Here is a 72,089-nt window from a genome sequence, read left to right as displayed (position 1 = left end):
TCTCTCTGACTGAGTTAAAAATATCTACAGAGCAGTGAGGCAGCACTGCTGCATATAATCAAACCAGGCTAGCAAAGTGACACTGTTTTTATTTGACAGGGGTTGGTCACACAGCATGAAGGCCTTTGCTGCTCCTCACACTGCTCCAGTAGCGAGCAGAATGGGTGTGAGCAAGGAGCTGGGAGGTGATGCAGCTGGGACAGTGGACTCTGACTGACCTAAGGGACATTCCAGACCATATGGCCTCGTGATCAGCAGTCAGAGCTCAGAAGATGAAGTGATGAAGAAGATGAAGTGATGGCATTTGCCTTCCCAAGTAGCCATCATGCAGTAGGGAATCCTGCTTTCCTGGAGATCATGGACAGCTGCCCACAGGAAGTGGGGAATGAATTCCTTGTTTTGTTTTATTTTTGTCCACAGCTTTTGCTTTACTTTCTAAACTGTTTATCTCAACACAGGAAGGGTTATTGCACTTTTACGGCCCTGATTCCCTTCTGCATTCTACTGGGGGGAGTAAGCAAACAGCTGTGTGGATTTAAATTGTCTGCATCCTAGATGCATTTAAGGATTTCAGGTTTTTAAAGAAATGGCAGTTAAGCTCTTCAAAACTCATTAAATAATTCACACTTTTCAATGGCATTCTAGTCAAAATGAAATACTATACATGTAGAAAATGATCCTTTAAAAATCGAATAAACTATGAAAATTATTTATTTTAAATTTTCAGCTTATGGGAAAAGGAATTTCTTTTCTGACCCTCATTTGGGCATGGATCAGACAAGGAATAGGAGAGTTTTCTGTCATCACTTCAATAACTTCCAATAAAAATAACATTTTCCAAACAAAGTCCAATTTATACTAAGTAGACTTATAATTGTCCAAAATGAACTTACTACAAAACAAAGCATTACGTTTTTTTCCACCAGAACATAAGTACCACTCTACAAAAAGCAAAATTACAGCATTGTTGACTTTTAAGGTAAGCTTATATAATAATTAGAGATGCAACATTCTGTGATGGTATTGCAGTTCTCATACAGATTTTTATTTCACTAGTAAAGACTTACTTAGATGTATTTTGCTATTGCTGCCTATTCTTTTGACATAATTAAATTGTTAGACTCTGTGCTTTGCAAAACTGGAAATTTTTGCTGTTCCATTTGTCTTGGGTAAAGTATGTTTTTCAGGAGTTTTGTCCCAGTTCATCTCCCACTGAAATGTTGCTAGGGCAGTGGACTAAGAGTGGGAACGGGGTGAATTTTTCCATCCCTGTGGTCAGGACCTCTAAGAATAAATGGAGCCCAAGTGACTGATTTGTTTTCTCCACATGGGGAGAACTCATGTTCTGTTTATAAACTGTAAGTTTAGCTTAGATGGAGGCAGCCCCTTCAAATGTGAGATTTACATCTCCTGTGGAAAAAAAAACCATCACACACAGTGGCATTTGTACTGCACCTGTATGCCACTCCTCACCGTCTAATTCTACAGTGGTGGGAATACAGAGGAAGAAGGTGTAAGTGGTATGTGTTCCCTTTTCTGTACTTTGTGCATCCACAGTGATGGAGACAACCTGTCTGTCTTCATCCTGCTCACTCACATGCTGTTTGACAGTTCTCTGCACAGACTTTCCCTAGCTCCCTTCTCTTAGCCATATGTGATGCTGGAATCCTTCATCTGCTCCATTTACTGCTGATAAATAAATAAATAAATAAATAAATAAATGTATATGCACACACATCATCTTTTAAAATTGGAAATCTCTCCACAAACCTCTCAAAATTACTTGACTGGTTGCCCAAATCAGCTGTGTTAATCTACTTACCACAGAATACATATAACAAATTGATGGATAAACAATTTAACTTTTAGCACCTGAACCTTATATTTTCATTTTTGCTTTACAGGTTTTGCTGGCACCAGTTTTATGTTAAAAAAACTTCAATCAGAAAATAAAATGACAGTTAGTTCACTGTTTTCAGTAAGGGTGGAAAATTGGACAGAATTTCTACATTGAATCAGGGCTACTGAACAAAACCTCAGTGTGTATATGCACCAAAGTTAGTCTTAAAACGTATATTCACTAAGTTGTCTGTAGAGATAGGGACTATCAAATGTCCTTGCCATAAGCTTGTACCAAAACATTCTCCTGAGTGCAAAGAATATGAAGAGTTAAACACTTCTCAAAACACTACAGACAGAGCACAATACTCTGTAAGGAATACTGATCGTCAAATGAGGACTTTAAGCGTCCTGGTAACAAAAAATTAAAAATCCAACACCTTTGATGCATAGTTTGAGTAATTTTAAAGAGAAGAAAATGCAGGCAAGTTTTATTTTCTACTGACAGAAAACTTCCCTTTATTTGTTCATTGTAGAGCCTCACTGAATTTTTTCTTTATCACTGTTCCCTCCCAGAACATTTAAACTTATTTCTGCATGGCTCTGCATATGCAACAGATGTAAATGCAAGAAGGAAGTCCTTAAAAACTATCTCCCAAAATGCACTCTGAGTTCCTTAGCACATTCCTTGAATCTCAGTGCTAACTTCATTTCAGCAGTTTTCAAGTATATTTTTACAAATTTCAAGTAAGAGAAACTGAAAGGCTTCCTCTTATGCACATTGGGGATCCTCAGTCCTCCCCTATGGATTAAGATTATTTTCATATGTCTAAAAAAACACTTATTGACTGGGCAAAGGTAAACTGTTCATTGCCTCATGGCATAAATTTTTCATTGAGAGGGAAACACATTTCAGCACTTCAAAACTCATTAAATAATTGATGTGTTTCAACTGCACTAAAAAAAAAAAAAAAACAGAACTAATTATCAATATCTGCCTAGTGAACCTCATACACTTGGGCTTATTCTACAAGGACTAACAATTATTTTACAGAAGTCTAGCACCTACCTTCAAATAAGCTAAGATGCAACTGTGAATAGTTTTAAGGCTTAACTCTTACGTTCAAGCAGTGAGAACTCCTACAGTCTCAGGATTCTCCTGCATCCAGTAATAGCAGTTTGGGATTTATAATCACCTGGCACTGTTGCCAGGGTTTTTGGTCTCCAGGAAAAAAAAGTTAGATCCAGTGAACACAAAAGAGTTGCATTGAATTCAGTCAGACACAGTAGCAACTGAAAGTGACCACCACAACCCAGCATAGATATGCAGAACAGAAGCATATGCAAGACTAGGAGGAAATAGAAAGTGTGGAGAAAATTCTGCAGGAAGGGCAGAGAAATCTTCTCAGGTGATTGTCCACAGAAAATGTTTTTACTTGCCAGCACAGAGCAGGGATGTATTGAACTTTTGGTACCAGGCTCATATTTCTTGCCAATATCAGAGTTTTTAATCCATGAATCCCAGAGAAAATGAATAGGAAATTCTCTTTGCAAAGAGATATAGCAGACTGAGTTTGAGTTTTCAAGTCTGGGAGTGAATGTTGAAATGTATGCAATGAGTGACTGCTTATAGCTTTTTCTATAAATAAACCCTGCATGATGGCAGATGCTTCAGGCACCTGAGGTAACTTTCCCATTGGTTTGTGGAGTTTTTTTCACTAATGAGAATAAAGGCGTGGAAAAACTAATGAGATACATTCTTTCATGTGCATAAAATTATTATTTTAAAGATGGTGCTTAATGCAGCCCAGTAAGTAAGCTTGTTTTGCAGCAGTTCACCTTGCCACCATCAATAAAAGCCAGGTTATAACAACCTGCTGCACCAGAGCTCCTTGGGCTTGGATTTCCTGCTTGGGAGAAAAGGGTGGAAACAATTACCTAGTGATCTATAAGAGCATAAATATTTGAAGTCATGGGCACCTAACTTTCCACTATCTCCTCACCCCACATAGTTATTTACAGTAGCATAAATTTCAAGATTAACATTTTAGGTATCATTTCTGGTGGGGTGTTTAGTGTGAGCCAACTTACATCCAGTGCCTTATGCAAATGAAAAATATGCTATGAGATGGGGCAGACACATGAGCACTGTTTGGACAGGATGCTACAGACCTGTTGACTATTTCAAGGTAATTTAGAGTCACGGGACCATCAGAAAATACTAACAAGTATTTTATTTGTTAGTATTATTCTGTGTTTACCTTTGAAAATGCCTTCAGGAAAAAGTTGTCACATTTCTGTTTCTTCCCCAAAGTAAACTTCCTTTTTCTTTTTCTGCTACACCTAAACAAGAGCTGCAGCAACAAGGCCTGCAGTGACAAGCACTGCAATTTTCATTGCAGTGACAATCATGGCACTGGGCTGTAAACTTCTCCAGAGAATCCACACCACCACGGATAGGATAGATGGCCTTGGTTTGTCTCTCAGAAGAGCAAAGAGGAGATGGAAGGGATTTTTCTCAGGAACTGCACCCATCATCACAGTTCCTTTTCAAATAAATCTGGACTGCAGCAGGATTGATAGTGTCCCTGAGAGCTTAGGGAATCAATACAGGCAGCAGGAAAAGGCAAAGGCAAACTGCTGTAGCTTCTTAAATGAGAATTGATTTTTATTCATTGTCCATTCCCATGGCAAAGGAACAAGCTGATCACTTCATACCAAGAATAGAAGGGAGACTAATTCTCTGTCTCAGGAAAGGACAGGAGCTCAGTAGAGGTCACTAAGATCAACACAGTATTAAAGAAATCTTTTTTTACTTGACTTCCTTACAAAGCAAGTGGACTTGGTCTACTCAGCTGTCTGTCTGTCCTCCAACTTTGCTGCCAGAGGCTTCAAGGAAAGCAAGGTGCACGATCAAGGGGAAAAAACCCAAACATGTTCATGCATTTCTCAGGAACAAAGGAAGTTTGTAACATCTTGCAGGCAAAGAGCTCTGCCTCTCCTGGAAGAAGCCCTGGAAGCAGCAACATCTCAATGTTTGGCACCAGTCAATACCATGAGTATCAGAGCTCTGTGGGTTTCCAGATATCCCACCTTGAAACTGCCTCAGCAGCTCCTCTGAAAGATGATTCCTCAGCCAGCTCCCTCTGACTGATTCTCCCATATGATAAGCAGCCTATATGGGGTGGAAGAAAATGTTTACTTCTTTAGGGCAGAAAAATGAAGCATAAGCAAGAAACAAGCACAAGCAAAAACCATACCCTTTCATTTGTGCCTTTGAGCAAGCTCCACACAGTCCTAAAACTCATTTTTTCCCATAATTGCATACCAACTGTTATGATTAAAACAAAAAATATCAGTCCAGCTTTGCTGGTGAACAACTAAAGATGCTTAGTTTCTCCAATGCCTTCTGTAGTAGGAAAAATATATTCAAATACACACATATTTACATATCAATTTATTCACAAGGGTGTTTCACAAGCATGGAAAGGAGCTTATTTCACTACAGCAGAAGGTAAGAGGACTAAAATATCTTGTTTATCTCCATTGCACTTGATCTGTGGTGTGGTGTGTGCAGAGAGGCAGGTTGTCCAAGCCGTGCTGATATGGAACTGAGGCTAGGCAGAAGCTTAATGACATTCCTGAGCCTGCTAAATTTGTGTCTGTCCAAAATCCATCAGAGAAGTTGTCTGAAGCCCTGAAGACAAGTAGTGTTCATTCACAGTCAGTGGCTGGTGTGCTTCTCCCCTACCACAGTGGCATCAGTCTTTAGGTGTGGTGAAATTGGGGGTCTCATTCCTGAAAAGACAACGCAAGAGAAGCAAGGGAGAAGGGCACTCTCTACAGCTATACTGTAAATATGTAGAACTGTATGTGTTGTGCGTGACTTTCAGACTGGCTGCAGAAAGCACTTGTTGAGGAGGACAGAAGACACTGTTCTGGGGAAGAGGATTTCTCAACATTTTCAGTGATAGTGGGATTTGTAACACACCTTCAGCCCCAATTTCCTTCTTCATGGCCCTCAATATCTTGGTCTGTCAGCTGGGAGCAACCAGCATATTCAGCCTAACTCTGAGTACTTTGAGGTCTTCCTTTGGAGCTCCCAAATGCCTGTTGTTTAGCTTTCTGAGTTTGTTAAATTTTAAAGAAAAAAAAATATGCCAGTGTAAACTGTTCCTTCTCTTAAATCTCTTCTCATTAAAAGGCATGGCTAGGGATGTATTAAAAATCTCAGATTTTTTTATGACCCATTCCTTTGCAAAAAAGCATGTAGACACTACTCTGGGATTTGGTGAGGGGGTTGTTTCTTGGGGGAAGGAATCATCCTGGAAAGTATGTTTCATCAGTACCCATAAAAGAGAGAAAAATATTTTGGATGGGAGATAAATCTGTCATGAAGTTGTCACAGCTGACAGATCTCTTTGTTGATACTACTCTATCCAGTTTGGTATTATCTTGTCACAGAAGTGTGTTTCTCACCATTGTTTACAAAAAGGTTTTCTGTCCTATAAAATAATTAGAAACAATCACAGCCTAGCTTTGTGACTGGAGGAAAGGAGGAGGATCCAAGACACAGCTTTCATGACAGAAGGAGATGAAGATAATTAAAATTAACTATAAAATTTCTGAGTTAATTCTACAACTTGATTGTTCTTCCCATATCACAGAACTAGTATGGACCCAGCAGTTTTGGTCACAGCCTTTTCTTTGCATTTGCTCAATGAACTAACACCATGTCACATAATTGGCAGATTTGATTACATGATGATGATAATTGATATACTCAGCACAAACAGTTTATAAACTGCCAGAAAATCAACCAATTCATTAAAAATCAACATGCCTGCCCCCAGAGATCAAGATACTGGGTTATTTTGACTAAAAAAATTACAACTAATAATTTGATTAGACAACCTATTATATGGAATTAAAGAACAAAAAAAAAAAAAAAGTGGCTTGTCGCCTTCTGATGAGAAGGCTGGCGACCTGGTTCAAGACACAGCACGGCAACCCGGCCTCCCCCAGGTCACTCGGGCCACAGACATGCACAGACACCAATGTGGTGGATGGTCAAATGGCGTTTATTATCTTATCTCATGGGGTTAAATAGTCAAGGGGGCTTCACTACGTCAGAAGGGGATGGTGGGTCTGGTTGGGGTTGGTAAGGAGTGGAAAACTACTGGGTTTAGGAGGGGCTGCATGCTTTAGGGGTAATTGATTAACTATAGCAGGAAGAAGGGGGGAAGGGTCTAGCTTTCCGTCACATCCCGAGATCTTCCGTTCGCCTGTCCCTATCTACCACATCTCCCCCCCCCTTTTTTACTAATGAATGGGGTAGTTATAAACATAGGCACTAAGGTGAGGTATAAAGTTGTAATGTGATAAGGGAAAAGGGTTTTTTGGTAAACCTGAGTAATCTTCGCAAGGGAAGTTTAGAGAACCTCTGCGACTGGCAGTGTCCTCGGTTTTTGGTTCACAGCATTTGTTGCCGGCCTATGAACAGGATGTTGGCCCGTTCTAGGCGAGCTTGAACAAATGAGACCAGCCTGTTTAGCAGACAAGGTCCGAATGTGAAGGTTAAAAGCAGTATCGCTAGTGGACCTACTAGGGTGGAAATTAGAGTGGTGAGCCATGGTGATTGATTGAACCAGGACTCGAACCAGCTCTGTTGGGTTTCCCTGTCTCTCTTTCTTTGAGCCAGTCTATCTCGGAGTTCTGCCATGGAGTCTTTAACGACTCCTGTGTGGTCCGCGTAGAAGCAGCATTCCTCCTTCAAGGCGGCACACAGACCTCCTTGCTGCATGAACAAGAGGTCCAGTCCCCGCCTGTTCTGTAAGACCACTTCCGAAAGCGAGGAAACTGATTTCTCTAGAAAGGAGATGGATTTCTCGATCCTCTGCAGGTCCTCATCGATGGTCATTTGCAGCTGAGCAAGCCCTTGGTGTCGGGTCGCGAGGGCCGAGACACCTGTGGCTGTGCCAGCTGCTCCCAGGCCGAGCAGCATTGCGATAGTCACTCCCGTTATTATTTCTCTTTTGTGGAGTTGGCCGGGCTCCTCGAAGATGTGGTACACCTCCTCGTCTGAGTGGTACAGGACTCTAGGAACAATTAGAACTTGGACACAGAAATCGGTAGCGTCATTGAATTTGGCAAGGAACACGCAAGGACTCACCCCAGATTTCTGACAAACCCACATCCCAGATGCGGATGGGACCGCCCACTTGTTGATCTTTCTGTTGGGCTTGACGACTTCGGTGCAGAGGTTGCCTTTCTGCTTCGCCAAGGCTGCATTGCCAAAGCATTTGCCCCGGCCTGTGACTTGATTCAGGGTGATTCCCCTACGGGGGGTGTCCCATCTGCACTGGTGAGGGGCTTCGGCTGTGGAGTAACTGAAGGGGGTGTCTAGAGTGACTCCTTCGTAGAAAGGAGGTTTAACATCGTAACAAAGCCAGCAAGAATTGGTTAGGTTTGGGTTGGATTCGTTCAAGGATAGAAAGGTAGCCTCTAGCATGCGGAAGATTGGGTCTGAGTCCGACTCGGCTAAGCGGCCTGTTTGGAAGGCATCTGCATGGCCGGTCGGGATATCAGTGGCCTTTGTGGGTAGTGGTTTGGGATGGGTAACGTTTCCCCCTTTCAGCACGTCCTTAATAACCATATTGGGTCCTACCGGTCGGGGTGCCGGTGGTTGGAGCCTGATAATTCGCACGTTCACCCACTCTTTTGGCGCCTTGAGGACTACCGTCCACGTTCTGCCTGTGGCCCAACTAGGGTGTTCTGGCTGCAGGACCGTCATGTTATAGTCCGTGCACTTCCGATATTTGGGTTGTGTATGATAGTTGTCATAGACCCCTCCCTTGAAGGTGGGCTTTTTACAGCCAGTAGGTGCCCAGGTGAACTGCAGGAATCTATCAGGCTCCTGCGCTTCCCACCCCTCTCCTGATGGTCTGGCATCTGTGACAATGGTTTCACAGCCCCAGTGCCCGCAATATCCCCACCCCGGGTAGTTACAGTACTTCTTCCCAGGGTTGGAGGCTGGGCACCAGTAGGACAGGTACATGTACATGATGTGCGGGTGATGGGGTCGTAGTTTTGGTCGTCCTGGAAACAGGTCGGTGATATGGAACACGAAGGATGGGGTGCCTGCCGTGGTGATTTCTTTGAACACCTTGTCACTTGAAAGATGCTGCATGACCCACCTGAATGGCTGATGGGGGTGATAGTCTGGGTTGGCTCGCCCCCCGGCGATGAGCCCTAATAGCAAGATCACACAGTGCCACCGTTGCTGTCTGGGTCTCACCGGTGTAGGATTCTTGGGTGCTGTCTGGCGTTTTGGTGGTTCGTCGCTTTTCTCTGGAACCGGGATGTACGCGTTACAGGGACGACCCACGAGCATGTCCTGTAAAGGGAAACTCGCAATTCTTGTTAGTCCCCTGGGTTGTGGCTGTATTGAAGAGAAGCAGTCCTTGATGTCCAGCACTGGGCATGGCTGCCCTTTGGGGTTTACCAGATTATATACCCGTTGTTGGTTTCCCTCTGGTCCGGTGATCCTCACCGGGAAGGCTTTTACTGCCCCGGAAGGAGCCCATTTTGCACAAGCTATCTTTATTCTAGCCCAGTCGGTAAACTGGGCTGGTTCGCATTGTGATTGCCTTTCGATGTGGCTCAAGGCTTTATTTGGTTTTGTTTCAAACCGCGTCAGCTCCGCTTTTTCCGTTTCTGAGTCCCCATCAGCATCCGTCAGCTCTCCCGAGCTGTCGGTGCTGACAGAGCTCGACTCAGAGCCGGAAGTCGAGTGCCAGCGCGTTTCCGGGTCCCGGTGCCTTTTCATGCGGCTCCGGCCCCGTCCCTCCCCCTCCCTTCGGGGGTGGTGCCGTTCCCGCCCCCTGGGCTTGCCCTGCCGCCCACAGGGGGAGGTCTCTCCCTTAGATGGTAGTGGCGCTGAGCATGGCTCCCGATTGGGCATGCGCTCTCTGCCGCCCCCCTCCTCCTCCTTTCCTCACGGCTGCGCACTAGCGAGAATCCGGGTATTCGGGGTCTTCCCGCAGGGAGCATGCGCGCCCCGCCCATCTTCTCGGTCATCGGCGCCATGTTTGGCGGGATAGGGCGGCGGCGGCGGCGCCGCTCGTCCCTCCGCGTCTCTGGCTTCCCTAGCCAGTTCCTCCCAAACGGACTGCGTGCGCTGTCGCGCCCCCGGCGCCAAGTCGCCGATCCGCGGTGAAGGGACGTACGGGGGGTCCGCGAGTTTTTCGAGAAGTCCCGCGGGGGGGGTTGGGCTCGGGCTCAGGGAGGGGGGGAACACGCCCGATCCCCCCGGGTCCCCGCTCCCGGGTACCTCACTGTCGGGGGCGGTTTGCGTTGCCGCTCCTACCCCCAGTTTGGGTGTAGCTAATAAACATGCGCTCGCCGCGCTCCATGTTTCTTGTTCCTCTAATGCTTCGCGCAGAGCCCGCTCGACTTTTCCCCAAGCCTTAAGGCTTTTCCCGCTGCCTGAGGTTTTTGTTTCCTCGGCTAACGCGGCTGTACATTTCCCCCACACCTCCGGGTGTAGTATATCCATGGGACGTTCAATCGTCCCAAGTTCAAGGAGTCTCGCAATAGCGAGGTAAAAATCCTTGAGCTTACACTTAATTCCCCACTGCTTATAAATCGAACTTACGACCTTCGCGATGGCCTCCATGTGGTTCGCTGGTCCGGGGACGTCTCCCCCGCCTAGAATCGGCTTGGCCGTTCTGGCCGCTGTCTCTTGTCCAGGAGATTCCCGCTACCCGAGGGTTTCGGCACCATATGTCGCCTTCTGATGAGAAGGCTGGCGACCTGGTTCAAGACACAGCACGGCAACCCGGCCTCCCCCAGGTCACTCGGGCCACAGACATGCACAGACACCAATGTGGTGGATGGTCAAATGGCGTTTATTATCTTATCTCATGGGGTTAAATAGTCAAGGGGGCTTCACTACGTCAGAAGGGGATGGTGGGTCTGGTTGGGGTTGGTAAGGAGTGGAAAACTACTGGGTTTAGGAGGGGCTGCATGCTTTAGGGGTAATTGATTAACTATAGCAGGAAGAAGGGGGGAAGGGTCTAGCTTTCCGTCACATCCCGAGATCTTCCGTTCGCCTGTCCCTATCTACCACAGTGGCTTCAAGTGAGGCATACATATTTAAAGCCAGGAGAAAGAATTTTCATCAGTTAAGCTTAGCTGAAAGATAAATTATACTCCTTTGAAGTATGGGATCACAACAAGACATTTCAACACAGGGGAAAGATTTAAATGTTTTATGGGCATAGTACCACACAGTGCCTGACTGGAGATTCCTTTGTTAGCAACAAAACATACATCAATTAATTCCAAGCATTTTTAGAGGATGATGAAGTGCCGCTGTATTTATTTTGATACCTTTGTGGAGTATGAGTGCTCAGATGTCACCTCTGGTAAACACAGCTGGGGCTGGGGGATGAGCCAAACTCAAGAATAAGGTGCCCTACGCTGCTCAAGGGATTGGTGCTGGCAGCAGTGTTTGAAAGGAGTCAGCTCATGACACGCCTTCTCAGACTCTTGGCAGAACTGCTCATGGCAGTAGGATCTTGCCCAATGCACTGCTCATTAAATCTCCTTATGTTTAAGCCCAAATGTGTTTAGTATCAAGGGGTATGATTAAAGTCCACAAATATAAAATAAAAAGCTGACACTGTGGGGTCAATGAAAATGCATTTGTCATGATCCTTAGCATACAGAGGAAGTTGCAAAGTAATCACCTGCATCACTTCACACACATCTCACTGCTACTTCATGAAAACTACTGCATGAACGACACATTACAGGTATCGATGGATGCCATGCTTTCTTTTCATACCTTAGACAAATTGTTGACCTGAATGTATGCCAGCACTCCATGAGCAGTATTTTTCTTCTGAAGCTGTTCTAACTCTGTAAATAGGGAAACACATCAGTTACTCCAAGGGAGGGGAAGAGGTTGTGCCCTATGCCAAAGGACGCCAGGGATTAATGGTTTTACTTGCTCACCTACAACCTTCCTAGAATGTAAAACAAGTTTTGAACACACTTTTGATTTGGGATACTGTTGTAGATGTCGGCGAACCCAATGGGAAGAATGATGATGTCTAACTCCATTTCAGAAAGCTGAATGATTTCTTTATTATAATTATGTTATAATACATTAATATTCTATATAAAAGAGGATACTAAATACTAGATGCTACTTTCTCTAACTATCATATCTCACTAACTCACAACTCGTGACCCTGTTCGCCAGAGTCCAGACACAGGTGGATCCGATTGGCCATCAGGCCCAAACAATCCACCATGGTCCAACCAAGCACTCACTCTGGGTAAACAATTCTCCAAACACATTCCACAAGAGAAAAACATGGAGCAGAAATAGAAATTGTTTTCTCTTTCATTTCTCTCTGTGCACCTCAATAAAAAAACCTGAGAGAGAGAGAAATGTGCTTGCCACATATCACCGTTTTAGTATAAATTAAAAAAAAATAAAATAAAAAAACTGCATCTGCAATTCTTCTGCAGGGTCCTGCAAAAGAGAGCAAACACATCTCAAGAGGTCCCCTTATCAATTTGCTAGTTATCAATCAAAAGCCAAATCAAATGCTGATGTGGAATGTTCAAAGAGATCCTTTACCTGCAAACCATCTATCAAATCTCTAAAACAAAACTTACAACATAAAAACCCAAACAACAATTAAAAGAATGCTCAAATTTCAAATTCCAAACAACTGATTAAAAACCATAAACAAAAACCAAATGTGGCATCATATAATTATCTAATACCAAAACACTGAATGTCATCCCAGAGACTGCAACAACTGATAAAACCAACTCTGGGCTGATCGTCAACCATGCAAACATACCTTTCTTGTGCAAAAACCATCACCAAATTAAAAAAAAAAAAACTGAAAAAATCTCTGAAATGCCATGGCCAAAACTCTTAAATCAACCACTTTTTTTTTTTTTTTTTTTTGGTCTTTTCAACCACCTCTATTTAATTAATCTTAAATCTAATTTATTGGTTTTTTTTGTTTTGGTTTGGTTTTTTTGGGGTTGTTTTTTTTTTTTTTTTTTTTAATCTCGGACTCAGAATGCCCAGCAAGTAGCAGGCTTTAAGACCCTGCGCAGCTGGCGGCCCCGGTCCATGCGGGCGGAGCCAAGATCCCAAACTCGGCCGTGGGGCACACGGGGTCCTCCGGCTGGGGGGCTTGGACCAATCGGTCCCAGCCCGACCGGCGGGGCGGGCTCTTCATCTTCACAACCCGCCTCCACCACGCGGCCAGTGTCACGGCAACTCTTCCAGCATTGTGTTCATCCCGCACCGCGCCTGGCCGTGGCCGCAGCCACAGCCTCTCAGGACGCGGTTGCCCCCTCCCCTCAAACGAGGGCATGACACAAGAACTGCCCCAGGGCTCAGCAGAGAAGGTGTTTTCCCCAGAGAAATGTTGGTTCTCAGGACCTGCGGCATGGTTGGGCCGCCACGCAGCTCTCTGACCCCTGGCGGCAGCACCCCCACGCTCTCCGGGCACAAGACCAGCGGCAGCATTCCCAGAACTCATCCCCCCCGCCCCCCAAACGTGAGCGGGAGGGGCGAGGGGCCTCGAGCTCCGGCGAGAATCCCCCACCCAAGCAAGAACTGGACCAAGAAAAACACTGTCCCCCAGAAAGGCACTAAACTTCATAACTTTCACTTTCGCGGCAGCTGCAAGGAGCTGCCGAGGAGCGCCAGCAGCAGAGAACAGGCTGGGAGGGGACCCCGGGCTGATTGGAGACGGCGGGGTCCGCTCCAACGCGGCCCCAGGCTGCTGCTGCTCGCTGCTGTTGCAGTTGGCAGCGCCTGGCGACACGGCGAAAGCCGCGGGAGGCGGCGGGGCAGCCGGGACCAGCGGGGCCGGTGCGGGCGGCGAGGCGCGCATCACAGCCGATGTAGGCGGCGGAGCCGTCGCTGGGAGGTCCTCGGCCGGCGCCGCAGGCAGGGGGTCTTCTAAATCATCACAGCTCGCATCGGGAACAGGCTCCGAGCCGGCGGTTGGGGCCACCGGCGCGGCGGAACCGACCGCTGTGCAGGGATCAGCCGCTGGTGCAGGGAGCGCAGCCGCCGCCGCGTGAGCGATGACGGGCGGTGCTGGAGGCGTGGCTGACAACTCCGAGGCAGGGGCCGGCGCGGGAGCCGGCGCAGGCGGCGTCTCCGCCCCTGCCGAGGTGGCTTCAGGCTGGCTCTCAGTGGCGGGTGTGTCTCCCAGCTCCGAATGGGCAGGAGGAGGAGGAGGCACGGCTGCAGGCAGGGAAACCGGCGGGCGGAGCGGCGTCTCCGCCTCCGCCGGGAGTGGCCCCGCACCCTCCGAAGGGACGTGGAGGCGGGGCTCCCTCGCTGCAGGAGCAGGACGAGGTGGAGGTGGAGGTGGAGGAGGAGGAGGAGGAGGAGGAGGAGGAGGAGGAGGCGGAGGCTCTCTCGGCGCAGAAGCAGAAGAAAACTTCTGAGCCACGGACAAAGGCTCTGCCCCCCCCCCCCCCCCCCCCCCTTTTCGCAGCAGAGACTGGATTATCGGAAAAGGGGTCCATTTCTGGACTATTGGAAGAAGCTCTAAATAAACTTTCATGTATCGAAACGCCCAGAGATCTCGCATGATGCTTTGCTTGATGAGGAAATACAGGGATCTCCAAGCCTCTGTATTCAGGGAAAAAGCCAGATCCCCGAAAAAAGCACGACTGTCTGCATATTCAAGAAACTCCAAAAAATCATCATCAGGGATAGAAATTCCAGTGACCCGAGCCAAATCTCTCCCGATGGCAAGTATAGGGCCATGTACACAAGAAAAACCAATGTCGAAATCTGCAGACATCTCTTCCCAAGGTTAAAGTCCATCCCAGATCAGGGTAGTACTATTATCAGAAAATCAGTACCTTTCAAAGGAAGGCAGAGGCGTCCAGTTATGGCAAACTGCTCGGGGCTGCACCTGGTCCTATAGAGAGGGTTTCCATGGTGTCTTACCTCCCCTATCCCTCGCAGGGACGTCGGACATGCCTTTTCAAGAGGGTTCACATCCTTTCCCGTGTTAAATCACGGCTGTGGACCAATCCAGGTCCTGGTTCTTCATCCAACGTTCGGGGTCACCACTTGTTGTAGATGTCGGCAAACCCAATGGGAAGAATGATGATGTCTAACTCCATTTCAGAAGGCTGAATGATTTCTTTATTATAATTATGTTATAATACATTAATATTCTATATAAAAGAGGATACTAAATACTAGATGCTACTTTCTCTAACTATCATATCTCACTAACTCACAACTCGTGACCCTGTTCGCCAGAGTCCAGACACAGGTGGATCCGATTGGCCATCAGGCCCAAACAATCCACCATGGTCCAACCAAGCGCTCACTCTGGGGAAACAATTCTCCAAACACATTCCACAAGAGAAAAACATGGAGCAGAAATAGAAATTGTTTTCTCTTTCATTTCTCTCTGTGCACCTCAATAAAAAATCCTGAGAGAGAGAGAGAAATGTGCTTGCGATAGGATACAGGTCTGCTTACCAGGGTAAAATGTTTGACACCTGATTGTGCAGCAGTTTGATTGTTCCCCCTTTTGCTTTTAGTGCATTCTGAATTAAAGTATTTTATCACTTGTTTCATGCATGAGCTGAGAATTTTGATCTAATATGCACTGAAAGCTTTTGACTGATCTATCAAGTTAATTACTCCTGAAATACTGAGGTCAGAGGAGGCAGGCCCTGGGACTGCCTTGAAAAGCCAGGAGCAGTATTTGAGTGGGGATTGTTGTCTTTTCTTTTTTTATAACTTTCTGGTTTGCTCTGGTGGCTGTGAGAATGCAAAGAAGCATTGGTTTGTTTAGAAATTATTTATATGAAGAAAAATTAATGTACATGATGGTAGTGATATAGAAGACATCAGAATCACATACAAAACACCAAATATTTTAAAAAAAACAGATTTATTCCTTCAGAACAAGCATTGGTACTCGTTTCTCACTCATCCCTAGCTCTTTTTGTATTAAAATGCTTTTCACAAAGCTAAATTAATAAAGACAAAAATCAGTTTTATGACAATTGTCAGAAATCAGAACTGATACATCACATATATGTTTTCCAGATTTAAATCTGTACGTGCTTCCAGCTTCCTTGATCCAGTTATTTATTGTACTCACAAATCAGGTCTATTTAGAACTTATATTTGGCTGGACAGCTAACAGCTGCTTAGAAAGCTGTTAAAAGAAAGATTTATGCTTTCTTACCCTTTCAGCATTTCCAACAATAAATTTTTCTCTTTATTACAATTCAGAAACCACTGAGAAGACAGGCTATTACAGATTTCAGCCCCCCTGTAAAAATTTAACTCTCTTTGTACATTCAGTTGTTTTTAAATTGTATAGTCTAAGTGAAAAGGCTCAGCAATTGAAGAGGGAATGTTTACAATGCAAATAAATCAGGAAGATTAAAAGTTACAAATACAATTTTGGTACAAGAATTTCTTTAGTTTCTGAAAGTAACTCGCTACCTGATTCTAGTAGCATTTTTGCATGATGGGGAGCATCTTTTCCAGACATGATTAATGATAGTTTAAATTTGCATCTGCATGACTTTCTTTGAATAGCTTGGACACGGCTGGAAAAAATATTAGTTGTCAATGTCCCCCCTGGCCCTAAATACAAATGTGCAACAGCTATTCATTAAAGGATACAGAAACATGAATAATCCCTAAAATTTCCCAGTGTATAACATATTTTTGTTCTTATCAGAAAATGCAAAGATTCCTGCAGCACAGGAAAAAGGATGAAAGCTAACTTCCCACTGGAGTCCTACCTTTACCAATTTGGCTTCTCTGGAGTAAAGAGGAAGCAAGGGCCTTGCAGACTGCTTTTCTCTTCTCTGCCCTCCTTCTAAATGTATTTGAGTCTTACCTCCTTGTCAATTTCTTGTCATCCCTTGACATTTTTGTTCTTGAAAACTGCAGCTAAAGTTAATTAACTAGCAATACTGATAACATTATTATCATTGTGCCTACTGTTAAACACCAGCACTTCTGGCCAAGCAGTGAGAATGCATTCCCCCGTCCTATCCCTAACTAGTGAGCTGCTGGACTTCTAGTGCTCCATCATCTCTGTGTGGATACCCGTGGAATTGTGATCAGGAATGCAGTGATCAAGTGATGCCTCTCTTTAGGAGGGGCTGAGTAAAAAGCAAAGTAGGAAGTGTTTTCATAAAACCATCAGAAATTTATTCTGATCCTGAATATGGTAAATACAGCATCTTACAACCAAGATCAAAAAAAAACCAAAAAAATAAGTATAGGCTTCTTCAGTGTGTTGGCACCTTTCTAACAAGATTTATTTGCACTTCCTGGTGTATCTTGATTTGAGTAGCATAAAAATATAAATCCATAAGTGTGAATGAAATTCATAAAGACCTACAGCACTAGTATCCTTTAAGTTACCTGATACATATTTAAAGATCTTACAGTTATTTTTAAGCATTACTTAAATTCATGCATACCTCTTCAGTTCTTCACCTTCCAAGAAGAAAAAAACAAGTTGACATTTTCCATTCAGTCTGTGTTGTTATAATAAATAATAACAAACTTGAGACCCAGGGACTCCTAGCATAGGAAATGAAAAGAATCTTACCCTGTAAGTTTGGATCATTCCTTGCAGTTAGTAGAGATGACTTTGGATTCTGGGTTCAAGTGCTTTTCGGATTCTTCAGGACTCCCTAGTAGGAGGACACTGAAGGAGTTTGGGATCTGTCAAGGCGACATTGACAACATAATTTGAGTCAAAATAAGGATATAAATAAAAACCTAAAAGATCCTGATACCTCCAATCATATTAGTGCAAAGGAAAGTTTTTATAGGAGGAGGGGGAGAATGATGCTACTGGGATATTATGAAGTTTGTGGACATAGAGATCCCATTTGTCCCCCATGTAGCTGTTATGACTCTGCTTGGCAGGCAGGAAGAGTCATTGAGGTGGGAAGAATAAAAAGGGTGCATTCCACGTCCATCTCCAGGGCTGGAGCAGAGAAGCTGTGCAGCTGACAGTCATCCTGCTCTTGGGATGACGACAGAGGTGAAGGGAATGGGGGAGAGAGAGGGAACTGGGCAGACTCTGACAGAAGGTGGCACAAGCACTGCAAACTTTTGAGACTGTTGATATGTATCATGGTTTGAGGCTGGCACAAGCAAGATAAAATACAGTTGTTGGTAACTATAAAAACAACTGACTGACAACTAGTAGTTTTTCTGAAGCACTGTGCAAACAAGGAACTTTGTGACAGTAATTTTATTAAATGTAAATTTTGATATATTACCTGATTTGGCAGGCATTACTGTGAGATTCTCAATGTAGCTACTGAATCACTGTGTTAATTTACTTTTTATTCTCTTAGTGCATTGAATATTCCTATTTTAGACCTCACACAATTTTATCATAATTTTATCAATTGTTTGCATGGTAAGATTTGCATGCTCTTAAATACAGAATTATGGACCTGGCACTACCAGAGACTGTTGCAGATGCAAATCTCACTATCAAACCTCTGCCCACAAGCTTTTCCAAATAAGACAGCAGGGAGTAGTTTATCCCTATATCTGAAAGCAAAAGGTCTGAGGAAGACCCTTATGCTTGGTGGCTACAAGAAGCAAAAAAGTTTTTTCCCTGGAGTTGAGTCTGTAGTTGTTTATTCACACAGCCAGCCAATGAACCACAGAGACCTGGCAGTCACTTGTTCAGTGAATGGAGAATTACTCCTCTATTTCATACTTCCATTTCTGACAAAACATCCTTCATACTGAACTAAGTGTGAGGAACCAGAGAAATTCCTGGGAATTAAGGGTTTGAAGCTGCTGAAAAGAAACAAAACAGTGATAGTGGGTATAAACTGATGGCAGAAACTATCCCAGCTACCCTTTTCATTGCCCACAGAACTAAGAATATATTCCAACAGCCCTATGAACTAGAAAACTTAGTGATTAAACCCTAGAGCTAATTGGGTTATTTAATCATGAATATAAACTATTTCTAGTCTCAACTCACAGAATTGAGTAACTATTTTTGGAGAAAATAAGTGGAAGGAAAGGCAGATAAGTTTGTCTTTCTAGACTTGTGAGCTGAGCATGAGCCCCCTTGTGAAGAACTAGGGCAAAATTTTTTCCCCTGCTTTTAGCTTCTCAACAATATTCAAAATGTTATGTTTAGAATATTAGCTAGAGAAAGCAAAGGCACAAAGGAGAGGGAGGACAGAGACTCTGCTAAAAAGTAATAATCACAAATATCAATATCATCTCATCTCCTGCAAGATGCCTGGCATGGGCCACCCTTCTCTCCCCAGTCCTTGCCAACACAAAGTTGTAGCAGTGCTCAACAGCAAGCACACTGCCACAGCTCCCTCCTTTTATAAATAAACACATCTATGCAAAGTCACAACAAATTAGGAACTTCTTATTTCTGTTCATTGAGCTTGATGGAATCAATAGTCAGCAGGGAGCTGGCAATGGATTTATTAAAGCAGCTCTCAAGGCCTCAGTCATAGGAGTGAGAAGTCACCTACTGGCCTAATTTCCCTGTAAACGGGAAACTGGGCTAAAATAAATCTCATTTCAAGTGAAAATAATGGATAATACTCACCTTACATTGCATTCTTTTGCCATCTAAAGCAGCTGAGCTTTTCCCTAAATAATTCATGAAAGGCTGTTCAATGACCAAGATCTGATAACTGTATTGTCTTGTCTTATGAAAAGAAACTAAAATAAAACCAGAAAAACAGTCTGTGGCATTTCATGCTTATTTTTTGCCTGTCTGAAGAACATAAATCCATTTAAGTAGATTTGCTTTTGATTGAAACCAGTGTGTTTCATCTGACACATTAGAAATTCAGATGTCTGCAAAGAAGGTGTTTTTCCTTTTCTCTTGATGTGCAAGTGCATAACACTAGAGCTTTATATTTATTAGAAATGTTCAGTCAAATGTTCAACTGCAGTCTGAGTCTGCAGTTCTCTGGATATGTCACATATTAACAGGGCTGGGAATAAAAGTCAAACACAGTACCAGATATGAAATATGATAGTGCTGTAAAATTATAAAGGATAGATAGAACTTCTCACTTTATTACTATCGTAACAAACTTTTTTACTGAGGAAGCCACAAACAAATAGAAGAATCTATTGTGCTGGGCACCATTCAGGTTCTTAACTGGGAAATTAATCTTACCCCAAATATTTTTCAATCCATGGCCTTGTAGGAATGCTCTTTCTGATCTTATTCTTGGAGCTGCTCCACTGACAGCAGTGCTGTCACAGTGATAAAGTTGTGCTTGTATGCGCTGCAGAATTGGAGCTTTAAAAGATGAAACAAGAAAAGGGTCACAGCCTTCAGGGATCTGATTCTCCATCATATTTAATGGCTAGGAAACCAAGGCAGAGATTACTTTGGGCTACCACGGTCAGAGGTCATCATTAGCCCTGGCAATAACTAGCAGACATTTTTTGGCATTTTTAGCAGGTAGACCAAAGGTCCAAATGGGCTTGGTAGACAGAATGTTGCTTTGGTAATCTTATACATTTTTTAATTATTATAAAAATAATTAAATTTTGTATTAATACCTCATTAAGTTTTAGTCATAAAAACAAATTAAGGCATTTTCTCTGCAGAAATGTGAGTACTTTTCTGGAAAGGTAATAATACAAATGTTGTTCTCAATAACTAACAATCACTTGAAGCTGCTATTCCCACACCGACAGACTTTGGGATAATAAAAAAAGAATCTATATATAATAATTTTAACTATGAAATGTCACCCACTCTCCAGATTGTCCAAAGGGAGGAAACCAGGAGAGAGTTCCTCCTAAATTACACTGTTGACTTATTTTGCCACTGAATTCCAACATACCAGTGTTGCAGAAATCATAATGGTGGGGTCAGAATTACTGGACTGAAACATCCATTGTCATCTTTCTGGATTCCATTAATATTTTACATTTCTTGCATATTGACCCTGTTTTGAATGCAATTTATTTGTGTTTATTTTATTGAATGGCTTTGAAAAGTTAAACAGATAATGATACCTTTACAGCTTAACAATGAGTTCTGCACTGTAGCAGTCAGAGGCCCTGAAAGGCCTTCATGGTGGTCACTCGCCTAAGATAAGAAATGCAGAGTCATGATGAGTGGACCAGAGCTGCCCCTCTTCCGCCATCAGACCCCTGTTATCTCTCTGTAAGGCTATAGGTCGTATTCTTCTCAACCCTAGCCATTGGACAATTTCCAATCCCCCAGTAGCCCACTTAAACCCTCACCTCTGCCCAGATCAGGGAAAGAGCTGTCACTGGAACCCTTTGCAGAAGCTGCCAATAAAGACAATGCTGCAGAACTTCACACAGCCTTCTCCTCTCTCCATACCTGCGTCTGCCGAGGCACTTTGTGAGCACTGATCTGAAATCACTAAGAGCTGAACTTACTAGAGCTGAAATCACTCCACAGTTGCTCGCTAAAGTTGCCTGTGGCTGGGAGCAAGCCCGAGGGCCCAGACAGGCTGCGCCTCATCATTAGCACAGCACTATCCGGGACACTTACTGCGGGAGCTGCCTAGGGGGCCGGATGGTGTAATGAACAGTTTCCAGGTGTTCCCCAGAGACTCAGCCTTCCTAGTTCCCATGGCAACACTGAAACAACTACTAACTCTAGCTGAGTACTGATATTGAAATGCTAATTAGCTAATTGCTCTGTTTGTTTTCTCTAAACTACCTGGAGATAACTGGCCTCCCACCCCCCAACGCTGCCATTTTGGGACTAACATGCAAATAAAAAACCCTTGGGATCATGGGAGTATTTTTTACGGGATAAAGACATCCCTAAATAAAAACTAAACAGTAGAGTGGCCTAGACAAATGCCCTAGCTGAGGAAGAGGGAAACACATCCCCTGATCAACTTTTGTCCATCACCATCACCTAAAAAAAACTAGACTAGAGTGGGCTGGGGGAAGCAGGGAGACAGAAAGACAGAGAGAACCCTGCTGCTGCCAGCAGGGAAGGAGCAGGGACAGCTGTTGTTCTCGACTTCAGCAACAGACTCTGCATGCCACGCCTCCTCACCCTCTGCCCACCAGTGTGTCACAAGGAAAGAAGAAGGGACAACTGCTGCTCTGGACTTCAGTGACAGACTCTGCATGCCTCCTTCCTTTTGGCTACCTGGGAAAGCTACAACAGCAGGGGCGAGCTCCATGTCAAGCCCCCTGCCCGGCTGATCTTTTTAATAAAGAGCTGAACATTAATAAAGGCATTAGCCCTGTTCATTTCACCTGGGACCCCAGGCCACAATATGTGGCGCCCGAATGGCAGAACTGGCATCCTGGTACTCCTGAGAGCAGCATTCCTCGTGGATCATTAATGCCTCGGCCCACTACGACCCTCTGAGGGTAACTTCTCCGTTATAGAAGAAGTTATCTGGAAGAGGTGTCCAACGAACTTGAATATCACCATCTAAGACCAAGTCCTCAGGAGTTGGACAAGCAGACCACCCACCCAGCAGTCTTGGACCCACTCTTGGCTGAAAAAAGTGTAAGTTTAAAACAGCCTTTCTGCGCGCTTTTAATCTTGGGTCCCCTTTTTGTTTTTTTTTTCTTTTTTTTCTCCTTTTCATTGCTGGGGGCGGGGGGGGGGTGCAAGGGAACTTACAGCAATGGGATCAAACTCTAGTAAATTAAAACGATCCCGGAACAAGAGAGATTTATATTTAGAAATCCTAGAAATCTTAACCACTAACAATTTTTCTTTCTCTAAAGGCAGTCTTTCAAAAACTAACTTGAAAAAATTTATAACATGAATCCTTTCTCAGTTTCCAGACAGTAACACGAGCATGATTGCTTCAGACTCCTTTTGGGACTTAGTAGGGACAAGAATATATGTTTTCCAAACTAAAGGAGACTTTTCTGTTACCAAATTCTTGCCTCTCTTTCACACTATCATTAAAGCTGTGGAAAAGACACAGAACTCAGTTCCTAGGCAAACTTCCACTGGTGAGGAAATTCCATTCTTATCTCTATCACCAGTAGGCACTGTCCCTTCAAATGCTAATTTGCCAGATAACAGTCCTCTCTCAGTTGGCTCACTCCTTCCTGGGATGGGGAACAGGGGAATCACGCCTTCCCCACCCACCCTTTCTGCACCCATGGGGTCTGCGGAGCCAGCCCATCCCTCCGCCCCATCCCTGACACGGCAACCGCAGATTCAGCTCCCTCGGTTATGCAATGCATAGCATGGTGCTCGCACTGCCCCCCACCCATGCACAGGAGTAGCTCCGTTGGTCTCAATTGGATCCGCCCCGCCTTGCCCTAACACTGCCCTGTAGCCCGCCGTGCAGCCTGCCACGTCTCTTTCTACCCTTGTAGCCGTGCCTCTCCCCACCACCGCTATGCCCCTCACCCCCACCGTGACCCTCCCCACCCTCGTTACCACCCCTACCTGCCTGCCTGGTGCAGACCCAGCGAATATCTCTACACCCCCCGTGGTGCCCTTGGCAGCAGCTCCCCCCAACCCCACCACCACCTCTCCCCCGCTTCTCCCTTGCCTGCATTCCCAAGCACTGTACCCACCCACCCTCAATGCCCCCCTAACGGCACCTCCGACATCCCCCACGGTGGCACCCCACTCTTCCATGTGCCGCTGCCCTGCGTAGGCTGTGCCACACATGGTGCTGCCATTACCCCCCCACTGCTGCCTCTCTCTAGCCAAGTCCAGCCAGCTGCCCCCCCACACTCTGTCCAGTCCCCCACACCCCTGCAAAATGTCGCTCCAACACACCCAAAAAAGCATAGAGTACCTCCTGACCACACCTCATCAGAGGACAGTGAGTCTGAATCTGACATAGACAAAATTGATCCATGGGCTCTAATTAAAATGGAAGCGACTCGGGCAGGGGATTGGGAACTAGCTCAGAGAATTACTGCCTTCCCAGTAAATTATATAAAGGGGAAAAGAGGGGGGACCACTACTAGAACAACATGGGAACCTAACACAAATAAAGAACTGATACAAATATGAAATATAGCCAAAGAACATGGTAGAAGTTCACATATTTTCAGAAACTTCCTTGAAGCGCTTTTTTCTTGGCATGTCCTTGTCCCTCATGACCTTAAAAACATTGCCAACTGCCTTCTTTCCCCGGCAGAATATATGCTATGGGAAAGACAGTGGAAAAGGCAAATAAAAACACTATCAGACACCTATGCTCAAGACACAAATAGGCCAGATTTTACAGTCCAACAGCTGGCCAGAGAAGGGGATTTACAGAAACCCACTGACCAAGCTAACACCTTACCTAGGGCAGCACTACAAGACTTGGCTATTGCAGCAAAAACCTCCTTGCTTCTTACCCCAGATGACTATCCCTATCCAACATTTCTCTAGTATTAAACAAGGAATAGATGAAAGTTTTATCAAGTTTGTAGACAGAATTAAAGATGCTCTGGAAAAACAGATAGGGAGCACAGAAGCAAGAAAAGAACTGTTGTGCAAGCTTGCCTTGTCAAATGCAAACGAACAATGTGAAACAATTCTGAGGGCCTTACCCGTGGATACAGAGCCCACCATAGAGCAAATGGTGGAAAGCTGCACACGTCATCTGTCCACTGAAAACACAGTGGCCTAAGCAGTTGTTAAGGGTATTGCAGAAGGAGTTTCTGGTGCGTATGCAGTACTAACTTCCAAAGACCAGGACCCCTGCTATTACTGTGGGGAATTTGGACATTTTATAAAGGACTGTCCAGATGGGTCACCTACTCAAAACCCTCGTAACACCTACCAAAGACCCCAGAACTAGCAGCAATACCAACAGCATTCGGGAAACTTCCAGCAAAGAGTGTCCAGGCCCCATGCAAAGACAACAAATCAAAAGCCACCCAGATCCAGTCATGCGTCATCCTAGCAGATTCCAGGCCACATGGAGAGGATCCAACCCACGGAGAGATACAGATGAGAACACGGCACCAGTTGGTAACTGCTTTATCCATTGACTTTAATAATAAGGATGTTTATCATGTTCCCACAGGCAAGCATGGGCCAAAAGGTGGTCCTTTTAACATTTTAATGATAGGGGACACTCTTCATGGCCCAGAAGAAATCTTGGTCATTCCAGAGGTACAAAAGTGCACCCAGGACAAGAAATCACTGTGCAGCTGTGTTGCACAGACTTACCATTTTTCCTTTCAAAGGGAACTTCGATCGCACAAGCCTTTCTACTCTCAAAGAATCACAGGGAATAGCTTCCTCTCAACCCGACAGTAATGTGGGCACCAGTTGTGGGACCAAGTAAGCCTACCATCAAGTGCGGTCTATCCTACAGAGGAGAAAAGATCCACCTACCAGGGATGCTGGACACTGGTGCGGACATGACCATCATCACTCACTCAGAATGGCCAGCACACTGAGGACTACAACTGGTAGCAGGAATGATTTCAGGGATTGGTGGAGCCACAGTGTCCATGTGAAGCAGGCACAACATCTTCGTCGGAGGGCCTGAAGGCAAGCTGGCAACCATCCGCCCATTTGTGGTAAGAGCCCCTATCACCCTTTGGAGCAGGGATGGTCTATCCCAATGGGGAGCTTCCCTACGTATTCCCAGTCAGGATTTCTGATTGGGGCCACTGAGGAGCGTGCACTACCAGATACCCCTCGGCTCACCTGAAAACACCAAGACCCAATCTGGATCAACCAGTGGCCCCACTCTAAAGTAAAACTGTGTGCACTACAAGCCCTTGTGGAAGAACAGCTCACCAAAGGTCACGTCGTCGAGACCACCAGCCCTTGGAATTCTCCAGTCTTCGTACTGCAAAAACCTGGGACAGACAGGTGGAGGCTCCTCCACAACCTTCGCAAAATCAATGAGGTCGTCGAGGATATGGGTGCCCTCCAGCCTGGACTGCCTTCACGATCAATGCTGCCTCGAGACTGGACACTTGCCATCATAGACATTAAGGACTGCTTCTTCAGCATTCCGCTGCACCCACAGGACGCCCCATGGTTCACTTTCTCTGTTCCCTCTCTTAACAGAGAGGCTCCACTCAAAAGATACCATTGGTTGTATCTCCCCCAAGGACTAAAAGTCTCACCCACTATATGTCAGTGGTACATCGCTCACATCCTGTCTCCTGTTCGGAACCTATTTCCAGATGCAATCATCTGCCACTATATGGATGATATCCTGGTCTGTGCATCAGAAAAAACTCACTTAGAAAAAGCAGTTAAAGGGACAATCGAAACCATAGAAAAAGCAGGGTTAGAGATCCATGAGGACAAAATACAGTACACCAACCCATGGACTTATCTTGGATTCCTGATTCGAGGAATTCGAGGAAAAAGGACAATTGTACTCCAGCAGCTTGCTATCCGAGACGATCCAAAAACCCTGAGAGAGACTTACACAGTCTGTGCGGATCCATCAACTGGGTACATCCCTTGCTAGGAATTACAACAGACGAACTTGTTCAACCTTCTCCGTGGCAACGAAGACCTAGACTCTCCACGCACGCTCACAACAGAAGCCCGTGACACCATCATCAAGGTCCAAGAAGCCTTGTCTTCATGCCAAGCCCATCGCTTTGAGCCCAAGCTGCTTTTCCAGTTCGTCATCCTTGGAAAAGCACATCGGTTCTATGGACTGATTTTCCAATGGGACCTTCAACTCCGAGACCCTTTATTGATACTGGAATGGATCTTTACAAACAACCAACCTTCAAAGACAATTGCCACCTTCCAGGAAATAATGAGACATTTAATAAAAAAGGCCAGAACTCACCTCCACTCCCTTGCAGGGTGTGAGTTTACATGCATATATTTGCCACTAACCACTGGGGATCTGGAACATTTGCTCCAGACCAATGAAAACCTCCAATTTGCCCTAGACAGCTATACAGGCCAAATTTCCATTCATATCCCAAAACATAAACTTTTTAATGCAGTCTTTAATCTGACCCCAAAATTAGTCCAAAGTAAAACACCTCTCAAAGCTCTAACAGTTTTTACAGACGGCTCAGGGTCATCCCATAAATCTGTAATTACTTGGAAGGACCCTAAGACTCAAAATTGGGAGTCTGATATCCAGATAGTGGAGGGATCTCCACAGATTGCAGAATTAGCAGCTGTTGTCAGAGCCTTTGAGAAATTCAAAGACGAACCCTTTAATCTGGTCACAGATTCTGCATATGTCGCAGGTATAGCTATGAGACCAGAACATGCTCTTCTCAAAGAGGTTTCCAATCCAAAGTTACATAAATTGATTTCAGCATTAACACATTTAATCTCTCACATAAAGAAACCTTACCATATAATGCGTGTGAGGTTGCACACTGATCTCCCAGGTTTCATCACAGAAGGAAACAGGAAAGTGGACGCATTGGCCATGGCAATAGATACCTCTAACATTCCTGGCATCTTTGCCCAGGCAAAGTTGTCACATGCATTTTACCATCAAAATGTACCTGCCCTTATCAGAATGTTCAAGCTTTCAAAAGATCAAGCAAAAGCGATTGTCACCACATGCCCGAACTGTCAAAATTACCAGATACCCTCTATGGGAACAGGAGTCAATCCCCAAGGACTGAACAGCTGCCAGCTGTGGCAGACAGACGTCACTCACTTCACACATACATGTCAAAATACATGCACGTATCGGTCGACATGTTTTCGGGAGCAACATTTGCATCAGCTCATCCAGGAGAAACTACACAGCACACCATAAAGCACTTCCTCCTTGCATTCGCTACCCTGGGAGTACTGAAACAAATCAAAACAGACAATGGACCTGCCTATACCTCTCGAAAATTAAGAGTTCTTCAGTGAATGGGGAATAGAACGCAAGAAAGGCATACCAGCAAATCCCACAGGACAATCAGTCCTTCCTCCTTGCATTCGCTACCCTGGGAGTACTGAAACAAATCAAAACAGACAATGGACCTGCCTATACCTCTCGAAAATTAAAAGAGCTCTTCAGTGAATGGGGAATAGAACGCAAGAAAGGCATACCAGCAAATCCCACAGGACAATCAGTCGTGGAAAGGACACATCAAACCCTCAAAAGAGTCCTCAATCAGCAGCAAAAAGAAACAAAAATCATATCTCCAGTTGAGAGACTTTGCAAGGCTCTCTACGTCATCAGTTTCCTAAATTGTAAAACATCAGACCCTGACCCGCCAATACTGCGCCACTTTGCAAATACCACCCAAGCAAAGCTCACTGAGAAACCACCAGTGCTAGTGAAGGACCTGGAAACACATCAAATTTCTGGGCCTTTCCAGTTAATTACTAGGGGTAGAGGGTATGCATGTGTTCTACTACCATGTGGTCCACGATGGTACCCAGGAAAAAACATAAAACCATACCTAGGCAATGCAAACACTACTCCCACAAACAGTGACAGAAATCCCCCGGAGTCAAATACAAGACCTCCTCAAAATCAGACAAGTTCTGCCTGGAGACGAAGACGTTGCCAAATGTCCACATACAGAAGAAAAGACCATCCCATCACACGACAGCAAACAAAACAGAAAGTGGAACAACATTCTGCTGTAGCAGTTAAGCCATAAGCTAGACACAGCCTGAACACAAATTGATCTCTGAATGATATGTTATTATCCCTTTGTTTACCCTAAAAAACCCTATTGCTTTCCCTTCTTAACTTCTTAACTCTTACCAAAAACCTCTAACCTTATACCCACTCCCCCATCCTTAGCTTATAGAGGAAAAAAAAAAAAAAAAAGAAAAAGGGGGAGGGAAGGAAAGGAGGAAAGGAACAAGGGAGAAAACCCTCTCCTACCACTATAAAGATAACAAATGTTGCTTATATTCCCTATCAGAAGCCCCATCCTTGTCCAAAGATAAAAATTGTCTCTGTCGGTGCTGTCCTCACTGCTGCCTGGATGCTCTTCACCATACTGTATGCCTTTGGCTGGATTAGCCCACAGCCTAGCCACAATGTTTGGGTCACCTTAGCAAAGACATTAAAACAGGATAATATGTGCTTATCCAGGGGAAGCATTGATAACCCACTTTCCACATGTTTAGTAGGGATTCCATTTGTAGCAGACGATTGGCCCATCTATAATTCAGAGCTCCTTCACAGCACAGGTAAGAGATCCAACATGGTAGATACTTGGGACGAGTGGACAAAAATGTTCCCCAATGTTCAAGAGGAACCCCAAGAATTGGACCTGTTGAGGTCCTCCAAGGCAACATACTGTGTCAAATTTTACTTTAGACGTCCAAAGAACAATTGGCCAGAAATTGACCAGACAAAAAAACACATATAGAAAGGACGTATCACCCATTAACAAAGCCTATAACTATCCGGATTGGTGCAATTACACCACTCAGGTGATCTCTGTATCCTCTCTCCACCCCAAAGTATTACCCAAGGGAACGTTTCTCATCTGTGGTGACAAGAGTATGGGCTGGGATTCCCTCCCGCCCCCAGGGAGGTCCCTGTAGCCTTGGAAAACTTTCCACCCTCACTCCAAATATTACCTTGTTACATAATTGGAAAAAAGAAAGCGAATTAAAATGCCACAAAAGATCCTACAGAGAATTTGATGAAAATTGTGATACAAAATTATACGATTGGGACAAAAGAAAAAATATTGCAGTCTCCCTATTCCTACCCTGGGTAGCTGCAGCTAAAGCTCTTGGTGAAATAAATCACTTAGGGTGCTGGCTCAGCAAGCAAGCCAATGCTACCTCTGCCGCCCTAAGCGATCTTTTAAAGGAAGAAGAAACCACGAGACATGCATCACTTCAAAATCGAGCAGCGATCGACTTCCTACTGCTAGCCCACGGACATGGCTGCAAAGACTTTGAAGGGATGTGTTGCTTCAATCTCTCTTCACGCTCAGAATCCATCCACGCAAACAGCCAGAAACTGAAGGAACTTGTGAAGGATGTAAAAGTAGAAAGCAACCCAGACTGGGTCAATGACCTTTTCAGTCAATGGGAATTAATGGGATGAGTTGCATCTTTGGTTAAGGGAATTTTGTGGATTTTCATTTTAATTGTCATTGTGTTAACTATGTTCTCATGCCTTGTCCACTGTTTCAAAAGAACAATAGGGCACGCCTTTTTACTAAATACAGAAAGTGGAGTTGTAGCAGTCAGAGGCCCTGAAAGGCCTTCATGGTGGTCACTCGCCTAAGATAAGAAATGCAGAGTCATGATGAGTGGACCAGAGCTGCCCCTCTTCCGCCATCAGACCCCTGTTATCTCTCTGTAAGGCTATAGGTCGTATTCTTCTCAACCCTAGCCATTGGACAATTTCCAATCCCCCAGTAGCCCACTTAAACCCTCACCTCTGCCCAGTTCAGGGGAAGAGCTGTCACTGGAACCCTTTGCAGAAGCTGCCAATAAAGACAATGCTGCAGAACTTCACACAGCCTTCTCCTCTCTCCATACCTGCGTCTGCCGAGGCACTTTGTGAGCACTGATCTGAAATCACTAAGAACTGAACTTACTAGAGCTGAAATCACTCCACAATTGCTCGCTAAAGTTGCCTGCGGCTGGGAGCAAGCCCGAGGGGTTGCTCATCATTAGCACAGCACTATCCGGGACACTTACTGCGGCAGCTGCCCAGGGGGCCAGATGGACCTCTGGGACTCCAGGCTGCAATATTGCACAGAAAATGAAGCTTTAAATTTCACTTGTCACTTGTTTTACAGTGTTTATCCCAGACCTACTACCCTTGACCTTCCTGCCACTTATTTCCTTGTGTTTGCTTTAAGCAAAAGGCATTCAAAAGCTCATGAAGATGATAGAATGTGTGCTTGGTGAGTTGATTATAAAGAATTTCAAGTATGTCCAATGAAGCTCTTGCATTCAGCCTGTGTCAGGGCTATGGGCAGAATTGAATAGAGGGAAGAAATGGAAAAAAAAAACCAAACAAACAGAAAATCTCAAATCTACTTCAGCTTAAGCACTTAGCCTGCAGAGTACTTAAAGGCCAATGTTTGCAAATTATTCATTGCAGAAGTAGAGGTTTAGAGTTTTACAAAGGCAATTGTATTCACTACATTCCAATTTAGAAAAAAAAAAAGGGTTATTAATATTTAGAAAATACTTATTAATCTCTGTGTGAATCATCAGATAGCTTGATTCTGCAGTTCTTATCCTTGCCTAGCAGGAGAATCCACATACAAAGTCTAGGGGTGGATTGAATTAAATTGAACTAATTGTGCTCTGAAAATTGATCTTTATTGAACTTTTTTGGTCTGCCTCACAGCTTCAGACAAACAGGAATTTTTGGCTATGAATAGCAAACTTACCCTATGAAGGAGGCATTCAAACCACAAAATTGCTTTTTGGGAGGAACTTTGGAAGCAGTGAAAAAAAATTAGGTTGATATTTCCTGCAATAAGTTATTAAGTGATTGACTTGAGAATCCAAAGGAAATGCTCGTTCATAGCTGAGATTAAAAAAAAATAATATTTTTTAAATAACTGCATTGTACTTAAAGCACTAGGAAACAGGAGGGTATTCCCTGACTAGAGACTATTCTTCTGATCATGTTTTGCTAAGCCAGGAGATACCAAAAATTATAAGGTGAGAGGTTTTGGACCCATGGAGCAACCTGTAGACGGGTATGGAAAAGGCTTGTACACCCTGTCACTACACCTAAAGAGGCAGTAATATCAGCATATAAAATTCATAGCATTTAGGAAGAGCCCCATAGCTAAAGTTGAAATGGGTGAAATGAGCTGCAAGTTGCCATTTTGTTTTGTGTTTCTTGATGCTTGCAGAATGTGAGACCGCTCACAGATATTCTGTTTTCTTCTACATGAAATCTATGAGGATGAACTGTAATTCTTTCATGTACATTTCATGGTATGTAATTTTCAGGGGCAGTGTGTGTGGTAACTTGGACTGGAGATAGTTAATGTACAAATGAAAAACACAAGTTATCTGAGATTCCTGTAGTCAAAAAAGTGTACAGCAATGTTAGCCACCCTGTAAAGGATTTCAAACAATTTCCAAATAATTCCTTTGGTTCTATATCCTGCTGTAATTCCTTAATACTTTGGAGGCATTGGCTGTATATACTATGAAAGTGTCATCTCTATTGCCTCCTTAAAATTTTGTTTTATTTTGACACCCATGAAAAAATCTGAAATTACCACAAATGATGTGAACATAATCAAAACTTGAAACAATCAAGTAACTAGAATGCCGCACCCCTTACACTATTATTATCTTACTGTTCCCTTGCACTCACACATCAGTCTGTATTGGCCTTCTACTGTAAACCAATTGGTGGAAGTAACATTTTCTGATATGTTGTCCAGCTGATGTCCACCAGGCACCTTAATTCATGATCAGGCATCCAAAGTGTTTCAGCACTATGAATAAATGTAATAGAAATACTTCTGCAAGTTTTTTTCATATATCCCCCAGCATATATACATTTATGAGGGACGGTCAAAAACCAAAAAACTGTCACTGGCACTTTTATCTCATGGCAGATAGCAAGCACTGGGCTGAGATAAGGAGAAAAACCCTTTTTTTTTTTTTTTTTTTAATTTTGGTGATAAAACTGAAATCTGCTGGGCTGCACAGGTCTTTCCTCAGCTTTGTAGCTGAATGCCCAAGCAACTTGTGATACAGTCTCATAGTGGAGAGGACTTTCACCTGCACATTCTCTTGTCTTTTCACTTCATGCATTTCTCCTTTCTGTCCAAAATGGTGTTAATGCTTTAGTCCAGCCCTGATTTGGCAGGAATTGAGGGATGACTATATACTTTGAAGGAAAACTTAGGGCTTCCATTGATGAAACCATTTATCAATAGATTTAGCATATCTTTCTAATCCCAGGCCCAAAAAGCACAATTGTAACTCCCTCCTGCAGGTTTTTCTCTGCACGTCATCCTGTTTTTCTTCCTGGAAGCTGATCAATGTGACCTGGCCAAACTAGACACAACCTAGACACTGTTGAAGTGTGGATTGTCAAAACATGAATTTCACTACACGCCCCATGCAGTCAAACCACACAAGTTCCATGCCTGTTTGTCCTAGATTTCTACCATTCCTAATCCATCTGGGCTACCAGATATCTGTAAATCCTCCAGACCAGTTCCCCCTAATGGATCACATGAATATTAATATTAAAGCCCTGTAGTCCTCCAAAACTCATGCATTGCATGCCTCTCTGTTACACAAATAATTCTTAAGTCTGACACTTTGTTTATTCTCTTAGGGCAAAATTGACAAGCAGATCAAACAAGGGGCTGTATGAACTTGTTCTGCTAATTCAGATACAAGACACTCAGCTACCATTTGTGTAATGCTTTTCTTGTTTAAAAGTATTTGTGAAAGAAGAGAAAACCAAGTTTGCATAGCCTGCAAAAGATCAGAGCTTAAATTAGATACAAGGTCAGATTAAATTCAAATGGTAAAATTAATATTGGCAAAACCAGAGAATGTATTCCAGGGAAAGAAATGTTGATTTCCCCCCACCACACACACCTTTGTAAGACACAATTTTGTTGAAACTAAGTTTCTAAATTCTCTAATTCATTTACAGTCACATTTCAATTTGTACATATTAAGAAATATGTTTTATTAAGAGTTGTATATTATGAAATGTATTGGGTCTGAATGGGATGGGGTCAACTTTCCTCACAGTGCCTTTGCAGTGCTGTGCTGTGTATTTGCAGCTAGAAAAGTGTTGATAATACACCAGTGTTTTGGCTACTGCTGAGCAGTTTTCCCACATCTTCATGGTTGTTCCTCCAAAGTGCTACCACCCAGCCCCCAGCCTCAACACCTGGAGCTAGGCAAGAGGCTGGGAAGGGGCATAGCCAGGACAGCTGTCCTAAACTGACCAAAGGGATATTCAACACCATTTAACTATTCTGAGACATTTTGAGAAAGGGAGCATCAAGAATATGACTGAAGGAAGATGAAAGAAGGTTTTTTAATAGAGTAGACAGAGAGAGGAGGGAAGTAGCCACAGAGGCCAGCAGAGGAAAAGCTGTTTGCAAAGAGGCACAGACTGAGGTGCTGGGCATGATTTGAGTGCAGCTGCATTCTGTGTGACTTTGTATGTGTTCCTTGTTCAACACAGTAAGATCATCTACTCCTTTCCTCATGGTGCTGCAAGAATTAAAATTTTTGCTGATGATGATGTTTGAGCATGCTGAGCTTTTGTGTACCCAAAATAATCTGAATCTCTGGGACAAAACCTGTGAAAAAGGAGCTTATCAACTAACAAAGAAATGAAGTTTTTAATTTCTTACTTTTGAAAATTCAACTTGAATCATCTTCAGCAGCCAAGTTTGGTCTTTGTCAACAGAACTTTTCATGCAATTCCTCTGTACTCCAGACACAGTATTCATCTCCAGCTTAGAGGCTGATTTTTAGCATTTTTTAGTATTGTCTAAAAAGCTGACATATTCTGTGAAAGCAGCAGCTTTTAAAGCTGTTTCTTTATCCAAGAGGATATTTATGCAGGAAAAAGACTCTTCTGCCATGAATTGCATTGGTGCTATGCCCTGTTTTCTCCCAGCTGCTTAGGATATAAATACTTATTAGTAGCTCCATTTTAATGAAACACAAGTAGGAACTCTCTTTCGTGCCAGAATTTAAAAAGCTCATTTATCATGGTTAATCTCAGCAGGTGGAAAGCAGTGCTTGTAACTCTTGCCACAACTTGAGTCATGGTGTTGGGGAAGTGAGCAACCTGTCTTTGAAGATCACCATTTTCAGTAGATGGTGTCAAACATTTGGATGGACAAACCCAGCCCAGCCCTAAAGGTCCAGGCAGTTGCTGGGAAAACAGTGCTTTTGCAAAGCACTTCTATCAATAAACCCTGAAAGAGATTTTTCTCAGTTCTTGGCCTTCAGCATGTTTCTATGTTTGCCTGGATTTTAGCCCCACTTCAAGGCCGTTTGAACCTGACAGCTGGGCTTTTTTGTGTTTGGTTTTTTGGGTTTTTTTTTTTGCATTTTTTGCCCCTCTGTGAAATTCCAACAGACTGGTTCAAAGAAAGGCATCTGTTACCTTCAGTGCAGAGCTGTTGAAAAGCAAAGTAACTGCCATTCTGTGCCTTTGGAATAGTTTTTCTTTGGATTACCTGTGATTTTTATGAGTCAGGATATGGGACTTGCCATATCCTAGGTGTTCATGAGGCTTCCATTTCTTCTGCTGCAAGATTAGTTGAAATAAAATAAACTTAAAACAAACTCAGCCTGACTGTAGAGGAATATACACAGCAGATTTGGGAGCTGCAGTGTCATGTAATGTCTGATGGTTCCCTATATCATTTCTCATTGTGGAAGTACTTAACTGGGAAAATGCTGGAATGTTGGCAGAGCTGGAGAGAGAGAGGTCATTAAAACATTTCTATTTGACAAAAGGAAGCTAACATACAATCACTGGCATACATGGTTAAATTTTTTCACTCAGATTGAATTTAAAATATCCATTTGCTTTGCAGTTTTCAATGCAGGAACTGAAATTTATTTCTCATTCAATTTTTTTGTTTTTTACTTAGATATAGGTATTTGCTAGCTATGGTCCATGGTTCACCTAGTTAGTCTCTGGAGAATGTCTGGTCCATCTGTTTGGGCTTATGGCTTGAAGTGTAATTTTTCTGAGGACAAGAAATATAATTTGTACAGTATCCTGCACAAGAGAGACTTTTCTCTATGCCTAAAGTCATCAATGTGAGAGCAAAATAAATGCATAAATGTTCAAGATGTTCCTAAAAAATATGTGCTGTGAAGAAACCTGTGAGGAGCATATTCCACTTTGAACCTGCTCTGCGCAGTCTTTCTTCCACCCTCGGCAGGTTTTAACACTTCCCTTTAAGCTCCTTCATCCACCTTCCAGTCACTGAATAAACACCTGCAACCTCAGCTATCACTCAGGGAAAGCCTTTCATGGGACAGGTGAGAAAAATAATTTCTGCTTCTGAGCACTATTGTTCTTCACATTGCAATGGTAGAGAAACGATTGCTCTAGGTGTTGCCTTACTTGTCATAGCTGCTACTTTGCCCACTTTATTGGGCAAGTTGAAAACTGAATTGGGAACATAAGAAGGAGCAGTAGCTGGGTGAAAGCTTCTTCAGGTCTGGCTTGAGTGCTGAAGGAGCTCTGTGAGGCTGGTCTTTGTGCATCAGATATAGGGAGAAATGGTGCAAGATTTGCACAAAGGGTTTTTACACATTTTAATCTCCAAAATATCAGCTTGTGTACAGTGCCCTGAGGTGTCTTTATCTGTTAATATATTCTCATGCAGTTCACAGCTGTTTGATCAAAGCAGTGTCTCAATACAGCTGAGCAATATGAGCCAACATCAGAACAGAGAGGAGCAATCTATATTATTGAACTTTGTCTTTTGCAGTAACAGAGGAGGATGGGCAACCCAGTAGTACCACTCCATCCCAATTCGTCTGTGCCTCCCTCCATTCTTCAGTTCCCAGCCAGGAAAACATTTTTGTTTCTTTAGCTTTTTTCTCAGTCCTATTCACTCTATTAATGCCCTTCAGTGTGGATATATAAGGGAAAATTCACTTATTGAGTTTCATTTTATCCTTTCATATTTCATATTTCAGTTTCTTGGGAAGATCATAATGTTTGATGCTAGAGGGAGCTCAAAACCAATATGAAATCTCGTCTGGGTTAATGGATAAAAATCTAAATAGGTTGACAGAGTTGCATAGGTTGACAGAATGTTGCATAGAAAAATTGTTCTTTTCTGTTGTGATTTTTTTGGGGGGATGGGTTTTTGGGGTTTTTTTTCTGCATCTGTTACAAAGAGGGAAAAAGAAGTCTAACCTTGATGGGATTCTTTTTTTTTTTTTTTTTTTTTTTTTTTTTTTTCCCTAGTAATTAATTTTCCCTGATACTGGTCTGACCTGCAACAAGGTTTTGCTATTTTCAAGTGAAATGTTTGGATTTAAGTTTCTGGACCATTTCACAGTGAATAATTTCCAGCTCAATTTCTGATCTTTTTGCACTAGTACAGGCAGTCTTAAACTTACCAGAAAGGTATAAATGAGCAAACATTTCATTAAAAATGGAGTGGCTTATGACAATACCTATTCTCCCAAAATGGAACCACCTGAGCTTTTCTAATAGCTGGTGACAGCCATTAGCACTTCTCTCAGAAATTGAAAACATTTTCCATCTGTTCATACACTCTCATTACAAAGTAGTTAAGAGCCTATGGGATCACACAGACACATTTTTGCAAATTAAAAAATATCAAGATGAGTTATTGAAGAAGCAGGGATGACTTTGTAATAAGAATCTAGGCCTTAAACTTTCCCTTTCTTCAGACACTGCAGACACCCCATTAGCTGTAACCTGTTTAGTCTGTAACCTTCCAGAACATGACATTTTGAAACTCTATGCTATACATCCTATGAGAAGTCCAGCCAGCCCTGCCTATTTACACTACTCTAACAAAGAGTAGAAATCAGTAATTTTTTGGCAAACATCCCTAAGGTCAAGTAGCTAAGAGAACTCAAATAAAAATGGAGCATTTACACAGATAATGAGATCAGACAGTATTATATTAATATGCAATAAACTTCATTAATAATGCTTGTTAATAGTGCTTGAATGTTTTCATGCCTGAAATGATCTTTAACCATTAAGTCTGGATTTGTCTTTCCTGAAGGAAAATTTATTGGGAATGGACATTTTAATAAATTCCTTAAAGTGATAGAAGATCAGTGAAAGGCTTCTACAGGCAGGGATTCTAGAATGACAGAGAAGGCTTGGTTGGAGACACATGCCAAAACAAACACAATACGCATTCAACTTAAATATGTTTAGAGGTCTTCCTCAAAAATCAGTCTTCTTGGGAGTGATTCCAGTACCCTCTCACTCTATGTATGTTTCTTCACAAAACCAACCTCTTGGTCAGACCTCCAGTTTGTACACATGTCTAATCAATTACTGAGTACAAATTGAGGGTTACCATATTTTACATTGTTGGGTCCTAAGCTTGAATCAGAGCTCCAAAAGCTTCTGATTTTTTTTTAAGTAAAGTGACTGCCACATGTCTTAGTCTTGTGGACACCTCAGCAAATTAGATTGCTGAACAATCACCAGCTCTATGAAGTTTAACAAGGGCAAATGACTGATTCTGCACCTGGAATGGAGCAACCCTGGATGTAGGTACAGAGAGGCAAGCAAGTAGCTGGACAGCTTGCTCAACAAGCAAATATTGTCTGGGGAGACATAAAAGTAACTGTGAAGGAAATATAGCAAGGGAGAAGAAACATTTAGTGTGGGAACCTTGGATTATCAATTAGTGGTGCACATGCTATGCCCATGTTTCAGTACAAAGTTGGTGTCAGCGAACTCCAGGCTGTAGAAAAAAGGTCTGTATGAGCTCACTCAATAAGACAAATGTTTTTGGATGTTGCACAAATATACATGAGCATGAACAAAGAAGGCAGCATAGAACAGTGGTGGGTCATCTGCAAAACAAGATGAAATTCCATATGTTCTTAGGACTCATAAAGCAAAAGGCTCACTAAGATATTTCTCTGCACCCTTACAATAGTTTCTGTTAAGCTGTGTGATGATGATACACCTTTCAGCTCCAGGATTTTCTGTATTACCATACCAAATACTGCTTGGAAAATTACTGGCTTGTTGTATTAGTTAAACACTGAGCTTACTAAAATCTTAACCTGTGCCAACATTAGAGCAGTCAATTCTCTACTACCATTTTACATATCAGATTTTCTCAGTCTCTGTCACAAATGAGGAGTTAGTTGGCAGGAAGCTTCTTTTTTTAACATCACTTACAATATTTCTTCTTAGTGGCCAACAGGGAAAACAAAGAACCATGCATTACATAAAACTCTTAGAAGGTGGGCTGTAACAAAAGACTAAATCCTTGCTAAATGTTGACACAGTAACAATGGAAACAGTCAGAATTAAGGGCACAATTTGACATTGTGTGCAGAGCAATAGCAACTGCAGTTGTTAGAAGATATCTTTCAGCTGGTTGGCTTTATGAGGACAGAATGAAGACTGAATTATGAGGGAAATGAGAGTCCTCCTGTCAGCTGTGATGTATGAGGAAACCTTCTATATCTTAACAATTAAATCCTTTTCCAGCATTACAGACACATAAAGTAAGATGAGTCAAAGAGAGGTGATGTCATCCATTATAGAAGTGATAATGTAATAAATTACTATGGGGGATTATGGTCAATATTCCCTAAAAAGTATTCTCTCTGCTCTGTATTTAATCACTGAATGATCTTAGCCAAGATGTTTCATGAAGTGAATCTTTAATGATAGAGTTTTTATAAATGCCCAAGTCATCTGAATGTCTCTGTTTCATTGAAAAAATGAATTGCACTTTCATTGCCTTTTGATGAAAGTCCTGTGTACATAATGGGGTGAACAGATTTGAAAATTTCTCTCCTACCTGATCAGATTTCCAAACATGTATGATATTGGTGAAAACATGAAGGGTGAATCCAGCATGCATAATCAAGGCATGATGTTTTTTAAACACCCATTGGATCCTGGTGTTTTTGCTAACATCACTGCTGTAGCCAGCAGAACAGACAGGCCATGTGCTCTGGGACCTGGGAACAGGCAGAGTAAGGAGATACTTTGGGAGAATTCTGCATGGATATTTCTACCAGAACCTGTCTGTGCTGGGGTTGTGGCCTCAGCCTTCACAGCTTTTTGCCACTGTTGACATTTTTTCATCAAAAGCTTCCATGTTTCATACAAAACATGAGCAACCCTATTTTTTAATGCCAACCAACTGCCAGTTTCCTGGATCAATAACTGTGAGTAGCCTAAGAAACCTGCAGGTCCAGGTCTTCATTTATTAAGACTCAATGTATTTACACTGACTTTATCTGATCTGTAATAATTTTTATCATCTGATGATAGATCTTCCTGTTTAAGCAGAACCACATTTCTACCCTGCCCATGAAATCCAGAGCCTGCATTACCTTCAATGTATGCAGTAACAGGGGACCTTCAGGGAAACTGCATTTCTTTCTACATGATTTTGTATTTAAAGGGAAAAAAAAAACAAGTCAGCTACTTTGGAGCAAATAGTGCTGTGAACTTAAAGAGACCATACTGTCAAATTTACTCCAGGATGATATATTTCTTCATTAATTACGATATTTTAGGTGAATGTCATACTTTCATTTATCTGCATGCTTAACTACATTTCAACCTTTTCAGCAAGTTTTCCATTGAATCATTTTCTCACATAAAAGTATTGGAGCCATGCCTCCCTTTTCTTTAGAAATACCTCTGCAGTTTTCCTGACCCTACTACTAGCTGAGAGAATAGATTAAAACTTCTGAGCTGATAGTGATATCAGTTATATGGTTATCAGTGATAAAGCAAAGTGTTGGCATGTCACATGAGGAACAGACCTTTTTCTATATTAAATAACCTTTTCTTATGGATGATGAAAAAGCCCTGCTAGAATCATAGACAGATTTGTGTGGGAAGGGTCAGCTGGGGGCTTGTTGTTAGATCAGACTTCTGAGAGGCTTCCCCAGGCAAGTGCTGAAGATATCAAAGGCTCTGGATTTAATTGCAAAATAGTATGCATTGCAGGATTGTCATTCTACAGCTGAATCACGTAACAAGCAAATGCACAGCAGGGCCACCATTAATTGAAAGTGAAAGCAGAATCCAAATGAACCCTGCTCTACTTCAAATGAAGCCAAAGATTTGCAGTCCTACTCACAGTGGACCAATGCTTTCATCAACTATTTTGCATCCAGTATTCAAGTTATTCCATTGTCGGCTTCAAAGGAAAATCACAGGGATAACAGGCAGGCAAGGAGGGAAGACCCTAAGTCCATAAGCCGAGTAAGAGCCTCACTGTGTTGATATGCTAGTCCTGCTGGACCATGCAAGAATCCTTTGTTTGATAGCCATGGTACTGATTTCAGATCTGGAAAACTGCTTTACAGGGAATCATAGAATAGTTTGGGTTTGAAGGTACCATTACACATCACCCAGTACAACCCCCAAGCAGAAGGAGGTAAGGAATCCACCTTAATTAATGTACAATAAAACCAATGTTTTTAAAAGGAGTTAGAGTGGTTAGGTAGAAGATAGCAGGTTATGTATTACAGTCCTAGGCAGGAACTGCAGTCAAGAGCCACATTTTCCCAAAACCTTTGCACCCAGCAACACCCCATGCAGAGAGGGAATCGGCAGTCGTGAATCAGTTTTATCCATGCCGGATAAAACACAGAGACCTTTGACTCAAGCATGGAGACAGAACACTCTGTCTGAGCAATATAATTAGATAAAAAAAGGAAGCCAGAAGGTTGGCTGAGCTTATGTAGAGAAGTATTCATAGCTTTGCTAGGAAAAGACTGTTAAAGATGTGTTCTTTTTCATTCTAAATGTCAGTTTAGCAACTGAGCAATCCATGCTGCTGTCCAATGACTTATTAAAAAGAGAGGGACTTGAAGCCCAAGATCCCAGAAAGCTGTTCATATCTGTTTGTTTATTTACCCACAATTTTTTCTTGTGTGGCCAGCTTAGCTCCTGCCTAAGTGAGCAAACAAACTGCAGATGCAGATCTGATGGCATTGGGTCTAATAGAGCCCTCAAAATAAAGTCATAAATTGTGCCTTTGAATTGCCAAGGAAATGAGACTTTCCAAGTCTAAGTTCGGAATAGATCCTAAAATCAGTCTCAGTCCAGTGTGTGTGCTAGAGCTATGAGGCTTCAGTGCTTTGAGTAATTTTTTTTTGTTTCTTTTCCTGTTAAGGACACCCCATCTCCTAGTTTTTGTTGGTCTTTACAAAGTAATGTAATGCTAGAGGAAATACTGCCATCACATCTTTTTGTGTGTGTATGTATTATGTTACTTATGAGAAATACTTACAATTCATATTTTAAAATAAAAGCAAAAAGAAAAGCACTCATGTTATCTTGTGAATTTGGGGGCTGTTTCTGAACTTATGTTTCAATTATGCAAAGTTCTTTTACCAAAACTACTAATCCACACTGTAAGAGTGTTTCCCAACTCCTTTGTTCCATAATACAACCAATATATTTTTAATCTGTTTGAGTTTGAACTGTAAGTTTTATCTAATTAAATCAGAAATTGTTACCAATATCAAGTTGTTAGTTACTTTCTCTGTGCAGTGAAACAATTTGCCAAAGGTAGTATTACATCTATAGATGTACTAATAACATGCACTTGTTCATTTTTTGCTTTATGGATTAGGATCACTGGAATAAAAAATGTCTTTCATAGTAGTCTTTAATTCAGTTGTTAACCTAACAATGAAAGCAAAGAGTAAAATTACTGTAATTGTAATGAATTGGTCAGTGGCAGAAAGAAACTCATTCATAACATGCTACTTGCAAAAATTCATCATGTAAGGTCTTTATACACACAAATTTATATTTAATTGTTCTGCCATAGTTACAGAGGTTCAGATCCATGGGAGTGGTTGGTGATGACAAGAGAAGGAGTTAGGATGGGGAGGTTCAGTTTGGATTTTGCCCTCTTTATTCCAACCCTCTTTTTCTCAGGCAGCATGAGAAAGCATGAAGGACTCTGGAACCAGAAGAGAGCCTCATGCTCTTTTTCTCAGGGAGCATGAGAAAAAGAGCATGAGGCTCTCTTCTGGTTCCAGAGTCCTTCAGAGCACAGGAAGGCTGGGCTTGCAGCTCCAACACCAGGATTCCACTCCATGTCCTCTGAGGCCTGATGTCATAGGGAGACTCAGAAAGAACTTTTGGGACTCATCTCTGTGGCTTTACTATTCTTACATTCCTCCTTGGAATTGCTTTTTGCCATTGGTAGGAAGAAGGATGGGAGAGAAGGCTTTTGTGACATGTCAGTGCTTCTAAAAACTCATGCCAGTCCTCCTCTTGCCCAGAGTGAGGAGCAGCACCTCAGCAACTGTCTTGCTTTGTTCCAAGGACTTTGCTTCATATACTGAGTTTTCTCAGGAGTATTTTCCAGCCTCCAAAATTACTGTGCAGCAGAGTGAACCAAGAGTCCTAGGCTGAACCTCACTCACCTCCTGATATCCAGACACATGCAGGATCTTAATTAAAATGCAGAAAGCACCTGTTTCCTGTGGGCATTTCTTCCTTTTAAAAATCCAAAGTCATGTTGAAAAAAATATTTTTTGTAATGATTTTCATGAGCAATTAAAAAACTTGTTTAATAATATAAAAAGCCATAACATTTTGATGTTGGGAGGAAATTCTTTACTTTGAGTATTGTGAGGCACTGGAACAGATTTCCCAGATAAGTTGTGGTTCTCCCATGCCTGGAAGTGTTCAAGGCCAGGTTGGATGGGGTTTTTAGAAACCTGGACAAGTAAAATGTGTCCCTTATGGTCAGAGGTCTGGAACTAGATGATCTTTAAGATCCCTTTCCAACCCAAGGAATTCTGTGACTCTATGATTTATGCTTTGCTATAGGAAGTTAATTTCAGTCACTTTAATTTGGTTGCTATGTAACAGGACTTTTGTATGCATCAGCAATACACAGAGTTTTTCTCCACTAGCAAGCACTTCCCAAGGGCAGGTGTAGGAAGTCAGGAACCACTGTGGTAAATTCAGTAAGCATGTGTGAGAAGATATTGATGACTATAAGCTTTTGACTACAGCACGAAAGAACCAGCAGCAACAGTCTTACAGGTCTCTGGAATATTAGAGCATAGAATGCCAAGAGCACAACCTTATGGGATTAATGAGACATTATTAAAAGAAATTAAGTGTTTGCATAATATTTCCAGGAGCACCATTTTTTGACTTCACTAAGAGCAGAGTAGCTGAATGTTCTTAAAGCACACTCAGTCAGTATCTGTGATTGTGAAGAAAATTGTGTACTACGAGGGATGGGCAGGCAGACATTCTAAATCTTTCAGAGCATAATGTGGCCAATTTTATCTGAAAATTATTAGACTTAATCACAAATCATATCTTTAAGAAAGGTGAGTGCTACTATTATAAAATAATAGATGCATATTATACTTCATACAGAGTCATTACTTCAGCACATCTCTGAGTCACTGGCAAAGAGCCCTGCTAGCACTCACTAGAACAAGTTCATAGAAGAAATTCATAGAAGAAAATCCATCAGGGTTTTTCAACAGTATAATACTACTACTTGCTCAGCTGCACATTGCTGGTAGCTAGTGAGGTGTAACTAGGAAACTACTACTACATAATCAGCCATAATATTTTTCTCCCAGGCACCCACTACCATATATTATTGGATGCATAACGCAGACTTGATGGAATCCATTCGGCTATGGTTGAGATACAAGGATTATGAGTACACAAAACAGGTTTATGGGTTATTTATTTTATTCTGTTGCTAACATGCCAAAGTTAAGCAGACTTTCTTTAAAGAAAATGGAATGGAAATTAATTCAGGATAGACTCCAAATTCAAAAAAGTCTGAAAAAGGTGGGAGTAAAGTCAGGGCAGTAATTCAGCCTTGACTGTAATCTTTGCTCTGTCTACCACTGTAATCATTCACTCCCAACTCTTGGATGTTGGCTCTAGATTGACCAGACTATATGAACTCTCACTGAGCCCATGAGGGTCACTAAGATGAACAGTGATAAATCAACATGTTTTGCTCCTACCAGCTGTGATAAAATAATTGCTCTGAACATTGTCGTTATTAAAATCACATTTGTCATGGGAAAAAAAAGGAAAGAGATAGAGGAGTCAAAGAGTCTTTTCATGTTTTTCTATAGGGTATCTTTATTTCTTTTTTTAAAAAAAGATAACTCCATTGCGATGGACTGAGAGAGGAGGAAGAAAGACATGTGGGACAACAACCAAAATAAATTCCAATTTGTGGCATTAGTCGCTCTCTCCCAGTGCCAGTAGCTAATTGTCGTACTGGGGCATGCTCTGAGGACACTGAAAATAGCTCAAATGGTAGCAAATTACTATTAAATTGTTCAGATATGCAGGCTCCCTCCACCCTGCTTGGCTTGTTTATTTGTTTGCAAATAGTTTTCTTGGGGATCAGGTTTTGCAAGTGTTTAATCATTTTTTTGTGTGTGTGTTTTAAATTCTTTGGCAGGCTACGTAGAAATGAGGAAGAAAAGGGAAACCAATGAAGAAAAGGGAAACCAATATTTCTAAAATCTTTCCCCCGGGTGACTTGCTTATGAGCAAAGGCCAAACTGTGTCCAGGGGGTATCTTCTAATTCTCTCTGATGATGAAGAAACCTAGCTGAATGAAGTGTGGACACTCACCTGTAGGCTGGTTTGTATACACCCGTACCAGTAATATTTTCAAACAGGACTAAGGTACAGAAAAGATAGGAGATATTACTTGTATTCATAACACAGGACAGCTTTCAGACTGCTCTGAATTATTCCAAGGATTGAAAGGATGGAGAGATAAATCTGATGTCAGAGAAGTTAAAAAAACAATATAACAAAAACTTCACAGCAACTATGAGATAGTCTTGGAGCTGTGACAACAGGGTGCTGGAACAATGGAGCGGTGAAGAGTTCCCAGGAACAGAACACCATGTGAAGAGGCCCTAGGAATAGGATAATGTAAAACCTTATTTCTTTGACAACTAATTGTTCAAATAGGTTTAATCACAAAGTATGATAGAGTATAAGGTTAAATAATTACCATGTGCTGTCTCCTGGAGTGAGTCCACTGGAAGATGGCAAAGCTGGTTAAGGCACTGGAGCACCTCTTTTGCAAGAAAAGGCCAAAGGAGCTGGGTCTGTTCAGCCTCAAGAAGAGATGTCTGAGAGGCAGCCTCATCAATGTCTATGAGTATTTGAGGGGAGGTGTCAAGAAGATGGAGCCAGGCTCTTCAAGCAATAGGCAAAGAGGCAATGGGCAGAAACTGAGGTACAGGAAGGTCCTCCTGAACATGAGGAAGAACTTCTTTCTTTATTGTGCTGATGACTAAGCACTGGCACAGACTGACCAGAAAGACTGAGGAATCTCCCTCACTGGAGATATTCAAGAACGGCCTGGACACAATCCTGTGCCATGTGCTCTAGGATGACCCTGCTTGAGCAGAGAGGTTGGACCAGGTGACCTGCTGTTGTCCATGCCAACCTAACTCATTCTGTGATTCTGTGATTAGCTGATTTTGTCTGGGGTGAATAACACAAAAACACAATTGTTTTTCAACATCCAGAATAGACTGAAAGAAAAAAATAAATGCCTTCTGCCCACTGCATGTCACATCATATATCCTGCACTCCAGCAATATTAAATTATTCTTCTAGGATCATAGTTACTTGCCTCTGCATGAGTCCTTGTTTCCCACAAGGCTTGTTCAGATGAAAATTAAATTGACATTTCCTAAGAACTGGAAAATGAGAAATATATTAAATTATTATATAAGTAGGGAGATTTTTAGGTGGGGTCTTTTTTCCCTCTGGGTCTACAAAGATTATTAAGGGTATCTGGTCAATCCCATCTTGGGGGAAATAAAAAATTTAAAATTCTTTTTTACAGACCTCTAATCATAATTTTTGAAAGGATGAGTCTTGTATTATGCTAAATTAAAGTATGAAACCTAAACCTGTTGAGAAATACAATAATTTCAGGGGTGCCACCGTGCCTACCCTGAAGCTCCCTGGCTTCGCCTGCCCAGCCAAGGCATGGTCAGCAGCGGGGGACACTCCCCTGTTTCTCGAGGAGATTCAGGGAGCGGCTAAGACAGAGCGCTTCGCTGTTTGCCTTGTTAAGAGGAGAAGCGGCGTCCGAGGACGTAATGAGGGAGTTGACTCAAGGCCAGGAGAAAAAGTCTCAGGTTTAATGCAAGCTCCGGGGAGCTCTGAATGTCATTGTCCTGGCAGTCAAAAGTGGTCTCGAGGCTCTCACAATCATCTTAAGTACCAGGGCAGTGACGAGGGGGAAGGGACACCCACCACCCAATGGGGGAATTCAAGGGAGTAGAAGGCAAAAGGACAGACAGACATACAAACCAATGGGGAAAGTTTAAGGGAGGGACCCCTAGCCCTCATCCACTCACTCAATGCCCAAGGTGGAAGATTTTGGGAGAGTGGGATTAGGAGCTGGGTGATGGACAAAGTACCAGGGAGGGGACAGGGGAGTGACTGAGCATTTTCAGGGAGATTGGTGGTGGGGGAAGGGCAGGAAAGCTCAGGGTGTAACCATTGGGAGACAATGGGGGGTGAAGGGGCAAACTATTACAGGACTGTTACAAAGAGATAAAAACACAATACAACACGGGGGGGGGTTCTCCTTTTTCAATGCAGGATTGATACCAAATAAAGATCAATAGGAAATGAGATTCTTCTCCTGCCAGACCACTGTTATAAAAGGTAAAAGAGCAAAACCCACTTATTTCTGCATGGAAAGGAACAGTTACTATCTATGCAAAATTATACAGCCAGTATACAACAGTCTTTTATTCCTAAAGGACAGCAGAAAAGGAATGCTCTGTTTTTCTAAAACCTCAACATCTACTTCAAATAAAGTTTGATGTGAAAAGGTGATTGAAGTGCCCTCTAACTCAGAAAAATATTAGAAACTGAAGAACTGCTTCTCTACATGGGAAAGGCATAGCAAGGAACTCAGATCAGGAAGCAGAGACAGACAACATTCAGCTGACAAATAAAAATGGATTTTATGACATAAGGAACAAACTCCTCAGGGATGTTTTATGTTGATTGTCTGCAGAGATGCCTTTCTGGAGGGCAGGATTAACACCAGCACAGAAGATATTGCTTGATGCAAGAGTGATGTACATGAGATTCTCTGCCTTGAAGTAAGATTGGATAATCATAAGGAGCCTTGTCTTTAAATGGCATGACTGATTCCCCAGGCATGCACAGCTCTGAAGTTGAGTCTGTTTAGACTGTTTAATCTACATAGATTTTCAGGCTGGAGTTGTGGAAAATGAGTGAAGCAAATATATTTTAACTATGCTTTACAACCAGTTGTGGAAGAGAGCATGGAAAATATTGTACCATGCTAGACAAGCCACTCTCCTGTGTGTTAAGATCCGATTATTGTGAGATGCTTCTACCCAAAAAAAAAAGGTGCAAACAAGACCATATGCCCAAATCAATAGTGTGGATTTTATTTAACAATAAAATGTGGGGTAGAGAGAGGGAAAGAAATAGAAAAGGGGGATGGGGTGAGAGAAGGAGAATGAGAGAGAAATAGATTAAGTAGAAAGCTATTCACCATGCCTGTGGATATAGTGGTATTCTATTGGTCCTTCACCATGGTCTTCTCTGTGGTGGAATTCCTCTAGTCCCTCATAATTTCTCATCCTTTTTAAATTCTAGCAAACAAAAAAAAATTAAAAAAAAACAATGTCATGGTTGGACACTGGCGCAATGCCAGCGTCCCCATGAAAATGCACCTTCTCTAAATAAATGCTGTGAGATGTGATCAGGAACAGAGCAGAGCAGGCTCAAGCTTAATAACAAAGGAAAAAAAACTTTATTAAACTACTACTAATACAGAAAACATATAAACTAAATCCAGGATGAAGACCTTTTAAAACACCCCTCCTCCTCTCAATTCCAAAAACACCCAGCCATGAAACATCACCCGGGATTCCTGATCAAATTACTACCCTTCAGGTAATCCATATTCAAACTATCAAGGGAGAGAGAAGTCTCTCTTGCACCACAGACCCCCCAGGAAACACAGTTGCCACCCTGTGTTTCCCTGTCACACATGGCAACCGCCCGGAAAAAAAATCTGCCAGTGTGACACTCTCCATTCCATGTCCCAGTGCTCTCACTACCGTGCATGGACAGACTGCTCATAGGGCTCCTTTAAGGATGCTTTGCCACGGACCCAAAGATACAACAGTTCGGCTTCTCATCCTGGGACTACAGTCCTCCCCATTTTCCCCTGGGGCCGAGGGGTCCAAAAACAGGACTCATCTTCTTCCCGAAGACAGAGGGTATCACCATTCCCTCCTCAGCTTTCTTTGGTTCTTGCCACTCCTGTGCTGCTCAAAACTGAAACAGGTCTCCCTGGGTCACCACTGCATCCCCTTAAAATGCAGTCTCTATTGCAGGAGATTTTGGTTCAGTCTATGGCTAACAAGAAAAGTCCAGCTAAAAGCTACTTTATCATATTTTCTCACTTAAATATTTCTTCTTCCAACATCTCAGGTCCCGGACTATCTCTCTTCCACTACAAATCAAGGAGGGGTAATACTTTTAAAAAGCCCTCATTTCTTAGAAAGGGTTAAACGTTCAGACTCCTTAGACGGCTGGTATCTCGGTTCGGTGTTCCGTCTCCCACGCTGGACATCCCCCCCCTTCTCCTTCTCCTCTGCCGGCAAATTTCTAAGTGTCGCCAGGCTCTCTGTCTCTTTCCCTCTTGTGGGGGGGGGACAAAGGCATCTTCACTTCTCTCCACCCTTCCGTCTACAGGAGCCGGCTCGGTTCCAGACCCTCAGCCCCTCGGCCTACCTGGACAAGGCCGCGTGGCTTCCCCTCCCCCACCCAGCCTAAGGTTGGGCAGGGGAGAGTCTGCACTCTCTGACGACCGGAACCAAAAAAGAGAGTTCTCCTGAGAGTTCTTGCTTTTAACCCCCTGTATTCTCAGAGGCGTGTCCATACTTTCAGTGGTCACTCCAGGTGCCAATATCTAAACCTGACCACTGATTGGTTCGACCCAACTTCCTGGAAAAAACTCACTTCTATGTCAAACCACGACAAAAAAAAAAAAAAAAAAAAAAAAAACAAAAACCCCCCCCCAAAAAAAAAAAACCCAAAAAAAAAACCAAAACAATGTCCATGGGCTACATTCTTTTCTCAATTCCAATGCTAGTTAGGCTAATGTTCAGTCTTTCTATTCCTTTGAGTTGGTGGGTTTCTTATATGGTCCCCCCTTCCAGACCAGTTAGAGCTGATTTTCAGCACAGTTGCTGTATTGGCTTTCCTTGTGTATTCTTTATGTCTATTATCAATGCTCCCCCAGCTTATTTACCTCTTCTTAGTTTGAGATAATCAGACAATAGTACCACCTTTACCTTATCTCAGGTTCCAGTCAGGTGCATATCTAACTGTCCAAACTTCCAGGAATTTATGAAGGCACATTTGGGTGGAGAGGAGGATGTGTTCAGAGGTCACAGGTGATTGAGCAGGTCCTTCTTTCTGCAGTTTGTCATAGTGGGCATAGTCCTTCAGTGATCTTAACAGTGTGTGAGGAAATTATGTCTCTTACATAAAAATAAGTCTCTTACACTGTGGAGCCAATGACCATTCAAGTCTCACCTTTTATATCCTGACTTTGGAAAACTGAGTGCAGAGGAAGATGTAATACTCTCTGTTTCCCTTCAGCAGCATAACATGAATGTGTTAGGGATTATCTGACTCTCCCTTATGCTGCTCCACTGAAAAATTCACCTTTTGTGTCAAGAGAAAGGGTAGTGCACTTGTTTACAACATACAGAAAGACATTATGAAATTAAGAATTTAAAAAATTAACTCAAAAATGGATTCTAATTGAGGACCTTCTGCCTTTCTGCCCTCACAGGAATGAGAAAGAATATATGCAAGCAGCTCTCAGAGAATGTTGCAACTTATTGTGCTTTGAACTTATATGCTAGGGAGAGGAACAATTGCCAAAAGTACATCCTTATGCTTCCTTTTAGCAAACAAGAACAACCTAGAAGTGTGGTTCATCTTTAAAAGAATGTGTCCTCAAATATTTGTATTAGCAACTAATTTACCTAATCCAGAGTTAATTGGAAGAAAATAACTATTCCATGACTGAGAGTCATACATGACCTTTCAAATCATGCCTCTCTCATTATTTGGATAAAGATTTGATGGATGGACCTATATAATCTTGCACTAAATTCCTATTTTACAGGGATGAGAAAGTGTACTTTGTACTCATATTGTAATATTCAAATAACCATCTTTATAATTATATCTACCTGTAGGACTTATAAAGAACAGCCTAGAATCAGACTACTAAATCCATACTCAACCACTATAACTGATGTAATAACTGAGCTGTTTCATATATAGTCAGAGATTTTCCCTGCTACTCATTAGTACTCATTACCTGCATGGCAATCCTGGGAATGTTGATTGCATGGAGGGAGAAGCCACAGAAATGGGCAAATCAAACAATTAAGATTCCAAAATACACTTTTAATGAGTTAGCTTTATAATGGTGATGGAAGAGCCTTGTTTAATTTACAGCTGCATTTTAGTTTCTATTATAAGTCCGATATTGTTTTCTGATTTTATTACATAAATTGTTGGTAACACTGAGAATGAGATTTTAATCAAGAAAAGATTACTCCTGGGTACTAAATCTCTGATTAATGCACCAGTCCAGGAGAGCACTGTAGCATGTAATTTTATCCCTGCTTAGTAGAGTATATAAACTCATGCTTCATTTGGAGCCTGTGAAAACTTCCATTGACTGTTAAAATAAGCAGGTTTATGAGAATCCAGAAGAATCCAGAGCACAAATTCAGTAGTAAATAAAATTAAAACAAGAAGAGAAGACAGTAAAAGTTGCTTATTTATTCTCTCCCATTCTCCTCCCAAGTGACAGTTATTCTGCTGTCACAACATTAACATCATTTATGATTTGTCAAGAAGGATTTTTACCATGACACTTCTTTTGTACAAGATGCTGTACAAACCCCAAAAGATAATAAGCCCACCCCAAGTGGTTTGCAGTCCATTTCTAGCTGATGCAGTATCAGCTAGATACCTTACCTAAAGGACATTGAAACTCAAAATTTCTTTGAGGTTTGTCTTTTTTGCACTTTTGCTTTTTTATTAATGACATGTGGTTTTGCACAAAAGCTGAATTTGTATGTCAGACTGTGTTCTTAACATTGCCAAAAACCCAAACATGAAGCTGAATTCGTATACAGTGTCTTACAAAACTGATTTGAAAAATTAACATGAATTGCTAAGTATTGCCCAAATTAACACAAATCAGAGTTCATTACGTAGCATTAGGAGGCAATTTATTGCAATCATTATGCCTGCTGTTACAGAGAACCATATGCCAATTCCAGAAATAACAAGCATTCTGAATCAGGGTCATTGCTGTAATATTTGCACGTGAAACACATTACTTGATCTCCTGTGCACATTAAAATTTAAATCCACACTTTTTTGCTGCTGAATGCCCTATCATAACTTTGTTGTGAGAAGGGACAGACTCAGTGGAGAGAAATTATGTTTTAGAGTAATACTTGTCCCAGACTGCGGTAGATTATTTAGTTAAATCCATTCTGCTTAACTAAATGAGGTCCTCAATATGTTTTGGTTTCCACAGTAGGAAGATATGCAGTCTTACATGTCAGACATGTGAAATAACATGGTCTTACCGATGTCATCTTGTTCTGGTGGTCTCCCTCAGAGGGTTGTATCTGAGAGAGCTAAAGGGTGAGCAACATAGTGTTTAAGAAAGTATCTTCTGTAAAGGTTGTAGTGCAATGGAAAAAGGATAATAAATCTCATTGTTCAGTCACTAAGAGTGAGAATGTTAGCATGGTCTTCAACTGTAGCTCCCAATACACACTGCTGCAGTGCAAATTAAAACAGCTTGGAAATCAAGCTTTGTATTTTGCTATTTCAGGTGGTATCCAAAATTTCCATGTTGCCTACAGATAAATAAAAGGTGAAAAAAAACCCTTATTTAACAAAACTAAATATAACAATACTGTCCTTTCCTCTAAGTACTTTTGATGAATCCTGGACAAAGGCACTGAGAAACTGTGGCAAGCACATTTCTCTCTCTCTCAGGATTTTTTTATTGAGGTGCACAGAGAGAAATGAAAGAGAAAACAATTTCTATTTTTGCTCCATGTTTTTCTCTTGTGGAATGTGTTTGGAAAATTGTTTACCTGGAGTGAGTGCTTGGTTGGATCATGGTGGATTGTTTGGGCCTGAGAGCCAATTGGATCCACCTGTGTCTGGGCTCTGGCGAACAGGGTCACGAGTTGTGAGTTAGTTAGATATGATAGTTAGAGAAAGTAGCATGTAGTATTTAGTATCCTCTTTTATATAGCATATTAATGTATTATAACAATTATAATAAAGCAATCATTCAGCCTTCTGAAATGGAATTAGACATCATCATTCTTCCCATTGGGTTCGCCGACATCTACAACAGAAACCTCACATTAAAAAAAAAATGCACCTCTTTCCAAGGCAAGGGTAGATTATGGGAATGGGAGAGAAGCTGGATGTGAAGTGACATGGTGGAAAAGTCTTTACTATAAGATAGGTCATGGAGTTGATGTTAGAGAGTTGACTTTTTGTAGGAGGAGGGGCTGTTTCCCATGGCAACCCTAGACTGCCTTCCCCAACCCCTCCTCCTACAACTTTTGGAAATGGAGTCAGTGAAGGAGGAGGAGATGAAATATTTTTAGAAGAGCAAAGAGGTGACTAAATTAGACAAGCCCGATATTGAAATTGGCTGGAAAATTCTGACATGGGCATGAGGGGTGAAAAAACACCTGAGAGAGTTGGGGACTGGGCAAGGGGTTTGTCAACAGCCATTTAAGGCAAGATGGAAGCATTAAGTAGGACAGAAATAAGAGCATAAGGAGCATAAGAGGAGCAGAAATAGTGGCTGTCCCAGATTGCTTGTCCTGCAGTTGATGCCAAGTCATTGAGCATGAGGAAAATCTTTCCCTCTTGCCCCTTGAAAAGGAAGATGTATCTCTCAAGCTGTCTGCTGGTATAGTAGTCCATAAGGACTTGCTTTTTGGATAAGGTTTACCCTGTCAAGTCACATGGCTTTCTCTAATCTGTATTTTCCTTTCCATAGGCCAGAGAGAAAATGGTTTGAAAATGCAGTATGATTATGGATTGTTTTGTTCCACTTTGCTTTATGTGAGAGTAGATTTTCTGGAGCAAATTCTCCAGGGTTTACAGCACCAGCACAAAATTGTCCTGCCCTGTGAAAATAAATCACATGCCTATCTATATATCCTTTACCAAGTGAATGCAGCATTTCCATTGTAGTGTGTATCTGTCACCCTTAACAATAAATATGGAAATAAATTAGAAAATAGTAATTTAAACAAACAAAATCATTTTACTAGAATGAGCAAAATAACCCAGAAAACCTTAAACTTTTCTCAGTTAATGTGCAAATAATGGCAGTTCAATGTTAGCAGTGCAAACAGCTGTTGTGCTTACCTAGACAGAGGGCAACTTCTCTATAATTATGTGGAGATAACATATATAGTTATCTTTGGAGATAACATTATCAGGAGCAGCATACAACACTACAGCATTTATCATTCACCTACACTGTTCTTGTCAGTGCAGAGAAAATAAACACACTGCTTTCCAAGCAGGAAGTCAGATAGGCCAAAGCATGAATTTGAGAGCTGAGTGCTATTAACCTTCAGCAAATGTGAAGATAGCAGATATGCTTCAGCGATTGCATAAGGAAAATAAGTCTGTGCAAGCATGTTGTTTTGCACTTAGTACCAGTAAATGTGGGTACTGAACTCAGCACTGCACAGACACCTGCCATCCCAAAAAGCAAGACTGATGCATTATGATTCCTGTTGGGAAATCCAAGGGATAAGGGATTATAGTCAGTAAAGCGTTCTACCATAACCATGACATTCAGAGTGCTCTGTGACCATTCAGGTTCCCTATAAATATCTTAGTTAACTGGGCAGCTCTGGTTGTGATACACATCAGTTTTGATGCTGAGCAGGGAGTCATCCACAGACAGACTAAAGGAAGGGCTGCAGGGAAGGAAAGAGCTGAAGCCCTAAATCCAGAATGCTTAATTGACCTTTGCTGCATCCCAAACATACACAGCATAAGACACTGCTTATGGGGTGTTAGACAAAGAGAAACATTGCTCTTGGATCTGCTTTGGATTGAGCTGGGAAAGAGCAGGGCCAGGGCTGCTTTTCCAATAGATTTTAAAACTAAGAGAGATGCCTAGTGCCTTGTAAACCAGCCATGTGAGTTTCCAGAGAGTAGTGGTGCAAACAGAGCCTTGATTAAGTCTGGGTCTATGTCTGAAACCTCTCTTTTCCCATCTTTTCCAAAGTGTTTATGGATAGGGTTACAGGTAAGGCAGTGATGGCATTTCCTGTATTGTCCATCTGTGTCCCAGGATGGTGGCATGCAGGTTCCTGTGAAGTGTTTTCTCTTCCAGACAAAGGGAAGTCTAATAAGGTCAATATATGATAAGGGAGCTTACAATTTGCCTTTAGTTCTGCTTATCCCATATTGCAATCTATTCTTGACAAATGCTCTTTGTCTGTATATATACCAAGATCAAAATCAAAACATGTTTCAGATGAGTCAATGTTCATTTCCTTGCTGATTTCACAGTCTGAGACTATCTGTTAGATTACGGAAAAATTCAAGGAAGCAGAATGATTTACAGCTCCTTTCCATTCAATGTCTTCTCAAAACCTGATAAATACTATCTCTGTCCCATAACAATGAAAATAAATATTTAATAAATAGTTTTCTCATATCTGTCCAGTCTGAGAGTGAAAGATATATTGGCAGCTTTGTGGTGATGGGAAAAGAATAATGCCTGTGTATCAATATTGTACAGATTTCTGAAAGATTCAATAGATCCAAAAAACACTGGATTAGAGGAGCAAGGTCGTTTAACCCCAGCTGGCCCAGTACATAAAGGAGATTCCTTACTCCAGACCCGGTCATTCTGTACAAAATGAAATATTAAATTCCTGGCAAAAATGCTCTATCCCTTGCATCATTGACTGTTTGGAGTCCATATTAGTCTGGACTCAGAACATAGCCAAAAAGTTTTGTGTTTTTAACCTCTATCTCCTCCCAGACGTTCTTCCATACAGTTCCACAAGCTCTGGCAGTGCTGACAGAGGTGTGGACTGCAGCAGCAGGACGGGGGCAAGCTGCTGACAGAGAAAATGAGACCTTCCAGCCTGCTTTGCTTTTGGATAAATCTCTCGTTTTTTCCTCCTTAATTGGAAACATGTGTTTACCTTCAAGGAAAAGAGAATGTGGATATAAAAGCTCAGCATCCTCACACTCCAGTTTTTCAGCCAGGTATTCATAAACAGAAAAAAAGATTTTTCAGGGAAAAGTAGAAACATTTAAATTCTAATATGGCTAATATTATTTCAACTTTTTTTTTTTTTTTTTAATCTTAGCAGGGACTCTTTATCTCTTTTTGTTAAAGTCTATAAACATGCAGAGAAATTAATAGCTGTTTTGTGTAATAGAAAAGCAGCAAAATGCTCCAAAGAGCAGACGTATTTTGTTTGGACTTTTGCTTATAGGAAATGTAAAAGACAATCATTTTAAAAGCACAGTGAAACCTTCGCTTTACTTCTCTGACTTTGATGCTAGATTGGAGCCTGCGCTGCCTTTTTGAAGGAGCTTATAATGGAAATGGTGAGACATACTTAACTGCAGCGGATCAAGTGAGTTCCCTCACAATGCAGCCCAGCGTGGGAAAGAATCAGCAGGTAAGGAGACTAAAGGAAAGTGTGAACTGTCCCCAGAAGCCATTACATTAGTGAAGTTTATCTCAGCCGGGTAATTCGCCTCAGTCAGGAGCAGAATTAAATTTACTGTTGGAGCAGCAGTGCTATATGTGTGCTCTTTATCTAAGGTCCTATATATTGTGCTCAGAGATAAAAAGTCATCCTTTTTGTTTTTTTTCCTGGAGCAGACAAATTCGATATTAGCAATCATAAGAAAGTGTTTCTCACCGTGCAGATAACTTCTTGTATGCGTCTTTGCATTTATTTTCATGGCCCTTAGCGTAACAGCTCTTTGGAAAGATTGTAAGCAGGAACCTCCTTCCCCAGCTTGGTAGTAAAGAAACGTATGGGCCATCGCCATGAGGACAGTCCCTCAAAAGACATCATGGTCATCTCACTAGAAAGGAAAGTGCTGTCTGCAGAAGTGCAAGAGGAGAAGATGAAAGATTCTTTGATTCTAGGCAGATGGGTTTTCAAAATTCTGTCCCTTTTGGGAAGACTCTAATTTCTAATTTCTGGAGGAACCAAGTATTTATCTACTCTCAATATCAATGTCCCAGATTTGTAGTGTTCCAAGAATAAGGCACTCCTTAAGAGAAGATAAATTGCAAGATTACAGAGCAGCATTTCTTAAACCCCTCCGTTTAACCACGGCAAACTGACAGCAATTTTCATGTCACCTCCTTGGTTTCAGCCCTCAAGCCAGACCATGGCTTATCATGTCCTGGACACCAGAGATTTTAGAGTCAACCCAACCATACTGCAGCAACAAGCAATCCATTTTCATCATAGAGGCACTGTGGAAACAACAAACCCCACTCCCTGATGTGGCTGGAGCCTATTTATTCCTGGTGTGGAGCCACTGGAAGGGCACAAGGTGTTTATGAGATTGCTGGTCCAAAGGCCAATCAGGCTAATGAAATATTTCCTGCTGCAATGGAAGCGCTCATTTCTTTTCCTCAGAGTGCTTTCGGGTGTACACAGAGCTATCAAAATACTCTGAGACATTTTCAAGAGGTAAGAAAGCACACAGGCTTTTAGGCCAGAAACTTGCTTGAATTCTGTGAACCAACACTCCCTCATGTGGCTTCCAAAAACTGAGAGGAAAGAAAGATGCACTTATAATCTTCATTCAAAGTGAAAATACTGCCAGTGGAGCTCATCAGTGGAATAATTCAGAGCAGTACTGCCAGGAAGGCAATGAATCTTTAGCAATGTGACCAGTCTGGGCTAGACTCACTTCTGTTGTCCACCACAAATTGATATAATCATGATGAATCTCTTTAAAGCACTTTACCTCTATTTCCTGTTTGAAAATGTGGGCTCGAAGATATTCTGCTTCTTCTAGCCTAAGGTACATATTTCACCTTTTGCAATTAATACACTTTCTGGAGATTCCCATTTTGTCATGGTTATTTTAAACATGATCATTTTATTAAAAGTTTTCAATCATCTCAGGTGATGAAAAGATGTTCATGTGCTTTTTAAAGGTTGTGAGCAGTTCTTCCCTTTTTTTGTGCATGTGTCCAGACAATTGCCTTTCACCTAAATGAATGAGAGGAGAGCATGGGAGAAAAGATTTGCATAATTGATGGGAAGAATGAATTACTTCTAGCCACCCAGCAGCACGGTAATTGATGTCTGGGAGGCAGCTGCAAGTGCCACGTAATAGATGTCACAGATGGTCTGGGTGCTTTGATGTGGAGATAACACTGTGACAAAGGGATTGGCATGGTGTGAACATACCTCCACCATTCTTGGCTGGCCACCTCTGGCAGCGCTGGCAGCATTGTTGTGCTGTCCTGCACAGAAGATGTCTCTGAGTGTTTCCTGCATCTGAAAAGATGATGATGTCTCGAGAAAAGAAAACTGAGAGATGAAACCAGCAGCAGAAGCCTATAAAACTTATGTGCCTTTCTCCCATATGCTTTCAGATTCCTAGAGGATAAGGGGTTTTTTGGGGTTTTTTTTGGTTTTGTTTTTGGGTTTTTTGGTTTTTTTTTTTTTGGTTTTTTTTTTGTTTTGTTTTGTTTTTTTGGTTTTTTTTGTGGGTTTTTTTTTCATTTTCTTCTTCTTTTAAATTTTTTTGGTGTTCTGGAACCATCTTAGAGAGGAAGTTTCTTTCTGAAGACTGAGGGAATTTTCTAAGGTTCTCACAAGGTATTGAAAGATGAAAACACCTCATGAGTTTATTAATTAGCTCTTACATCATCCTCAGAAAGCACTTTCAAATATAAAAACATCTTACCCAGCAGTATGAATGGGATTATTGCATCACACACTTTAGTTTCTGCACTCCCATGGCACTGGAAAAGGTTTCCCAGGGAAGTGGTCATAGCACCAAGCCTGACAGAGTTCACTCTAGAAGCATTTGAACACCACTCTCAGGTACATGGAGTGATTTTTGGGATGTCCTGTGCAGGGTCAGGAGTTGCACTCAACGATCCTTGTGGGTCCCTTTCAACTCTGGATGTTCTATGGATCTACGATTCTATGGTTCTTTGATGATGTGATTCCATAATGAGTACTGTGACTCCAGAGATCAAAGCTCTGACTGTATTCTTAAGTGACTGTCTCAGGAAAGAAATCCAGTTAGAGTTCCAGGAATTAGGCTATTTGTTTAGATGTGGCTCTCAATCACTCTTATACCTGTCCTGCATGATAGTTTATTTATTTCATATTTATCTTATCTGCAGATTGTGGGCTCACCGTGTGGAACAGTCCATCCTTTTTATTCTCAAACCTATGGATGGAAATCTTAAATGCTTAGATCCTGGTTTTTGCTTGAAACCTGACTTGCACTCCTGCATATTTTAGAGATGCATTTTGTTGTAATTTTTGACATTATATCAAACAGATCAGTAATCCTTCATTAAGGATGACACTTTCTGAGGCAGAGTTTAGATTAAAACAGAATTTTATGCTAATTCTAGCTTAATTCTTTCCTGATCTTTACTTTAGCCATGGAGGGGTCAGTCTAGTTTGATAAGATCTGTGAAAACATCATTTAAAAACAAAGCAATATATCTGTATGCCTCTACCCTCAGACAAAATTAGTTTGCTCATAAAACCAAATATTTATTTAACACTTATTTAAGGTTAATGGAAAATTATTTTAGAGATAATAATTTATGACATGAACAAATACAAGTAAAGAAGAATTAAATGATTAAATAGTTGCATGAAACTCATCTGTTAACATGAATAAACAAAACTGGTATTAAAAATTTGCAGTCAAAGTGGGACTGCACTTGTAGAATACTAATTATGAACTGAACAACAAGGTAAATATTGTCTCCCTCTTTTGATATATCTAACTCTTTTACAAAACAAATCACTCAAGATGCTTACGTGTGTTAATTGCCAAAACCATTTTGAAAAACATCTCTGAATACTGACTTCACTCAGTGGGAACTGCTAGGTCCTACCTTTACAGAAGGTGATACTCCCTTCCAAGTGACAGAGTTGCCCCAGCACAGAAAGGTTTTCTTGGACAGGGGATCCAATACAGCCAATAGATATAATTTCTCACCTAGTAGAAATTCCCTGCATGATGTTGAAATACAGAGGATTGGGATGTTTTGCACAAAATGAAATCTTAGCCCTAAGGTTTGTTATTTCTGAAAAGAAATGGAAGAGTAGTCTACAGCTGAATACTACCAATATAAGTAGAGAATTTCTCTCCTTCAGAATGCAGAGAAGCCAAATTGTGTAACCACTGCACCAAAGCAGAATGTGACTAATTATTCCAAATGGTATTTAAAAGAAAGCTAAATCCTTGGTTTTCAAGGCTTCCAGACAAGAAAAGTCTTCATTCCAAAGTCTTGGTTAGCTGCTCTTAATGTGAAGCGAATTTTGTTGAGACACAAAAGCTGAGCAAAGTATATTTCAGTAAATAATCTACTATCTCATTCACACATTTTTCATTTCTCAGTCATTAAAGCAATAGTCTTGGCACATCTATGATGTCCCATTCTAAAACACAGAAACCATTCTGTTTTGATTAGTAGGTGATATTAGAGAAATGTTGTAAAACACATCAATTAAACTAAAATGCATTTCACAAAATCTGTTTCACTACCTCCACTTTGAGTCTAAGTTTTAAAAAGAGCTTTTCATCCATTAGGAAGAGATTAAAAGAATTGGTACATAGATTATTCACAAGGTTCATTTTGAGGAAAATTTAATTAAAGGCAACAGCAAGCAAATAATAATAGCTCATGGTTCAGCATATTGATGAACATGGTGAAGTAATTTATGTTCTGCTTTCATTATGTTTGTCTTCCAGACAAAGCTGCTCTTCTTCTCCAAGCAAGAATGCTGTGGCTGTGAGCTGCTAAATCATGATCTCCCACATTCTTTTGAAAAAAGACAGGAGGAGCTCACAGCAGGGACAGTGAGGCCAATAGTTCTGGAACTTGCTGCACCACAGAGTAGTAGTAAGCACTACTAGTAATTAGTTTTCTTGGTAGTAGGCACTACCAAGACAGCAGCAACAAAATCATAATGAGGCAGAAAACCCCTGCCTCTGTTCACTGTTGGATTTTTGGCATTACACAGCCATGGGTTTGAGTTTCCAGCTAGAGAATGACGTGATTATGTATGTGTCCCTCGAGCCTGAGGACTGGGAGGTTTGTAAATGTTCCTTTATAGATAGCTTAGGGGAACTCCTTGCTGGATAGTGGTTGATTAGCTTTGCAGATATAGTTACCAGAAAAGCATTTAGTCACTGAAAGAATGTTTCAGGACAAGCATATCTGGTTCCACGGATTTTGATGGCTCCACTGGGATATTGATTATAGGGTATTGATTTTAGTGGTGGTGGATCTGCTCTGCCATGTTTGCTTTTGCTCTTTGATTTTTTCAGCTTTAGCCTTTCTTGTTCTGTGAGAATATTGCCTCTAGTGATGGATTTTGTCAGTTTAGGGATATTTGCAAGTCAGCAGAAAGAGTTCTGAAGACATTTCTTTTGAGCCATGAACTTCTTTTAACACATGTAATGATTTTTTAATGTCTTTAAAAATTTCAATACACGCTAGTTAAGGTCTGTGCAATGTTAGCAAATTTCTTTTTGTCTAGTAATGTCTGGTATTCGAGGTAATTCTTCAAAAATTCAATCTGTTTCTGAGAAGTAGCATTCTTTACAGGTTTGTGGTTGACTTTACATTAGTGAGGTGTATGTCAGCTGGGATTTCCATAGAGCATTTACAACAATATTGAAAGGTTTTGCTATACATAACAGCTTTCAGAAAGAAGATTAAAGAATATTGGAATTCCACTTAAACCCTCTCAAATGTCAGCATGTGAAGGCAGAAACCATCTTTGCATAAGTGAGGATATTGCCAGTGCTCTAGAGCATAGTAGTGATGAGACTTCATGCACTTGCACATCAGTGTTACCCTCTGCCCCTTAGCTAAGAGAATGTCATCACACTTGCCTCCTTTTGCCAAAAAAATCTCGAAAATCAGACGCATTACTCTCTCTGTCTCCTTCTCTCCCTCTTCCTTGTACCCAGGCCAGTCCTCATAGACCTTGAGTTAGATATGCCATAATATTTGTGGCTCCACTTTAACTTTTCTACATTAAATTACTGAAGGCAAATATTGCATCACAGCCTGTTCAAGAAGGACACAGCATGCTGGCATGATCCACCATCCAGAGGTTAAGCAGGACTGGCCTTTTCATTCCTACCTTTCTGGTTTCATGCTGGCTACTGACACTCAGGGAGTGGTATGGTGGCATAGAGCATCTTGAGAAGTATTTTTCTGAGAAAATCAACATCGGTGAAAGTAGGATGCAACAATGCAAGAAACTTGCAACAGCACAAACAACAGCAATAAGAATTTGCTTAATCACTTTGATATGAGCAATATCCTTCTCCTGTACCTATATTGTCAGGGTTTTTTCCTCAGTCCAAAGCCCACTGATACCAATGGAAAATTTTCCACGGGTTTCAGAGTTTCAGACTGAGGCCACAGAGACAATGTCTCCAAGCAAGGAGACAGCTTTGGCCTCCTTTCTGCTGTCAATTATTTAGGTTCAGAGAGTAAGAAGTGTCCTAGTGTTCTTGGCCAGGTGCTCAGCTAGGTCTCTTCTTTGATACATATATAAACTTTACAAGTTAAGACCCCAGCCTTCAATAGTTTTGATTGTAATTGTGTCCTCTATTGCACAAAATTATGGGAAATGTAAATACTTCTCTTTTACAGCAATTTTTAAAGTCAGAGCTAGGTTTTAAATGTGTAAGCTCTCCTATCTAGCTAGATTATATGGATCCATCTTTCTAAAACTTCAGAGAGCTCCTATTACATATCTTATCACCAATTTGCAAGGTGCACATCTTGAGTCTGTTTTTTATTTATATTTATGTTTCTATGCTCATAGCTGACTGCAGACTACACTTAGAAAAGGGCTTTAATTGTTGCCAGAATTTTCCTAAAAGACCTCACCAAAACTAAGAATATGGTCTTTCCAGTTCATCCTTGAACAAATTGCTAAAGAATTGTGTAATGTATGGCTTTCAACAAAAGAAGGTGGAAAAGAAGGATTCACTTTGACAAAATTATATTTCTTCTTTCTGCTGGTTTTATTCTGCAAGTCTTATTATTATTTCAGATTAGATATAAATGAATGAAATCCTTCCCCTCAAGGAAAAAAAATCACAATTTTCACCTTGAGTTAGCAATGCTGATAACTTAAGGAAAATTAGATTAAAGAGAAGGAAGGACATTGTTAACAAAAGCACTTTGCAATGAGTCTTCCCTGTGTTTTATATGAAGTACAACACAAAAGGAAAGTGTGGTGGAAGTAAAGATCGTGACATTTAAAAGCAAATTTTAGCCAACTGCTGATTTTTGTGTTATATGGATGTATGATGGGTTGCACATAAATGTGCTCCAGAAGCAAAGACCTCCTGAAAAATGGCTATACTATAAACTTCCACTACTAGTACAAGACCACACCATTTGGACAGTAAAAGTCTCAGTTCTTAAACCTTCTTGCCTTTACTATCAGGAATCCATAAGCAGCTACAGAAAATGGTGAGCAAATTTTATAGTTTCTATCTAGGGTTTAAAATTTTTGTCTTTCTCCTTGGCTCCTTCCACAACAATCTGACTGACTACAACATCTCCTTGTGCCTCATGAATGTCAAAAAGCAAAATTCCAAGGACTCTGGTTTCTCAGACTTCTTTTAATTTATTTATTTTCCCTTTCCTTTCTACGAAATATTTTTGAGGGTCTCATGCACCGGACCTTTCTTTATCCTCTTATTTTCCCAGGTTTTTTTTTTCTTTTACTTTTCTTTGTACTTATTCCCTTGGTATTGATCAGGTATTTTCCACTCAAGGATAGATATCAGGCTGTATTTCACTTCTAAGGAGATATTGCAAATTTTTTTCCATGCTCATTTTTTGCTAGTATGTCTGGTAACAACCTAGAAGTCTCAAAATCAGCAGTGCCTTTACAATATAGCAGCATTTCCCACAGACAAAATACTACACATGACTTTGCTGTTTAATTCAGGGAGTGCTGATACTTTTTCCATTACCTGGATGCAGACTTCATATTGCAGAGATTTGTTTTTAACCTGAGACAGTAGGCAATAAGATATAAACAGTCCCCAGTTCTCAGCAGATTTTGCTATAAAAAGCATATGGGAGAAAACTGTGCTACATTTTTTTGCCCAACACTTACATAAAACTTGCAAAGGACAGGATACTCCTCTATTTTAAGACCATGAAACGAAATGCAATAAGCTAGAAGGCATAACATCTTCCAGGGTTTGTAACCAATGCATCAAACCTTGTTTACTGCTGTAGCCCTTTACAGTCAAATTTTTGTTAGTTTTCTCCTATGGCCTCCAATCTGTGAAAATGTTTAAAAGCACAGAGGTGCAAGCTGATATGTAAAATAACTGCCTTGGAATGGAAATTCTGTGAATGGCAATGTCATCTTTGGCAATGTTTTGGTTAATTTTCATTAATAAGAATGAGGAAGCCTATTTTACTGCCAGAAGGACAGAGCTGCTCACTGATTTGGCATCTTGGTATTGAGGTGACAGACTGAAATACGTTATTTTTGAGATACAGTTGAGCAAGATTTAAATAAAAAAACATTCAGGGGAGCACCTTCTCCATAAAATTGATATACTTCTTTCACCTTCAGGAAACAAAAACAACTGATTAATGCTGCATTTTATGCAAGGCATACAATGCAATTTTCATGCTTGTTCAATTCCAATAAGAAACATGAATGTCCACCTTTTAGGGGACAAATTGTAAATGTGTCCGCTGAGGCCTTGAGAACATCAGTGAATTACAGTAGCATGAAATACCTGCTTTAAAATATTTTTTTATATTCATCCATCTCTTCTTGCATTTTTAGGTGTGTGACTGTAAATTTTCTGTCCTGCATAATAAGTACAGATTTCTGGAACTGAGACCTCTTCCTTGAATAACTACAGAGAGGAACACAAACACAAAATGCAGATCTGATGTAAAAGAATACAGTTATAATTCCTTGAAAGACAAAAATCTGTGTATTTTCTGTGTATTCTGGTCTGATCTCCAGAAGTAGATTTGTTTCTCAGTAAAGGTGTAACTAGCAAATTCACTTGCTTACTGGCACTGAACATCACACAGGGACAATCATTTTACTTGGAGGTTACCCAATGTGTATTTCTTTCTATCTCTAGTGTCTGCCGTTTTTTGGAAGTTTTCTTTTGACTAATAATTTGTGAACTGTTCTCCTTGGAATTGAAAAATGCATTTCAAGTCAGGAGAGAAAATGTTGTAGTGGACCACTTAGGGTCAGACTCAAATGACAGACATTAATTATTTCACCGAAGATTTTTGAAGTCCCCTGCAAATTATTGGCCACAATTCTCCCAGGATGAAGAGCTCCATCGAATATCAGTCTTAGTAAGAAACTAGAAACCATAAGAATCCCATTAAGAACCAAAATACCTCTTAAAGTCTATCCCTGTTGGTCTTTTCACTCCTTTTTTCTGATCTCCTGCAGTACACATGACACATGAGGGTAGCTAGAATGATGCTACTGATAAAAACCAAGTGTCTCTAATTTTTAATATGTCTGACAGTGGCTTTTTTTATTGTGTACTCTCTAAATTTTAAGCTTTGCTTCTAAACAAAATGTGATGATACTTGCACATGCCACCTGAAAGTGTTAGAAAATCTCCTTTCCTTCCTAATCCTCCTAGGTCCACAGAGATATATTGCCTGGCTTCTAAACAACCCTAGCCTAGTTTATGATGACAATTTGACTGTTTCTTCTATTGTTCCCTCATTTTTTTCTTTTTCTTCTACTCTACCTCCAAAAATATCAATGAAATTTCTTTTTGTATGCCTGAAGAAACTGCTAGAGATTTGTTCACATTCTCTTTTTGTATAAGGAAAAGTATGTACATCTTTGAACAGTACAGTAAAGAGCACACTTGCTAGGAAGAGAAAGTTAAAGAAGCTGCACATAGAAAACTTCTGTATGATTTGAAATCACACAAACAGAGCATGAACCTCAAAACTGAAGTGATGTTATTACCATACAAAAGAAAATGGAAATAAAGAGGCAAAGCTGACACTTTATTTTCAAAAATAAAATAAAATTGCACACAACCTTTCCCACAATACTTCACTGTCTTGAAAGCACAAGTCTTTTGTAGCTTTATGATAAAATTTCTGGTAATAAAAACGAAGACTGGAACAGGTTGCCCAGGGAAGTTGTGGATGCCCCATCTCTGGAAGTCTTCAAGGACAATTTGGATGGGGTTCTGAGCAACCTGGTCCAGTGGAAGGTGTCCCTGCCCCCAGCAAGGAGGTTGGAATGAGATGGTCTTTAATGTCCCATCCCAAGACATTCTATGACTCCATGACTTTGTCATGACAAGCATCAATATGGAAGAACGTAGAGAAGGTGGGAAAAGGATCATTGATGATTTTTGTCTAGGTTTATGTCTGTAAAAAGCTACTGCAGTCCTCATTCTGGCTGCTCAGGGTCAAGTCATTCTGAAACTGTTCACTGGCATAATTGCAGTCACACAAAACACACAGAGTTCATGTTAACCACAGCTTTGAACATGATAGTAAACACCCTTACAAAGACCTTTCCAGCATTGTTTATGCTGACATTAAATTTCCTATGCATATTTTTGCAGTAAAAGCACCATATTTTTGTTTTTGTTTTCTTTTCCATATTGTTCATAAATTTAATACTTGTCAGAGAGGTGTGTGACAGCCAGGAGAAAAGGGCAAGAAGATAGAAGCAATATGAAAAGCTACAAACCTATGTCAAAATTGCTTCTTTATGTAACATCAGTTCTACTGCTGTCATGCTTTTAGAGGCCATCCTTAAATGTCACACTGAGAGGTAAGGAGTATGGTAGAAGGGGCAGTGAAAATTGCTGCCAATAAAATGCAGTTTTCCTGAGGGACAACAGCAGAGCAGAGACTCAAAAGTTGACAAAGTTACTATTATATTTCTCTTTTTATTAAAACCCTTCACACTCTCAAAACCTCCAGTCCAGCATGTGTGGATAAAATAAGTAATTATTGTAAAGGATTGTGATTAGTCCTTCGGGCAGAAACTATGATGTTTAAATATTCTGTGTTTAGAAAACTAAGTCCAGAGGTCAAAGTTTATGTATGTGTCCATAACATGGAGCAGAGCAGGTTACAGTGCCCAGGCAAGACTCTTGGCACAACATTGAGATATAGTGGTGCTGAGTTTAGTAATCTGTAGGTAATAGTTTCTTTTTGAAGGAGAATTAATCTTGGAATACTTGATTTTTTGCATTGCATCTGGTTAAGACACTGATAACTCCCAGAAGCACTATGGAGGAAGATCTTCCAGGTGCCAGCTCTAGATCCTGGTTAAGACCCTCTGTCAGGAATTATTTCTCCTGACATAGCACAGCATGCTCTGTATCCTGATCAATTTTCATTTAATGTCTATGTAATAATTTGGCTTCTCCTGCTATGTCCATGACAAGAGAGATATCACCTCTGAATAAAAAAATAACTGCATATGCCAGCCTATGCTTCAGATTCTATTTTTGGATATTAGTTTCAAGATGGACCATGTTGTTTCCATTTTAAAGTTATCTACATTTTACCAAGTCCATAATTTCATATGGTGGTGTTGATTTGAAACTAAGATATGCAGTGAAAACATAGGACCTAATGAAAACATAATGAAAATACAGTCTCATCAGCAGAATGGAAATTATGGCATTTTTGTGTAGCTTTCAAACATGCAAAGTGACAGGAACAACATGTTTTTCCATAGTTTGGTTTTCTTTTACCCAGTGTGCACTGCCTACGCAGAGAATGAGAGTTTTGTTCCTGGTTGGTTTAAAAATGGGCTTCTTGATTCAGTTAGGTTTGACACAAGAACTCTCTGAGAAGCAGTAAGAAATATGTCTTTGTTTTCCTAGTGTTAAATACACAGTCACAGTGAGGGAGAGAGATGAAAAGAATTTGAAAGAACTTTTGTCCCCTGAGAGCTGAAATATCTGATCTAAATCTTTTCTTATTCTAAATATATTAGATTATCTTGTCTCCACTGGAAAATGAAGGATCTGTCACATGCCCTGACTATATTGTCTAAGTAAATGAGCTCTCTAAATCATCCAGGAAAATCCACTTCATGCTGTGCTGACATGAGTTAAACTGAGATATTAGGTCTGTACTGCCCTGACTTTTATATCTGTGTAGAAGATTGATGTAAGGGGGAGCGTCAGATAAGTTAAAGGTCTCTCGGCATAAGATCTCAAATACCTCTTAGGTTCTGGACCAAATACCATTCCAGCACAAATTCCACATTGATATGAAGGAAAACACAGCATCCTGGGTAGCTGAGTTCTCTGGCTGGAACCCACAGATATAAAAGTGAGAAAATCAGACTAAGCCTTTTCTTGTTTCTGGATTGAACTCTAACACTAATGCTGACTAATTTTCAATTTAGGGAAAAAGTGTTCAAATGATTTCACAAAAGATTCTGGTATTCTGTGGAAAATGCAGAGAAATCTGTTTCTGATCATGGTCATAATATTATCATGACCATAAATATTATCTGCCTTTTTATGATAAAATGTGGTAGAAGAAAACTTTGAAGAGTGTCATGGGGAGTTACTATACATATATACATATGTGCATAGTTGTCCTTGCAAACCAGAAGTACCTCCTTGTGAGATACAGAGTTGATGGGAAAAAAGAGATGCCATGAGAGTGAAAATCTAACCTTTGGGACAAAAACTCATGGGAGGCGCCTTATAGTACTTCAGAAAAGATCTATATAGAAGTTAGCTGAAACAATCTATGTTTTCTCAGCCTTATGATTGTGGGAAGGGTGTTGAGAAATGAGCAGGTAGGGAACAAGATATGCTGTGCATTTCAACCATCCTGCTATCACAGAGGACCTCTGAAATATCCAAGTCATGAAAGACAGCCAGGAATGATATACCATTGAAGGGATCACATCACTTGATAAAAATCAAATCCTTCTGTCACTGTCATAATTGTCATTGAAACTGGCATGGCTGTATTTAATCGTTATGAGTTTCCCCACTCCTCAGTTCTAAGTTGCCATTTTTGCCTTTCCTGCTGAAGCTAAAGGCACACTGAACCTTGTGCTTTGTGCAGTGAGTTATGAGACATTTTAAATTATGGTGAATTGAGGAATAGTTTACTCTGGCTCTCACAGATTTGATCTGAGATTTGTTCTGTAAGCAGCAGTAGAGTGAGAAATTTGCAGCTTAAAAGGATTGAGTTGTATTTATGTTCTGACTTATCCTCAACTGTAATAGACTGAGGAATGTTTTATCTCTAACACTTGCACTTTGCTCTGAGATTTGCACCTTTTAAAGGGGACTGAAATGTGCTTGTACCTTCTGTCTCTGATAAATGGCTTGATTTTCTGAGATCTTAAATGAGTGTCACAGTGAAGAAATGTTAAAAATTAACAGCATGTAATTCTCTGAGGCACAAATAAGATGCTGACCTCTTTTCATTCAATATGCATTGATAGAAGGAGTAATTTGGAAAGGGAAATGCAGAGTGACCCTAATTTGACGGATGGTGTGCTGGCAAGGTCCCTCTGTTTGCCCTCTCAGTGGAGGTAGGGGATGGAGATGGATGCTGCAGCAAAGATACAAGAGTGATTGATGCATTAGAAACTGCAGAAGAACCTGAGAACAGCCACATAGGAATTCAGACTTCTTCCCTAAGGGGTGGCAGGATTTGGAGTGCCTCTACACCAATGCACACAGCATGAGCAACAGACAGGGGGAGTTCAAAGCCTTTGTAGAGTGGGAGAACTCGGATAAGCACACAATCACAGAAACGTGGTGGGATGACTCACACAACTGGAGTGCTCAAGGGATGGCTATAATCCCTTCAGGAAGGATATGCAAGGAAGAAGAGGAGGAGGTTTTGACTGTCCACAGCTCAATGATGGCCATGAAAAGTTTGAGTATTTATGGGTAAGAATCAGGAGGAAGGCCAACAAGGCAGAGTGGTAGGAGTCTGGAACAGACCACCCAGCCAGGACAAAGAGGCAGACAAAGTGTTCAACCACAGAAGATGAAAAATGATCCTCAGAAAATGTTGATGTCATTCTGCCACAACATGGAAGACTAGAAAATTGTGAGAATTTTCTTCTTGCTGGGTCTGCACATAGTAACTGATGTGTCTTCTTTTTACACATGCAACATTTAGAGGTCAATGTAGTGCTTAATGGAGAATGTAACTGAAGATAAATCATGTAATTCAGCAGCGTTAGTTGCTTGTGTGCACCTTGAAGTTCTGACAAAATTGCACAAGTAAGTCCCTTGCTTTTCCCTGTGCTTTCGGGAGCTTAAAAGAGCTCTGACCACCATTTTATGACTAGAAGGATGATGCAGGGATACATACAAGTGTCTAACAATCCATGCTTCTGATCATCTGTTTTGTTCAACCTACAGCTGCATTAGCAAACGAATTTGTACCTGTGAACAGCAGAGAGTGAACTTTCTGTCTAGATTAAAACTGTTAGCATAATACAGAGCCTCTGCCTTGGCAAGTATGTGTAGTACTTATGAATGATCATAAGTTCCACTTCAGATTTGGCCATTTGCCCTGATTCTCTTTCTGTGTTCAAATAAATATAAAAAGCTGTGATAATTAGGTGGTTTATGCCAACTATTGCTGCAAGTCTGGCTTAGCTGGGTCTGTGGGCTAACAGACCACATGATCAGAAATGGTGACAAGGTCTTCACTGTCACTTTGCTAATGAGTGCCACAGTTATCTCCAGAAGATAAGAAACCTCATGAAAGAGGAGGCAGAAGTGAAAAGGCCAAAGAAGAAGCCCCATGAGAATCTTCATTAAATCTTGCCTATGTTAAACATTTACATAGCAACAATACTGCAAAGGTAAGGTGTGGAAAAGAAAAGATTTTCAGGCCTCCATGACTGTGACAGGTTATCTGAGAAGTGTTGTCATCTTATCAGGCATTCTCACGCTGTCCTAAAAAAATACCCTTAACTTTTAAAAGGCAAATCCTTTTGCCTCTTTCTTGTTTCAGGTTTTACACATGTAAAATCATGGAGTCCGTCATGTGCCATGCTATGAAGGATCATTAAAGTTTTACAAAGACATCCCTAGGCTTTGAAAGGAATTCTACTTCCCTGGAAGTGTTTAGGGCACCAAAATGTGCTGGCTTTTGGCCTAAGGTAGAAAATACCTCCAAAATTTTTATGAGAAGTGATGTCAGTGGTCTGGGTCAACCAAGAACAAGCTGCTCAATAGAACAAGTGATCAGAAGGCAAGGAGGTCAATGACCATCCTATCTCTATTGCATACAGCAAATGCTCTTGAGCCTTGCCTTGTGTTTCCAGGTTGCTGAAGGCTTTTGGGAACCAGCTCCAATTGTGAATCAACGGGATGTGATGATTCCGCCTCAGTGAGCGACTGTAGGTAATGGATGATTTGCTTGATTTTAGGAAAACAGAACAAAATGCAAAAAAATTGATCAAGACCCTGCTCTCCCTTTCTAGGGAAAGCAGGGAAGACAGAGGGACAGCTGCAGGAAATTGGGAGACAATTATGCACAGATGCCAGGAGAAAAAAAGGAGAAGAAGAACCTTACTGAAGGGAACTTTTTTTGTAGATGAAAATGCTAAGAAATGTACTTAGAGAAGACAGGGTGTTCTTTGCTTGAAAGGAAAATTTAATTAATCTTGGTATTTTAAGCAAAGACATGTTTGTTATTTGTAGACTTCCTAGGGAACTTGTGCCATCACAGACCTTTGTGAGTCCTTGGAGAGTGTGGTTTTGGAAGGTAGAAATTTCCAAGTGAAATAGCTGCTTTAGAGTTTGATACGAATTTACAGGGAGGAATTTAACGTGAATCCAAAAAGAACAGGTAGGTGGGATGAAAGCCAGCATGAAGATTTATTTTATTTCATTTAAGACGAGAAAATGCAGGATAATTAAAGTTAAGATTAAGCATTTGGAAGGGTGTTAGGAAAAGTTACTCAAATATGAAGGGATCACAGCAGAAAAGTGTAGCACAGAATAAAGTTTCCTATAGCAAGGGTCTGTAAAGGAAAGGGAAAAGGTTATACAGACATACTGGGAATGAGAGAAGTGCAAGGTCAAATATGGGGCAGGAAGATTTCTAAGGTTTTCAGGAACTGTTTTTTATAATTAGAAATGGACTGGGAGTGCTCCACCTTGCCTCAAAAGAGGATTGGAATTGG

The 72,089-nt window shown here is 41.3% G+C and overlaps 1 long non-coding RNA gene across 3 annotated transcripts; it reads left to right on the top strand.

The window, feature by feature from the left end:
* Positions 1–57,210: 57,210 nt before the first annotated feature.
* On the top strand, positions 57,211–64,845 carry LOC128806238 (uncharacterized). 3 transcript variants are annotated; one of them, XR_008436740.1, is made up of 3 exons: positions 57,211–57,353; positions 60,625–60,967; positions 64,722–64,845. It is a non-coding gene; the product is annotated as an uncharacterized LOC128806238 (long non-coding RNA). The 3 variants fall into 3 exon arrangements; XR_008436742.1 differs by lacking the exon at positions 57,211–57,353 and adding an exon at positions 58,386–58,496; XR_008436741.1 differs by lacking the exon at positions 57,211–57,353 and adding an exon at positions 58,626–58,724.
* Positions 64,846–72,089: the final 7,244 nt, after the last annotated feature.

Source organism: Vidua macroura, chromosome 4, assembly GCF_024509145.1.
Source record: "Vidua macroura isolate BioBank_ID:100142 chromosome 4, ASM2450914v1, whole genome shotgun sequence".
Classification (NCBI taxonomy): domain Eukaryota; kingdom Metazoa; phylum Chordata; class Aves; order Passeriformes; family Viduidae; genus Vidua; species Vidua macroura.
This window is presented reverse-complemented; position numbering and strand designations above follow the sequence as displayed.